Consider the following 72,089-nt stretch of genomic DNA (forward strand, 5'->3'; position numbering starts at 1 on the left):
CAGATAGATGTAAATGGATGGATGGAAGTGATATGAATCAGATAAATGTAAATGGATGAATAGATGAGGATGTTTGTGAATGTGAATGTGAATGTGGAATGTGGATATGGATGTATGAATGAGGTTGTTTGTGAATGTGAATGTGGAATGTGGATATGGATGTATGAATGAGGATGTGGATGTGGATGTATGAATGTGGAAGTGGAAATGGATGTGTTGATGTATGAATGTGGATGTGGATGTATGAATGTGGAATGTGGATATGGATGTATGGATGTGGATGTGGATGTGGATGTGGATATGGATGTGGATGTATAGATGTGGATATGGATGTGTATGTATGAATGTGGAATGTGGATATGGATGTATGGATGTGAATGTGAATGTGGATGTATGAATGTGGAATGTGGATATGGATGTATGAATGTGGAAGGTGGATATGGATGTATGGTTGTGGATGTATGGATGTAAATATGGAATGTGGATGTGGATGTATGAATGTGGATGTGGATATGGATGTATGAATGTGGATGTGGATATGGATGTATGAATGTGGATGTGAAAATGGATGTATGGATGTGGATGTAGATGTGGAAATGAATGTATGGATGTGGATGTGGATATGGATGTATGAATGTGGATGTGGATGTATGGATGTGGATATGGATGTATATGTATGAATGCGGATGTGAAATTGGATGTACGAATGTGGATGTGTATGTGGAATAATGAATGCAAATGTGTATGTGAAATGATGAGATGTCAATATGAGTGAATGGATGAGATGTGATGACATGTGAATTGGGATGTGAATAAATGATATGTGATGTGAATGAATCTGATGTGATGAGATGGAAAATGATGTGATTGGATGAGAATGAGTACACATATGAATGGAATGTGGAATAAGTAAAGTGGATTGATGAGGGATAATGTGGAAAGACGAGAGTTCATTATAGAAACTGTATTTGTGACCTGTTTATAAATGACTGTTTTATGTTAAGAATGCTGGGGAACCATTTTGACCGTCTTGTGATTAAGGTCGTGGAGACCTAACTGATAAAGTTGCAACAGCTGTGGCGGAGAGTCAACGGAGGACGTCTCGCATAGCATGGTTGGCCGACGTCTTGACAATTTAAATGGTGAGCTTCCGGTATGGTGGATGAGGGACCAAGGAAGCGGCCTATGAGTGAAGCGCTAGGTGACCTGCGAAGGATCCTAGAGGGTGCTGACCATACGGTGCTCGGGCTCTGGTTCACCGAAGATACCCACATGCGCATCGTGGAAGATATTGAATAAGGGAGTAAGAGTTGTTTTATGAAACCGGGCATGGATCTGGATGATTGACCTTGCTAGTCCTCAACGGATGAGTCCATGGCTCTTTTATGTGGATCTATTGGTTGATCTTGTTGATCTTCAACGGAGATTCCATCTTGATTTTTACAAGTGATTATATTGCTGGGTACTATGAGCTAGGAACTATTGAAAAGGCCCCTGAGTGATATTTATAAGTGATTTTTATAAGTGATTATATTGCTTGGTACTATGAGCTAGGAACTATTGAAAAGGCCCCTGAGTGGACAGGTGGTGAGCGTTCTGGTTGCCAATGATGCCATAGATACTCCGATGAAGGAATGATTTTGAAATTAAGATTCAATCGGATATTTTGGAGGATTGTGATTAGTGATACAATGGTTTCATTAAAGGATTGTTTTAAAGATAGCTGATGCTTGAGAAAAAAAGACAATTTCATATCGGGTGTGTAAGTGGTGTGACTAGTTTTATGTTTACATGAACATCCGGTTAGATGGCCTGGGAACTCTTTTCCTTGGTACTCGGGACAAAACCTAATTAAATTCCTAATTGGATCCCATCACTACAGTGGTTGGGCGATTTGCTAACCCATGGGATGATGGGGTTAGGCTGGACTGATGGATCCATAAATTGAGACTCAATTTCTGTTTAGTTCGATAGATGAAGTAAATCCCGGATAAAAATTGTTCTATGGAAACGAATCAACGACTGTGCCTCTCAATGAGGAAAAAAGTGTTCGTCTCTATGATCCAAGTACAGTCTTTTTTCTTGATCTGACTATGGGACTTACGGGTTCGGTCAAATGAGCTCAGTTAGTTAAGGCTTTTGACTACGTTAGGGAAAAGTTATCTTGGTGGAATCGCTCGTGCTTTCCAGGCAAAGGAAGTTTTTTCGAGTTTGGTTTTGGAAAAACTGATGGATTAGTCTCTGTCTGGATATCCGTGGGCGAGGCCCCGAGTGTGGGACCGTGCCCCGTGGAAGAAGTGCTACTTTTGCTGCTAGCACCCCTGAAATTGTTGCGCGGTGGGGACAGGGATCTCACAGTTGGTATCAGAGCTCGAGAAGCCAAATATGTCAAAAATTTATCAAGAAGCACTAAAAGGTTGTAATTGTGTGATAAAATTCATACAATTTGATATTTAAACTGAAATTCGTAAATTAGTAATTGGGTCTTTAGATGGAAGTACCGTAATTGTATGGAATCCTTGACTGCTTGAGGCCTAGACATGATGGTATTTACCTTATAGTTCCAAGAACCGTGACTACCCGTATATACCGAGGATATAACTGTAGCTCTTTACTGGCAGTATATACGAGTAAATCTAAGACTTGAAATTAAAATCATTAATGCTATCCAGATGATGAATTCGAATGTGGTTGATATGATTTTTAAATTCTCGTTGTGAACTGATGAGTTGATTTGGATTCTGATTGAAAAACGATAATACCTGAAATTTAGTTTAAATGTAATAAACTGAGCAAAACCACAATGAGGATGAATGGGACGAGTCCCTGTGATGATGTTCATAACTGGAATGACGTTAATGACTACAGCAAATCACTATGAGATTAGTGGATTGTGCTGGCAGATTACTACTGTTAACTTTTGATGAGGATCAGTGGATCAAGTTAAGGGATGATAAATTAAAAATCTAAAAAATTGAAATCCCCATGGAGGACTGTTCAGATGGAAAAATTCAGTCTGATGGACCATTATTGTGTTAAAGATATGAATGAAATATTTTGAATGAATTATTAATAACTGATAATGCGTTCTATATGAGTATCTTTATCCCTTGATTCTGTGGAGAGCCGACCTATTTAGAGAACCCCGGAATCAGTTGAATAAAAAATCGGATTGAATCATAAATAAAGAGACTTAACAAGAATTTTCGTATTGATAGGAATGAGGATCGAGGTCGTCGTGGTAGAAATGTTAACCCCCAACTCGATGAAGACGAGCTCGACTTGGATGTTCGTAAAACTCTTCATAGTTCACAGCTTGGACCTTTCAAGGGAGAAGGAAAAAACTTGGGTGAGGCTGTGGAGAAGTGGATCGAATCAATGGAAGAATACTTCGATGTCACCGGGTACAATGAGAAGAGCAAAATGGCTCTTGCAAGACTAAAGATAGTGGAGTCAGCTAGAGTGGCATGGAGAAACCACTGCGAGACAAACCGTCTCGACTGAAATACCCAAACCTGGACTGATCTCAAAATTTACCTAAGGACGAGGTTCTGTCCTCCTGGCTTTTTAGAAACAACGATGAAGGAATTCTTAGAGTTAACCCAGGGGAGTAGAACTATTGAAGTATATCACCAAGCATTCACCCTCCTCCTCAAATACTTGCCTCCGTTGGATATAGAACAACTGATGGCCAGGTTCATTCGGGGACTAAACGAACCTTTGAATATCCTGGTGAAGAATGCCAAGCCAGTTTCCATGGCCGAAGCAGTTCGGATGGCGAAGGATTTTGCCAAGGCCTTTGATGTCAAAGTCCCACCAAAGCCAGCACCATCATCTTTCAAAAGGTTTTTATTCCCAGAAGGTGATTCCAACCTTCCTCCGCCTAAGAGATATCACGGTCAAACCCAAGATATGGAAAGTTCCAGAATGGAAGAAATGTCCTTTTCCCGAAACTCAATCCCCTGGATTTCAACTTCACAAGTTCCACCCTTGAACAAGAGAGTGAAATGCTTTAACTGTCAAGGGTTTGGACATCGCAGCATGGATTGCCCAACTCCTTTTGGATCAAGGTTTTTAGGGCAGGAAAATCAGGGATCAGGATTCCAGACTCCAGCCCCTTCCCTCTAAAGTAATCAGGATTCTATCCGCCAAAATCAGGGAAATCCTAGAGGTAGACCCTCTATCCAACCTGCAGTTTCAATGCAAGGTAATGCAAGACCTTCACCTTAGAATAGAGAAAGTCAAAGAGAGTTGTTCCCAAATCGGCCATCCACTTCCAAGGCTGTAACATTGGGAGTGATTGAAGAAGAAGAAGAAGATGAAAGAGATCATACTCCACCTACGAGATGAGGACATCTCCCATTTTTTAAGTGGGGTTGAATGTAAGATTCCTCCCCAGCCTCTTATGATGTCCAGCATCTTCCCCTGTAGTCAAATCCCTCTTCAGAAATATAAAAGATCTTGTTTTGGCCAGTTTTGGCCTAGAGAGAGAAAATCTTCTAGAGAATGGTAATTCAGTTTTTTAATATTTTTGGATGGAAAAATATCTCTTCTTATTAAAATAAGTTCCCCTGAAATAGAAGTTCAAAAAGATTTTCAGAAGGTGCATTAGAAATCAAGTATAATCTGTTCAAGAGGCCTTATCCTGAGGGTCAAGATTTTTTTCAAAATTTTAAAATAAGGTTCCTATGGGCCAATAAGATTCACCCAAATGTGTGAAGGAGAAAAATGGAAGAAATAAAGGAAATCCCCCCAAAAATGAGTAAATGCTCACAGAAGATGAAGAGTTGACTATGTACAAGGTTTATTAGTAAAAAACTATGAGTATTACTAAAAAAATGAGATATTTTGGGTATAATGATTCCATTTTGACACATGTGTAAGGAAGGGGAGTCCCTTCAAGGAGGCACCTACTTCACATGCTTGAATGAGTTTTAATCTAAAAAATAATGTGATAGTTTTATCTCTCCTCTCTCTTGGATCAAACCGAATAAAAAAGGAACCAAACTAGGTCCAAATCTGGTCCAAATTCAACCAAATTGAATCTAGATTCTAGAAATAAATTGGTCTTGGTTAGAGCCTCTCTCTCTCCTATAAATAGAACCTGAGCCCTTTGTAAAAAAATAGGAGAATTATGCTAAAGTAATGATAATTTTTACTATTCTCTAAAATTCTCTCCAAATTGAAGAAATTGGAGCTTCCCTCCTTTGTCAATCTCCATTGGTGGCTCCATCAGCATACCAAACCAATTGATTGGTTGGGGGCCTCTACCATGATCAAAGAATCAAGCAATTTGTAAGGTAAAGTGTGAATTCTGATCTTTTTCCATAATTTCTCAATGTTTCTCTCTTCTCATCCCCTCTCAAGGTTGAGAAGCTTAATTGGAATGGCTTTTTAATGCTATTAAAGTTAATTGATGAATGGAAGTAAGAAAATACATAAATTTCCATATATGCTTAATTTTTATGATTTTTTTAATGTTTTTTGACTTCTCTAAATTGAATATGATGTTATGCCTCATTGAAAAAAGGCATTCCCCTCTCTTCTTTAGTAAATCCAACCATTCTTTATCCTAGATGAATGATTAATGGATAAAATCAAGTTTTTCATAATGTTTCGCTTTGATAAGTAGAAAATGTTTACATTAGAATGATTTAAATACTCTTGGTGAACTTCGAATTAATTTTAGAGAATTAAAAATTAAAAAATGGTTAGCCATACAAAGGAGGTTATGGCAAAATTTTCTAAAATTGTGAAAAATAAGTTTAAAATTTTTTATTCAAAAAGAGTAATTCCCATCATATATGTATTCTTAAAGTGTTAATTTTCATCCTAGGTATAAGAAATGCATACTAAAAATATTTTATTAAAAAAGTGTTACTTTCTTTAGAATTAAATTCCATGCATAGAAGGAAGTATATTGAAATTGTTATTTTGATTATAAAAGTGTGATTTTCATCATAAATGATTTTTATGCATAAATAGATGCATAAAAGAAATTCTTTTATATTAAAAGAGTGATTTTCATCATGATTTGTATACATAAACATATGCATAAAAGATATTTTTTTATATTAAAAGTGTGATTTTTATCATAAATGATTTATATGTATAAAAGAAATTCTTTTATATTAAAAGAGTGATTTTCATCATAAATGATTTGTATGCATAAACATATGCTCAAAAGACATATTTTTTATATTAAAAGTGTGATTTTCATCATAAATGGATTTTATGCATAAATTAGATGCATAAGAGAAATTCTTTTATTCTAAAAGTGTAATTCCTACTAAATTGGATTTATGCATGGAAAGATGCATAAATCCAAAAGATGCATAAAGAATTCTTTATGCATGGAAAGATGCATAAAGAATTTATTTTAATCCAAAAGTGTTATTCTCATCAATTTTGATTTTATGCATCAATAGATACATAAAGAATTTTATTTTTATTTTAAAAGAGTTATTTTCATCAATTTTGATTTGATGCATAGAAAGATGCATAAAGAATTTTATTTTTAATTCAAAATAGTTATTTTTATCAATATTGATTTTATGCATAGAATGATGCATAAGAGATTTATTTTTATTTCAAAAGTATTATTTTCATTGAAATTAAATTTATGCATAGTTAGATGCATAAAAGATTTATTTTTATTTTGAAAGTGTCATTATAGTTAAAATGGAATTTATGCATAGTAAAATGCATAAAAAATTTATTTTTATTTCGAAAGTATTATTGTCATTGAAATTAAATTTATGCATAGTTAGATGCATAAAAGATTTATTTTTATTTTGAAAGTGTTATTCTCGTTAAAATGGAATTTATGCATAGTAAAATGCATAAAAGATTTATTTTTATTTTGAAAGTGTTATTCTCATTAAAATGAAATTTATGCATAGTAAAATGCATAAAAGGTTTATTTTTAATTCGAAAGTGTTATTTTTCTTAAAATTGAACTCATGCCTAAATAGATGCATAAAAGGATTCTTATAAAAGTGTTATTCCTACTAAAGTTGTCTTTATGCCTAATTAGATGCGTAAAGAATCTTTATATAAAAAAAAATTCAAATTCTCTTACATTCAATAAATAGATGTGATGAGATGTGATAGGAATCAGATAGATGTAAATGGATGGATGAAAGTGATATGAATCAGATAAACGTAAATGGATGAAAGTGATATGAATCAGATAAATATAAATGGATGAATGGATGAGGATGTTTGTGAATGTGAATGTGGAATGTGGATATGGATGTATGAATGAGGATGTGGATGTGGATGTATGAATGTGGAAGTGAAAATGGATGTGTTGATGTATGAATGTGGATGTGGATATGGATGTATGAATGTGGAATGTGGGATATGGATGTATGAATGTTGAATGTGGATATGGATGTATAAATGTGGAATGTGGATATGGATGTGGATGTGGATGTGGATGTGGATGTATGAATGTGGATATGGATGTGGATATGGATGTGTATGTATGAATGTAGAATGTGGATATGGATGTATGGATGTGAATGTAAATGTGGATGTATGAATGTGATGATGTGGATATAGATGTATGAATGTGGAAGGTGGATATGGATGTATGGATGTGGATGTAGATGTGGATGTATAGATGTAAATATGGAATGTGGATGTGGATGTATGAATGTGGATGTGGATATGGATGTATGAATGTGGATGTGGAAATGGATGTATGGATGTGGATGTAGATGTGGAAATGAATGTATGGATGTGGATGTGGATATGGATGTATGAATGTGGATGTGGATGTATGGATGTGGATATGGATGTATATGTATGAATGCGGATGTGAAATTGGATGTACGAATGTGGATGTGTATGTGGAATAATGAATGCGAATGTGTATGTGAAATGATGAGATGTCAATATGAGTGAATGGATGAGATGTGATGACATGTGAATTGAGATGTGAATAAATGATATGTGATGTGAATGAATCTGATGTGATGAGATGGAAAATCATGTGATTGGATGAGAATGAGTACACATATGAATGGAATGTGGAAGTAATGTGGACTGATGAGGGATAATGTGGAAAGACGAGAGTTCATTATAGAATTTGTATTTGTGACCTGTTTGTAAATGATTGTTTTATGTTAAGAATGCTGGGGAACAATTTTGACCGTCTTGTGATTAAGGTCGTGGAGACCTAACTGATAAAGTTGCAATAGCTGACGGAGAGTCAACGAAGGACATCTCGTGTAGCCCGGTCGGCCGAGGTCTTGACGATTTAAATGGTGAGCTTCCGGTATGGTTGTTGAGGGACCAAGGAAGCGGCCTATGAGTGAAGCGCTAGGTGACCTACGAAGGATCCTAGAGGGTGCTGACCATACGGTGCTCGGGCTTTGGGTCGCCGAAGATACCCACGTGCGTCGTGGAAGATATTGAATCAAGGAGTAAGAGTTGTTTTCTGAAACCGGGCATGGATCTGGATGATTGTTTTTGCTGGTCCTCAACGGATGAGTCCATGGCTCTTTTATATGGATTTGTTGGTTGATCTTGCTAATCTTCAACAGAGATTCCATCTTGATTTCTATAAGTGATTATATTGTCGGGTACTATGAGCTAGGAACTATTGAAAAGGCCCCTGAGTGGACATGTGGTGAGCTTTCTGGTTGCCAATGATGCCATAGATACTCCAATGAAGGAATGATTGGAAATTAAGATTCAACCGGATATTTTGGAGGATTGTGATCAGTGATACAATGGTTTCATTAAAGGATTGTTTTAAAGATAGCTGATGCTGAGAAAAAAAGACAATTTCATATTGGGTGTGTAAGTGGTGTGACTAGTTTTATGTTTGCATGAACATCCGGCTAGGGGGCCTGGGAACTCTTTTCCTTGGTACCCGGGACAAAACCTAACCAAATTCCTTATTGGATCCCATCTCTACAGTGGTTGGGCGATTCGCTAACCCATGGGACGATGGGGTTAGGTTGGACTGATGGATCCGTAAATCGAGACTCAATTTCTGTTTAGTTCGATAGATGAAGTAAATCCCGGATAAAAATTGTTCTATGGAAAAGAATCAACGGCTGTGCCTCTTAATGAGGAAAAAAGCGTTCGTCTCTATGATCCAAGTACAGTCTTTTTCCCTGATCTGACTTGGGACTTACGGGTTTGGTCAGATGAGCTTAGTTAGTTAAGACTTTTGACTACATTAGGGAAAAGTTATCCTTGTGGAATCGCTCATGCTTTCTGGAAAAAGGAAGTTTTTTCGGGTTCGGTTTTGGAAAAACTGATGGATTAGTCTCTGTCTGGATATTTGTGGGCGAGGCCCCGAGTGTGGGACCCTGCCCCGTGGAAGAAGTGCTACTTCCGCTGCTAGCACCCCTAAAATTGTTGCGCGATGGAGACAGGGATCTCACAGTTGGTATCATAGCTATTTGGCTAATGAGGATCAATCGAGAAGCCAAATATGTCAAAAATTTATCAAGAAGCACTAAAAGGTTGTAATTGTGTGATAAAATTCATACAATTTGATATTCAAACTGAAATTCGTAAATTGGTAATTGGGTCTTCAGATGGAAGTACCGTAATTGTATGGAATCCATGACTGTTTGAGGCCTAGACATGATGGAAGTACCGTAATTGTATGGAATCCCTGACTGTTTGAGGCCTAGATTGTAGTTCCAAGAACGGTGACTACTCGTATATACCGAGGATATCACTGTAGCTCTTTACTGGCAGTGTATACGAGTAAATCTAAGACTTGAAATTAAAATCATTAATGCTATCCAGATGATGAATTCGAATGTGGTTGATATGATTTTTAAATTTTGGTTGTGAACTGATGAGTTAATTTGGATTCTGATTAAAAAACGATGATTCCTGAAATTTAGTTGAAATATAATAAACTGAGCAAAACCACAATGAGGATGAATGGGACGAGTCCCTATGATGATGTTCATAACTGGAATGACGTTAATGACTACAACAAATCACTATGAGATTAGTGGATTGTGCTGGCAGATTACTACTGTTAACTTTTGATGATCAGTGGATCAAGTTAAGGGATGATAAATTAAAAATCTAAAAAATTGAAATCCCCATGGAGGACTGTTCAGATGGAAAAATTCAATCATATGGACCATTATTGTGTTAAAGATATGAATGAAATATTTTGAATGAATTATTAATAACTGATAATGCATTCTATATGAGTATCTTTATCCCTTGATTCTGTGGAGAGCCGACCTATTTAGAGAACCTCGGAATCAGTTGAATAAAAAATTGGATTGAATTATAAATAAAGAGACTTAACAACAATTTTCATATTGATAGGAACATGGATTGAGGTTGTCGTGGTAGAAATGTTAACCCCCAACTCGATGAAGAAGAGCTCGACCTGGATGTTCGTAAAACTCTTCATAGTTCACAGTCTGGACCTTTCAAGGGAGAAGGGGAAAACTTGGGCGAGGCTATGAAGAAGTGGATCGAATCAATGGAAGAATACTTCGATGTCACCGTGTACAATGAGAAGAGCAAAATAGCTCTTGCAAGGCTAAAGATAGTGGAGTCAGCTAGAGTGGCATGGAGAAACCACTGCGAGACAAACCGTCTCGATCGAAATACCCAAACTTGGGCTGATCTCAAAATTTACCTAAGGACGAGGTTCTGTCCTCCTGGCTTTTTAGAAACAAAGATGAACGAATTCTTAGAGTTAACCCAGGGGAGTAGAACTATTGAAGTATATCACCAAGCATTCACCCTCCTCCTCAAATACTCGCCTCCGCTAGATGAAGAACAACTGATGGCTAGCTTCATTCGGGGACTAAACGAACCTTTGAATATCCTGGTGAAGAATTCCAAGCCAGTTTCCATGGCCGAAGCAGTTCGGATGCCGAAGGATTTCGCCAAGGCCTTTGATGTCAAAGTCCCGCCAAAGCCAGCACCATCACCTTTCAAAAGGTTTTTATTCCCAGAAGGTGATTCCAACCTTCCTCCGCCTAAGAGATATCAGGGTCAAACCCAAGATATGGGAAGTTCTAGAATGGAAGAAATGTCCTTTTCCTGAAACTCAATCCCCTGGATCTCTACCCTTGAACAAGAGAGTGAAATGCTATAACTATCAAGGGTTTGGACATCGCAGCATGAATTGCCCAACTCCTTTTGGACATCGCAGCATGAATTGCCCAACTCCTTTTGGATCAAGGTTCTTAGGGCAGCAAAATTAGGGATCAAGATTCCAGACTCCAGCCCCTTCCCTCCAGAGTAAACAGGGTTCTAGCCGCCAAAATCAGGGAAATATTGAAAATACAAGTGAATAGGGTGTGTGCGGGAACAAGCCCTTGGTTAGAGGCTGTAAAAGAGAATGAGTAAATGTGAAAGAACCTGTGAAAAGGTGAGAAGAATATACTGGGAGAGAATAAAGGGTAGCATGAGAGGATTTAGGAAGTGTGGAGATATTCTAGGAAAAGTGAAGAGGTGGAGAGAATCAAGGAAAAGAGGTGGAGTGAATCATGGAGAAATCAGTGGGATTTGATGCTTGATGTAAACTCTATAAATTGAGGCATTGCCCTAATGAGAATTTGCTAGTTTTTGAGTATCCATGCCTACATTAATCTATTTGATTACCCACTAATTACATCTTAATTATTTGCTAATCACTTTGTTAATGATGTTGATTCTAGTGTTTGATCCACCATAGCTCATTACAATTCTCTAATTTCAACATGGTATCAGAGCCATGCCTAGAATCCATAAGGTTTATGAGCCCACTATTTAATTAATCAAGATTAGTAGATAATTAGAAAATAATCAAGATTTTAGTTATTTTTCACTTCACTTCTGTACCCCCAGCCAGTGGAGGATCTCATTCATCTTGCACACTCACAATTAGCTTAAACCCTTCTAGCATATGGTAGCCAACCCACTTGCCTTCAAGCTCATCAAAACGGCGCAGCAAACCGCCAAGCAACGAAGGACAAATCGCAAAATTCGCTGGCACCTTTTTTCTGAGGAGTTTTTGACATTGCAGCTTCCACAAATCAAAGGTCTCTAATTCCTCCTCGCCCAAGGTGTTTTCAAGCATGCTCTACAAGCTGGTGAAGACAAAATTCAGTTTCATCAAGTCTACAGTGAGATCCAAGCTCTTCATCAAATCTGCAGGTGACTTTGGTAAAACAGAGATTAAGCTTTCAATATTTGGTCAAATCTTGTGTTTCTTTGCTTAATCCTCTACTAGACTCATTGCTATTGATGCCTTTGAAAGCATTTGAGCTCATTTGAAGTCTAAGGCACCAGATGTGGACTCCCCACATACTTTGTTTTCTGTACACAAAATAGAGCATTAATTTGCTAATCAGTGATTAATCAATGCTAATCACTGTATTTTGGTACAATTGAGGGTTCAAATTAACCATTAGGTATCTGATACAGATCCCTATAGCTTCAGATTGCAATTTAGAGTTGGTTTGATACTCCAACCATTTCGTACAAATTGGTTACCCTTGATTTAATGTAATTTTTGGTGATTTTATGCTGATAAATTTATTGTAATCATCTCTTAAACACCAGATTGAGTTGTAAAAGGGTAGACACTGCCCTTGAATCTTGAAATTGGATCAAGAGGTAAGACCCCCTTCACATCACCATGAGTTCAGCACAGGAAATAGCCAAATTTAATGGGAAGCAATTTTACACATGGCAAACAAAAACCATGTATTTGCTCATGAGGAAAAATCTGTGGGGATTAGTTGAAGGGAGAGATGAATGCCCAGAGAGAGGGGAAAATGAGTGGAAGAGCAGGAATGAAAAAGCATTAGGACTTATTGCACTCAGTTTAAATGATGAAATCATTCATCACATCACAGGGATACAATGGGCAAAAGATGCATGGGATGAACTCAATAAATTATTTGGTACACAAGCAAAAAATTCAAAGATAAATCTGTTAATGCAATTCTACAAATTGGACATGAAGGAAAGTGAACCTTTAATCACACACTTGAACAAATATAAAAGCATTAAGCAACAGCTGGCAGCAGCTATTGGCAAAAAGGTAGAAGATGATGAGGCACTAGCAGTGCTTCTGAAGAGGTGATTATGAAAACATTGTAGTAACACTAAAGAATGTACCTGAATTGAAGCTACATGAGATAGAAGTAGCTCTATTAGAGCAAGAGAGCAGAGGCAAAGAGAAGAAATGGCTCGACTCAATAGCAGGAGAAGAAAAAGCATTCTTCACCCGAGGAGGATTCTCTCGAGGACAAGGACGAGGAAGAGGCAGAGAAGGAGGAAGGACCTTCACATGCCACAAATGTGGAAAGCCAGGACACATGGCGAGAGACTGCTATAGCAAACCCAGTGGAGAAGAAACGACATCGGCAAACTTCATGGAGGCTCCAAAGGAAGTGGAGTCGGATCATATTTTCTAAGAGAGAGAGAGAGAGAGACCCCACAACCCAATGTAACCTGCCCCAACAAAGTAAAACCACCTCTGAGCCACCGATGATGTAGGCCACGTGGTAGATGTATGTGTGAGCACTTTAGTCAAGGTCGCGGGCACTTATAGTAGCCTTGGACACATAGAGAGAGTGTCAAGGACTATGGAGTTTATGGACTTGAGGCACTGGTCGCGGGCTATCAAGTAAGAGGGAAACTTGGTATAGGGTCCAGGTGTGCTAGGATTATTCACTTGAGGGGAGGTGTTGAAAATACAAGTGAATAGGGTGTGTGCGGGAACAAGCCCTTGGTTAGAGGCTGTAAAAGAGAATGAGTAAATGTGAAAGAACCTGTGAAAAGGTGAGAAGAATCTACTGGGAGAGAATAAAGGGTAGCATGAGAAGATTTAGGAAGTGTGGAGATATTTTGGGAAGTGTGGAGATATTCTGGGAAAAGTGAAGAGGTGGAGAGAATCAGGGAAAAAAGGTGGAGTGAATCATGGAGAAATCAGTGGGATTTGATGCTTGATGTAAATTCTATAAATTGAGGCATTGCCCTAATGAGAATTTGCTGGTTTTTGAGTATCCATGCCTACATTAATCTATTTACTAATTACCTACTAATTACATCTTAATTATTTGCTAATCACTTTGTTAATGATGTTGATTCTAGTGTTTGATCCACCATAGCTCATTACAATTCTCTAATTTCAACAGGAAATCCCAGAGGTAGACCCTCCATCCAACCTGCAGTTTCAATCCAAGGTAATGCAAGACCTCCACTTCAGAATAGAGGAAGTCAAAGGAAGTTGTTCCCAAATTGGCTGTCCACTTCCAAGGCAGTAATGCTGGAAGTGATTGAAGAAGAAGAAGAAGATGAAAGAGATCATACTCCACCTGTGAGATAAGGACATCTCGCGTTTTTTAAGTGGGGTAGAATGTAAGATTCCTCCCCAGCCTCTCAGGATGTCCAGCATCTTCCCCTGTATAGTCAAATCCCTCTTCGGAAATATAAAAGATCTTGTTTCTACCAGTTTTGGCCTAGAGAGAGAAAATCTTCTAGAGAGTGATAATTCAAATTTTAAATATTTTTGGATGAAAAATATCTCTTCTTATTAAAATAAGTTCTCCCGAAACAGAAGTTGAAAAAGATTTTCAGAAGGTGCATTAGAAATCAAGTATAATGTGTTCAAGAGGCCTTATCCTGAGGGTCAAGATTTTTTCAAAATTTTAAATTAAGGTTCCTATGGGCCAATAAGATTCATCCAAATGTGTGAAGGAGAAAAATGGAAGAAATAAAGGAAATCCCCCCAAAAATGAGTAAATGCTCACATAAGATGATGAAGAGTTGACTATGTACAAGGTTTATTAGTAGAAAACTATGAGTATTACTAAAAAAATGAGATATTTTGGGTATAATGATTCCATTTTGACACATGTGTAAGGAAGGGGAGTCCCTTCAAGGAGGCGCCTACTTCACATGTTTGAATGAGTTTTAAACTCAAAAATAATGTGATATTTTTATCTCTCCTCTCTCTTGGATCAAACCGAATAAAAAAGGAACCAAACTAGGTCCAAATCTGGTCCAAATTCAACCAAACTGAATCTGGAAAATTCTAGAAATCAGTTGGTCTTGGTTAGAGCCTCTCTCTCTCCTATAAATAGAACCTGAGCCCTTTGTAAAAAAATAGGAGAATTATTCTATGCCAGAATTATGCTAAAGTAATGATAATTTTTACTATTCTCTAAAATTCTCTCCAAATTGAAGAAATTGGAGCTTCCCTCCTTTGTCAATCTCCATTGGTGGCTCCATCAGCATACCAAACCAATTGATTGGTTGGGGGCCTCTACCATGATCAAAGAATCAAGCAATTTGTAAGGTAAAGTGTGAATTCTGATCTTTTTCCATAATTTCTCAATGTTTCTCTCTTCTCATCCCCTCTCAAGGTTGAGAAGCTTAATTGGAATGGCTTTTTAATGCTATTAAAGTTAATTGATGAATGGAAGTAAGAAAATACATAAATTTCCATATATGCTTAATTTTTATGATTTTTTTTATGATTTTTGTCTTCTCTAAATTGAATATGATGTTATGCCTCATTGAAAAAAGGCATTCCCCTCTCTTCTTTAGTAAATCCAACCATTCTTTATCCTAGATGAATGATTAATGGATAAAATCAAGTTTTTCATAATGTTTCGCTTTGATAAGTAGAAAATGTTTACATTAGAATGATTTAAATACTCTTGGTGAACTTCTAATTAATTTTAGAGAATTAAAAATTAAAATATGGTCAACCATACAAAGGAGGTTTTGGTGAAAGTTTCTAAAATTGTGAAAAATAAGTTTGAAATTTTTTATTCAAAAAGAGTAATTCCCATCGTATATGTATTCTTAAAGTGTTAATTTTCATCCTAGGTATAAGAAATGCATGCTAAAAATATTTTATTAAAGAAGTGTTACTTTCTTTAGAATTAAATTCCATGCATAGAAGGAAGTATATTGAAATTGTTATTTTGATTATAAAAGTGTGATTTTCATCATAAATGATTTATATGCATAAATAGATGCATAAAGAAATTCTTTTATATTAAAAGAGTGATTTTTATCATAAATGATTTGTATGCATAAACATATGCATAAAAGATATTTTTATATATTAAAAGTGTGATTTTCATCATAAATGATTTATATGCAAAAATAGATGCATAAAAGAAATTCGTTTATATTAAAAGAGTGATTTTCATAATAAATGATTTGTATGCATAAACATATGCATAAAAGATAATTTTTTGTATTAAAAGTGTGATTTTTATCATAAATGGATTTTATGCATAAATTAGATGCATAAGAGAAATTCTTTTATTCTAAAAGTGCAATTCCTACTAAATTGGATTTATGCATAAAGAATTTATTTTAATCCAAAAGTGTTATTCTCATCAATTTTGATTTTATGCATAAATATATGCATAAAGAATTTTATTTTTATTTTAAAAGAGTTATTTTCATCAATTTTGATTTTATGCATAGATAGATGCATAAAGAATTTTATTTTTATTTCAAAAGAGTTATTCTTATCAATATTGATTTCATGCATAGAAAGATGCATAAAAGATTTATTTTTTTCATTGAAATTAAAATTAATGCATAGGGAGATACATAAAAGATTTATTTTTATTTTGAAAGTGTTATTCTTGTTAAAATAGAATTTATGAATAGTAAAATGCATAAAAGATTTATTTATATTTCGAAAGTATTATTTTCATTGAAATTAAATTTATGCATAGTAATATGCATAAAAGATTTATTTTTATTTTGAAAGTGTTATTCTCGTTAAAATGGAATTTATGCATAGTAAAATGCATAAAAGATTTATTTTTATTTTGAAAGTGTTATTCTCGTTAAAATAGAATTTATGCATAGTAAAATGCATAAAAGGTTTATTTTTAATTCGAAAGTGTTATTTTCCTTAAAATTGAACTTATGCCTAAATAGATGCACAAAAGGATTTTTATAAAAGTGTTATTCCTACTAAAGTTGTCTTTATGCCTAATTAGATGTGTAAAGAATCTTTATATAAAAAAAAATTTAGAATTCTCTTACATTCAATAAATAGATGTGATGAGATGTGATAGGAATCATATAGATGTTAATGGATGGATGGAAGTGATATGAATTAGATAAATGTAAATGGATGAATGGATGAGGATGTTTGTGAATGTGAATGTGGAATGTGGATATGGATGTATAAATGAGGATGTGGATGTGGATGTATGAATGTGGAAGTGGATGTGGATGTATGAATGTGGTATGTGGATATGGATGTATGAATGTGGAATGTGGATATGGATGTATGAATGTGGAATGTGGATGTGGATGTGGATGTATGAATGTGGATATAAATGGATGTGTTGATGTATGAATGTGGATGTGGATGTATGAATGTGGATATAAATGGATGTGTTGATGTATGAATGTGGATGTGGATGTGGATGTATGAATGTGGAATGTGGATATGGATGTATGGATGTGGATGTGGATGTATGAATGTGGATATGGATGTGTATGTATGAATGTGGAATGTGGATATGGATGAATAGATGTGAATGTGAATGTGGATGTATGAATGTGGAATGTGGATACAGATGTATGAATGTGGAAGGTGGATATGGATGTATGGATGTGGATGGAGATGTGGATGTATGAATGTGTATGTATGGATGTAAATATGGAATGTGGATGTGGATGTATGAATGTGGATGTGGATATGGATGTATGAATGTGGATGTGGAAATGGATGTATGGATGTGGAAATGAATCTATGGATGTGGATGTGGATATGGGTGTATGAATGTGGATGTGGAAATGTATGTATGGATGTGGAAATGAATATATGGATGTGGATGTGCATATGGATGTATGAATGTGGATGTGGATGTATGGATGTGGATATGCATGTATATAAGCCAATATTAGGTAATTTGGAAAAAATCTCACATTTTGGGAATCAATTACTCCATATAGTTTTGGACATATCTTAAACATACTAACTCCAAATTTGTCGGAGATCATAGATTTAGATTCTACTCTTCAAGATCTTTCCGATAATATATCACATGAGGGGGTTTTGAGAAACTTTTGGACAAGTTCACCATGCTCCCATTTTTCAAATGAGAATGGAATTTTTCTCAAATTATCTAATATGGTGTTATATGTATGAATGCGGATGTGGAATTGGATGTACGAATGTGGATGTGTATGTGGAATAATGAATGCGAATGTGTATGTGAAATGATGAGACTTCAATATGAGTGAATGGATGAGTTGTGATGACATGTGAATTGGGATGTGAATAAATGATATGTGATGTGAATGAATCTGATGTGATGAGATGAAAAATGATGTGATTGGATGAGAATGAGTACACATATGAATGGAATGTGGAATAAGTAATGTGGACTGATGAGGGATAATGTGGAAAGACGAGAGTTCATTATAGAAACTGTATTTGTGACCTGTTTGTAAATGACTATTTTATGTCAAGAATGCTGGGGAAGCATTTTGACCGTCTTGTGATTAAGGTCGTGGAGACCTAACTTGCAATAGCTGATGGAAAGTCAACGGAGGACATCTCGCCTAGCATGGTCAGCCGAGGTCTTGACCAACCTCGGTTCGATTTAAATGGTGAGCTTCCAGTACAGTGGATGAGGGACCAAGGAAGCGGCCTATGAGTGAAGCGCTAGGTGACCTGCGAAGGATCCTAGAGGGTGCTGACCATACAGTGCTTGGGCTCTGGGTCACCGAAGATACCCACACGTGCATCGTGGAAGATATTGAATCAAGGAGTAAGAGTTGTTTTCTGAAACCGGGCATGGATTTGGTTGATTGACCTTGCTAGTCCTCAACGGATGAGTCCATGGCTCTTTTATATGGATGAGTCCATGGCTCTTTTATATGGATCTGTTGGTTGATCTTGCTGATCTTCAACGGAGATTCCATCTTGATTTTTATAAGTAATTATATTGCCGGGTACTATGAGCTAGGAACTATTGAAAAGGCCCTTGAGTGGACAGGTGGTGAGCGTTCTGGTTGCCAATGATGCCATAGATACTCCAATGAAGGAATGATTGGAAATTAAGATTCAATCGGATATTTTGGAGGATTATGATCAGTGATACAATGGTTTCATTAAAGGATTGTTTTAAAGATAGCTGATGCTGAGAAAAAAAGGCAATTTCATATTGGGTGTGTAAGTGGTGTGAATAGTTTTATGTTTGCATGAACATATTGCTAGGGGGCCTGGGAACTCTTTTCCTTGGTACTCGGGACAAAACCTAACCAAATTCCTAATTGGATCCCATCACTACAGTGGTTGGGTAGTTGGCTAACCCATGGGACTGGATGGGGTTAGGCTGGACTGATGGATCCGTAACTCAATTTCTGTTTAGTTCGATAGATGAAGTAAATCCCAAACAAAAATTGTTCTATGGAAAAGAATCAACGGCTGTGCCTCTCAACAATGAGGAAAAAAGCATTGGTCTCTATGATCCAAGTACAGTCTTTTTCCCTGATCTGACTATGGGACTTACAAGTTCGGTCAGATGAGCTCAGTTAGTTAAGGCTTTTGACTACGTTAGGGAAAAGTTATCCTGGTGGAATCGCTCGTGCTTTCTGGGCAAAGGAAGTTTTTTCGTGTTCGGTTTTGGAAAAACCGATGGATTAGTCTCTTGTCCGGATATCCGTGTGGGCGAGGCCCCGAGTGTGGGACCTTGCCGCCCCGTGCAAGAAGTGCTACTTCCGCTGCTAGCACCCTGCGCAAGAAGTGCTACTTCCGCTGCTAGCACCCCGCGCAAGAAGTGCTACTTCCACTGCTAGCACCCCTGAAATTGTTGCGCGGTGGGGACAGGGATCTCACACCTGCTTCCTATCATACCTTGACTTCACAGAAGGTATTGTAGGTTTTATGTAACCATCCATTCAAACTTTGCTCCATCAATGTTTGTTGGTTAGGAACACCCTTTGTTGTTTATCATAGCATATAGATCTCCGGCTTTAAGGATGGTAAGGGGATTTTATAAGACTGGATGGAGCTTATGGGTTCTTCCTTATTACAGATGAGCAATAGAGATGATAGGGGTTCTCTTAGGGATCTAGACTTGTTTGGGTGATGGTGTGTGAAGGTTTATCTATAATAGTCTAGATCGCTCTAGGGAAACCAATGGGGTTTGGGCTTGGATAACCAACAAGGGTTTTGTAACATCTTGTGAAGTAGAAGCTTTCGCATCAATCATCCTACCTCTTGTGAGATAGGGGTTCTCTTAGGGATCTAGACTTGTTTAGGCGATGGTAGTGAAGGATCATCTACAATAGTCTTCCCTTTATTTGAGTTTGAGCCTATGAAGCTTTTGTCCACCACTAAGGAGACTTTGGAATTGGCATGAGGTGGTAGTGAGGTTGGTGGTATATATTTTTAATTTGGGATCGAAATACAATGGTTACCCTCATAGTATCCTTGAGCTTTCAATAAGCATTTAGGTATCCATTTGGGGTAACATGTAGTTTGGACTTTTTGCACCAATTATTTCATTGTTGAGGCCTCCTTTGCTTGGTTGGTTGAGGTGGTACAGGTGGAGAAATCTTGGAAATCCATTTCAAGGTAAATTTGGGTTGCCACTTTTTAGCCTATTGTATGAGCTAGTATTTTTGACATGGAGGTGTTAGCCATGTGGAGGGAAATTAATCAACAATCCTTTGAACAGTAGATGATGAGGTGGAGGGGATTTCTTTAGATTTTGTTGATGCTGAAGCTTCCTCCTCATTGCAACTTCTGATAAGAGTGAGAGATGGCTAGGGATTATGAGTAGAATGTTTAGTCATGTGGGGATTAAGGATTTACTTACAGAGACACACCCCGTTGGCTAGTCAATCATACATCATGTAGCCTTTATCCATGTGTGTGACCAAGTATTAATGATTCAAGTAATGTTGTTGCAGGCATAACTAGGAAGTCTCCCACTAGGTACTTGTTATCACAATATGTATGTTTCAATTTGTAGTAGCCCAAGCCTTGGTGTTCCTACCATTGATATCTTTCACCTTCAAAGAGGTTTCTAAAAGTTGAGGTTTTCTCAACTAGTTCCACAAATTGAAGAAAATGAAATTATGCAAACTAGTCCCCCCCCGGCGTGTCAAAGCATTGCATTATAGAGCACTTTACTATAAGGGCTAGGCAATTGAACGGATGTTCGTAGAGGTGCTATATGCTCATCCGTGTCTCCTTAAACCTCTTCAACAAAAGCTTGTGTAGATCCAAGGATAGCTTCTTGTTGTTGTTGCTGTCGTATTCGCCTTTCTTTAGCTTCTTATTGAGCTTGAGATTTCTTTAATCCTCTTTTTCCTTGGGTTGCCTTCTTATCATGTGTAGCTTGTAAGGCATCCTTGATAAGAGGACCATAATACTTCTTGAGTTTACTGCCATTAAATAAGCCTAAGGTTTTAACCCCGTCAAGGGTTTCAATAGGCATGGTACCTTGAAGTGTTATTTCACAGACTTGAAATGGTCCATTTTTGGTATACTTGAGTTTTTTTTTCTCGCTGTTGTGCTGCTACAGACTTCGTACACAAGTACAAGGTATCCCTCATTAATTTCCTTATCCTTTAGATTGTTATTAAACCACTTTTTTTGACGATCCTTTTCTATCAACATGTTTTGTATAGTAATTTGTCTTTCTTCCTCAAGCTTTTCAAGAATGAACAATTGGTTGGTCAATATGTTATTCTCAAGTCTCTCAGCCACCATTGCTACCCTTAAGTTGGGTATCATGAATTCCCAGGGCATTACTACCTCAACCATGTATACCATCTTAAATGGTGCGCAACAAATTGCAACTTTGTAAGAGGCTTAGTAAGCCCATAAAGCTGTTGTGAGCTTGAATTCCCAATCATTGCATAGAGCCTCAATAGTTTTTATCAATATGGAAATGAGGAATTTGTTGTGGTGCTCTCAGCTTGACCATTTACTTGCGGGTAGTATGGAGTGGACTTGCAATGGTGTGAGATCATGAATGTTGTGGTGAGATGTTGGATTACATCATTTATAAAATGTTTCCCTTGGTCACTCCCCAGCTTGAAAGGACAACCAAAGTAGGTAATGATATCTCAGGGGGTGCACTTCTAAAAAATCATATGTATCACGTGCATTCAAGGGGCATTTAAAAAGCCCCTTAACTAAAATGTTTCCCCCAATAAAACCACCCCTCTTTACTTATGAACTAATGGATTTTTTTAAAAGTTGAATTAAAATACCCCTCTTGTTATTGTAATCCTGTTAAATTTTTTCCAAAATTTGAATTAAAATACCCCTCCTTTTGATCACACATGGTACACTAAATTTTTTTGAGGTGAACCCCCTAAGAATGATATTATCATAAAGAAACTTAGCAGTAGCCATAGCATCCACTTTTCTTGAAGCTCTTGCTTTGGCCATTTTGTGATGTAATCCATAGCTATTAAAATGTATCTTGCTTGGGTGCTACATGTAGCCAGACTAATGGGTCACACAAAATCAATGCCCCATTTCATTAAGGGTTCTAGAACTTTAACAGCAGGGTACAAGGGCATCGTGTTTTTCTTTTGTGGTTTAGCAAATCGATGGCATTCGTCACATCCTCTAATAAGCAGTGCACAATCTTTGACAAACATGGGCTACTAATACCCTAATTGGAGTATTTTAGTTGTAGTAATATCTGTTGAAAAGTGTCCACTAGCTACCCCTTAGTATGCTTGTTCAATGATGTATAAGTATTCATCCTCCCTGGAACAATATCTCAATATATGTCATCCTTACCTCTTCTATAAAGAGTTCTAGTAATCAATAAGGTTTTTCTTCTTTAAGCAACCTCCTTGCTAGATCTTTCCTTAACTTCTTTCATTCTAGAAAACCGTTGGTTGAAGATCGTTAATGCTCAAAACTCTGTATGTCGCTAGGTTGATGTGTGCGCGGTAAGAGGGACATGCTGAGAAGTGTACTAGCTTCTAGGTGATGCAAGACAAGTGAAAAAAATGTCCACATCCCAGAGCATATCCACCAGTACTGTCAATTTCCTCAATACACAGAGAGTGCAACAGGCATCACGGAGGAATGGTGGTGCATCCTGAGGGAGAGGTCGTCGAAAAACCTCTGTAAACAGGCCATGTATATAAAGGCAAGTAGGGCATTATCACGTCTGAGGATTTGCGAAACCCGAACATGCAGCATCAACTACTCTCTGCCCTATGCTGTGCAATCCTCCGCTCCATAATCATGTGTTGCTGCGCCTCAGCTCAAGAACTCTCTACCTCAGTCTGAGCCTACGCATAAAGTAAAGCATAAAAATAATTGATTAGTCTCTCTCATTAGGTATTACTTAAAGAAATTTATAACTTAGGACCTTAATTATAACTCTTTTACATACAAGAGAAACCTACCTACTAGATGTCAGACTCTCTCGCACGCCGTGCCTCTACAGTAGTTGCCTTTGTCGTCCGCAATGTGGCTCTAAGGTGGTCAATCTCCGCTCTCGCCTCTACCAACTCCTGAGTGAGTCTCTCACCAGTGGTAGGTGCAGGACCCTACGTGACACAATCAACCATGCCGCTCATGTAAAAATATAGAAAACTACATAAATGTAAATAAATGACTAAAAAAGCTTAAGAAGTAATAAACGTGTAAATACCTCGATATCTGTCGTCGGTATCGATTGTGAGAATAAGCGCATCACGTGTTGGATGCTCTCCGTGGTACTCCGTACGTCGATGCCAACCTGGTTGCCAAGAGCCTTGACTGTCAACATAGGCACGAATGTGAGATTTATAGGAGCTACACGAAGGGCTGGTGGAGGCCACCTACCCTGGTCCTGGAGATGACCTCGGCCAGCACCACCACTAGGCCGATGGCTAGTGTAATCTACCTCCTTCCCTAAGACAAACTCCGTATATAATTGCTTTGCAAAGTATATGGGAATCTGGCGGTTGTTCGGCATTCTCCCATATGCGGTAACATATCGACTATAGATATGTGTTGCCATACGAGGATGCGAACACCGTGAAATAGTAAGGGGCTTGGCCACCCCTAGGCCTCATCCCACGACTATCGAGGAAACAATCTATGTAGGCTCCATCCCTTATCGGACCAAGATCACAGACCTGACGATAGGCCATGTGACACAGAAGCAGTGCGATGGTGGGCTATCCACTCATCTACACAAACAATATCATGAAAGCTACGAAGGGACAATAGCATTGCCTCCAAGTCTGCCATGATATGTAATGTAGACGGTGTGTCTCTAGCACTCCTATGGATAGCCGTTAACTCGCGATCTATCTCCGCGATGAGGTCCACAATAGACGAGCGGCCCTCCTTGCGTGACTCCATGCTAAAACCTAAGCCTAACACAAAGGTCCAATGCTTAGTGCTAAGTAGCACTAATGAAGCTATAAAACAATGTTAATGGGCCCGCTAATGCTAATCCAAATCAAGAGAGCAAGGAGAGTGAAAACGACTTCTGACAATGAGGCAAAAAAAAAACTTTTCTGGTTTTATAACCTTGAACAAGGTTCGGTGGCATCATGCACTTTAGGGTTTGCAAGATGTACGCTCTGGATTTTAGGGTTAGTGAGACAAACAGCCAAGATACGCAGTTAATTTTAGGGATGGTGAAGGATCGTCGACACAGTTGAGATTTGAATCCAGTATCTCATTTGAGATACAGGGACGACTCAGATTTTAAGTGATTACCACGATCGAGGTATGTTTGACGGTCGAGATTTATTTATTACCTTGATCGAGATATTTAAACGGCTTGGATCGCATCTTCAAATGTGCGTGAATGGATGGGTTGGATTTTGTAGATGAACCTCGTTCGAGGTTTTTAAACGGTCTTGATTTCATCTCTATACCTCGAACGAGATATGTGGACAGTGGAGATTGCATCTCTATACCTCAAATAAGGTATTTCAATGGTCGAGATTTTATTTCAATATCTCGTTCGAGATACGTGGACAGTGGAGATGGGCTAGTTAAATATGTTGAATGTACATTTGAGCGGTATGTCTAGGGGGATACACTGTGGCATTGATGTGGATCCGAATGGCATAAATATCTCAATCGAGATAGTGTGGTGGTGGTGACATGTACTGGTGACATGGATGTGGTGACATGGATGATGACTGGAAACCTGGACTGCTAGCGTGGCATTAGTTGGTATCTTGTTCGAGATATGTCGCTTTAGACTTGAGAGGCACGAGTCGTGTTTTAATTGATGGCGATATCACGATTGAGGTACTTCGCCCAAGATGCGTGGATGTTCCAATTTTAGAGAGAGTGAACGAAAGTGAGTACCCTCATCTTGAAACCACCCCGTTGGTGAGATTGGAAAATCCATCTCTGAGGGTTTCCATACCCTTGAACCAATCAAGGATCAAACTACGAGTGGTGGAGAAATCTCTTTCATCATGACATTGGGTACATCTAGGGGTTTGTGAGTCTCAGTAGTAGTCGTTAAGGTACTAGGGTGTACAATATTCAAGACTGACTTGCTTGGGCTTCAATTCCATCTCCTCTTGGGTTTTAGGTAACTAAATCATGGAGTTCTTGGACTTGCTTAAGCTCCTTCTAAGGGTCAAGATAAGAGACAAGTTTTGTCATGTGTGATTGAATTTCAAGAATTATAGGTTTCCTCTTGGGGTCTCCTTTCTTGTGTTCTTGGTTTTGGGGATATCTCCCTCCAAAGTTTAGAATTGGCCCTTGTGTGTCTAAGGAGTCCGAGTCTTCATCTTGGTCTCTAATAAAGATTGGATCTTGAGGTGTTCCGAGATTTATTTTTTTCGTCTCTTTTGTTTCCCCATTCATAATCAACTTTTTTTTTCCTATGGCCCTTCTTCTTAGGCTTTGCTGTCGAGGCCACAAATCGTTACTGATTGGTTGTAAGCTTGAAGGCGGGTGATAGCATTCAAAAGTGTGGGATCTAGATTCTTTAAGATATGCATTTGTACTTGACTACTTACCCCAATCATGTTTAAGGGTGTGATGATAGGTCCCATCAATGGACTTGTCACTAGAGACTTGTTGGGACAGTCTTTAATCCAATGATCTATGCCACAATGATTACAAGTAGCCGGTGGCATGTTTGAGAGCACAACTTGGTTGAGTTGAGGGTATTCCAAAACTTGATGGAGACCTTGATAGTGGTAACATTGAAGAGACATTCTCCTTCAAGTTACATTGATGTCTTGGCCCCTTCCCATAGCGGCGGCAGGTTGGTAAATTGGCTTGTTCCCCCTCTCCCATCCACTACATAATAGTCCGGATGAAGCTCCATGGGGTCCTCAAAGAAGTATGGAATGGGTTCAATGTCCACCTCATATTCTTGGTTATCAGGAGGATCACTTGATTAAGAGGTGTCACCCTTGGTGGAGGTGGTCGATCTTAAGACTGGTGGAGATAACGGCACATTAGGTGCGTTGTGCATGCTCTTTGATAGAAGTTGTTACATGGGGTACTTAACCATTGCTTGATTTGTTACAAGATCAAGGACTAGTGTTTGTGGTGGTGTCAACAAGGCTAGCTATGGTCTTATTGTGTTAGCAATAGCTTATAGTCATCTTGGGCTTCGTGACCATAGCACCCATAAAAGCAATAGTTACCATTGTAACGAGCCCTTAAGATTGGACATTCACTGATGGTATGTTGAATGACAAATGGAACACCAATGAAGCTCTCTCCTTGGATACATGTGTACATTGTCTGGAGCTTTTCTAGTCTTTATTACCTCTTGGAGAGATTTTGAGAAGCCCGTCTAAGTCATTTCTGCTAAGGTATTACCTTTAGCTATAGGTTTTGCAGTGGTGGTCACATCTCTCCTGTTATGTCCCCATTTCTTTTGTTACAGATTGTAGCACGATCATACATGTGGCTATATGCGCAGTTATCACACGGTTGATGTAGCAGGTTGCACACTAATGGCTACGTAAAAGAAATTTGAAATTCTCGGTTTGTTTGTTGGCGTGCGGTTGTGGACGCAACTATGCTCTCGTTCTCTTATAGTGCAAGCACACAAGAGCTCAATAAGTAAGAGGCAAGCAAGAAAGCAATAGTATAAGATATTAGAGAAGAAGAGCACTCTTTGAATTAGCATAAGAGAATGAGAGGTTTTGGTTACAATAGGCCTTATCTAATTTGTTTTTAGGGTTTAAACCCTTGGGCAGCCAAAGCTTAAAAATCAAGTCCTTGGGCGTCCTAGGTCTAATGTAAATACTCATCCAAAGGTAGTAATGTAAACTCCTTAATGTCATGGTGTGCTTTTCATAGACAAACGGAGAGCCACACACAAATATACAATACATGGCTTTTAGGTGAATTCTGGCCATTCTAGTGCCTATGGCCCAAAGGAGGTGAAAATAATATGGTGGCCGGCATCGACACCATAGAGGTCTCCGATGATAAGGGTTAACATAGTTCTTAGCTGAAATGACTCTCAAGAAACTAACCATTACAATTTCCTTGCCATATAATGATTAATATAGGCATATGAAATGTTTTTGAGTCTAAAATATTCTTATTATACTTTGAAGGAGACGTAGAAAAGCTTTGTAGCTTCTCTCTCTCTCTCTCTCTCTCAGTGCCATTGGCCTAATTATTGTATGCTTGGTGATGCATTAAGGTGGAAATGGTAATGTGTAGACTTGATATGGAAAAAGATGATGATGTGGTGATAGAAGTGGTTAAAGTTATCGTTTACCTTTGAATGCTTATGAACTTGGTGGCTTATTTGATATGTTAAAAACATTAATCATGTAAGGTCATATATTGTAAACATTTGAAATAACCCTCGACTAAGCATGTTCTTTAAGGCATGATTTATATACTCAAATATAGCGTTAACCTTTCTAAGGCTTCTTCTCATGTGTTGATGGTCAACATGTGTATCCTATATTGTAGCCATGTGGAAAGAAGATGGAGATGTGTGTATGATCTATTGTTTTCAGGTGGACCCCTTCTACCATAATCTTCTTGTATATATAGTTACCCAAAAGGTTGACTTGGTAGCTGCCAGCGTGGCCACGCTCGTTTTTGCCACATAAGTTGGAAAAAACCTCCACACTGGCAATCACCCCGTTATCTAACTACAGCCCGATGATCTGTAAAAATAGTATTTAGTGGCTAAACAATAGTAAAAAAAATCATGCAAACAACGTCTAAAATCAATGTAAACAAAAATAACTACTAATACAAGCAACACTCGTGTCAATAATATGTGAATAATCCACATCTATGTAATGTCTACATGTAAAAAATGTACTTCAACACTAAATAACTCCTAAAAATATAACATTCTCGAGAAAAAAGAATTATCATGATTTTTTCCTAATTTTCTCCATTTTTCTAGGGTTTGAAAATTTACTAATTTTGAAATCCACTGAATTCTATCTTATGACACTCCAAATCTAAATTTCTCTAGAAACTTTTAGCAATGAAATTTACCAAAATACAATTGATATTTCAAAAATACCAATTTCTAGGATTTCTAAAATAATTTCTAGAATTTTTCTAAGTTTGGTAATTATAAACAAAATCTTGTTTTTGGTCCCTCGAAGGTTCCTATCACATCCATACCCCACTTTTCAAAATCTCCATAGCTCATGATATGACATATAGGTTCTAGAATTCGCACCCTTTTCTCAAATGCCCTAGCACTCATGACAACTCATGCACTAATGAAATTAACATCCCGGCTCATGCTTGGCCACATCAGCTTGGCTTTCAAGATCTTCCTCTTTGTTATACCAACTCCATAATGGCCTCCACATCTCTCCTGATAAGCCTTTAAGAAATCTTGAATCTCATCTCATGACATAAAACTCTTCTAATAACACCACTAGCCCCTTTGTGATCACCAATCAGAACATACCTCATGGCTTTCTTAGCAATTGCTTTACTCTTTAAAATCCAAGCTTTTTCTTGCAAAACCTGTAAGAAGAACATATTCTTCCTCATGAAGTGACTCTCCACCTTAATATACAAAGGCTCTTGGACCTTTATATCATGCATATCTTTGGTAAAGTCTTTCTCTACCAACTCATGGTCTCTCTTATTGTCATCACTGGGACACATGCCATATTTGAAAAGCTTGAAAAATGTTAAGAAGACTTCTTACCTACCATCCCTTCATTTCATCCTTGTTGACCTTCCAAGTTCCTTGTGCTTGCCTTATGATGAGCATACCTTCACCTTTCATGATCAGCCTTTTCACTCCTCTTCTTCTACATTCTTCAAGACCCAAGCATAGGTTCAAATATTCAGATTCATTATTACTCTTTCTCTTGACATCCATACCATAGCTCTTTTCCTTTCTCCCTAAAAGAAAACAAATCTTGTTGCTCCTTTTCCCAAACTTCTCTTGAAAGCTCCATCAAAAAACAATATGCCATCAATGTCCCATAGCTTCTCATGCAGGTTAGGACTAGGTACAATCTACTTCTCAACATTGCTGAAAGGCTTGGGCTTTAATTAAATTTATCTATGGGTGAGCATATCATTCATGCAAGCTCTCACACTATCTTATTTGATGAAACTCATATCAAATTCTTGAAGAGACATAATCCACCTCTGCACTTTAGGATTATCACCTGGCTATCTCATGACATGAGGCAAAAAGGCTACAAGAGGTAAGTACCATAATTTAAAGATCTGTAAATCAAATAAGACTTTTGTATTTTAGTAGCATAATCAAGATTCCAAATCAGTAATTCCACTTTATTCCATGTAGTAGACAAGCCCCATGTATGACTACTTTGTGCCTTTTTGCATAAGTATTGCCCCTACTGCATGCTTTCTAACACTGAGGCTCAAATAGAATATCTAGCTTCAATCTTAGGGCATCATGATAGGAAGAATAGAAAGCATATTCTTGATGTTCTAAAAGGCAGAATCTCCACTTGACTCCACATAAAAGGATCATATATTGACTAGCTTTCTATAAAGGTTGAACATGCTCCAAAAGCATATAACAAGACCTAGACAAGTAGTTGAGCTTTTGGACAAAACGTATGAAAAGATGCAGCGGAGAAGAGAGCTTGAGCTCTTGCAAGCACACACACACTCACAAAACCCTAAAAGAGAATACACAAGGTGAGAGTCTGAAAATCTTCTTCTTCTTCGCACAACACTCAACACACCATATACAAAGATAAGAGTACACAAAATATGAAAAGGTACTTAACCAAATACATACTAGGGTTCTCTATAGTGTGAACCCAACTAAATGAGCTGGCGCTATAACTATGCCAGTTTCTAGAATGGCTGTCACACACAGCCTATCATCCCACTGGCTGCATATCACCCATGATCTCACCAACCATGCGAGTGGTGTAAGTGTGGGGCCTATCCCCCAGGTGGGTCATCAGTGTCCACCGCCTCACTAGATGAGCTCGATATCTCAACACTCCTCCTTGAGCTCAACTCCATCTCAACACTCCTCCTTGAGCTCAACTCCATCTCATGTACACCAAGCGAAGCCCTAAATCTACGGAGCTTCTCTGTATACCCAATGCTTTGGTGAGTGAAGATGTCAGCGACCTGATCCTGTGTGCTGACATAAACAAGGTCAACGTCTCCTGCCAAAATGGTAGTGGACCTCTATATGCTTTGTGCGAGCATGAAAAACTGGGTTCCTGGCCAACTATATACTGAAAAATGACAACTTGTCTATCCACTGATAGACCCAAATCTGCAAGTAGCTTTCTCAACCAAGCTACCTCACATGCTGCCATAGTAGCACCTCTGTACTCGGCCTCTGTACTGGTAGAGCAACCGTAAGTTGCTTCTTGCTACTCCAAATCACAGCATCACTCCCCAAAGAAAACATGAAGCCACTAGTAGATCTTCTATCTGAGATACTACGAGCCCAATCAACATCTGTGTACCCATGTAATACTCTATGCATGCATAAAGAGAGCGAGGTTTATACATAGAGCATAAAGAGTATGTATTATCCAACTCTATGCATAGGGTATGCATACATACAGCTTTCTCTCTTTACGCATAAATAAAGAGTTAGAGCATGCATACTCTTTATGCTCTATGCTCTCATTTTTATGCTTGCCATATGCTCTATCCCATATGTTGTATATTGTATTCATTGGTCTATGCTCTAAGCTAGGGTTTAGGAATATAGAGAGAGAGAATTTTTAGAGCATGTATAAAGCATAATCTTTAGACATGCTTGGATCTTACATACTCTATACATACAAGCTTACATACTCTATGCGTGCTTGTGGAGCTTGCATACTCCATGCTAGGGCTTAGGAAGAGAGAGAGAGAGAGAGAGAGAGAGAGAGAGAGCATGCTCTATGCATGCATAAAGCATACTCTTTATGCATGCTTGGAGCTTGCATACTCTATGCATGCATAAAGGGATCAAGGTTTATGCATAGAGCATAAAGAGTACGTATGATCTAAGTCCATGCATAGAGTATGCATTCATAAAGCTTTCTCTCTTTATGCATGCATAAAGAGATAGATCATACATACTCTTTATGATCTATGCTCTATGTTTTATGCATAATCTCTGTATTATGTTTTTGCTATTTATGCTTTTCTTATTTGCATCCTTGGGCAGTAGGGTTTAGGATTAGAGAACAAAGAGCTTGCATAGGTCAAGCTCTATGCATGCACAAATCATACTCTTTATACATGCTTAGAGATTGCATACTCTATGCATGGATAAAGAGAGCGAGCTTTATAAATAGAGCATAAAGAGCATATATGCTCTAACTCCATGCATAGATTATGCATGTATAATGCTTTCTGTCTTTATGCATACATAAAGAGAGCACGCTTTATGCATGTATTCTCTATGTATATAGTTAGAGCATGCATACTCTTTATGCATGCTTTATCTATGGCTATATAAAGGGTATGAATAAAGAGTATGCACGCTCTATGGATAACAAGCATGCATAAACAACATGCAAGCTCTATGGCTACATAAAGAGTACACATAGAGTATGCATAAAGAGCTATGCATGCTCTATGTAGCCTTAGAACTTGCATACTCTCTCTCTCTCTCTCTCTCTCTATATATATATATGTATATATATATATATATATATATTCGTTGGGTGGTTGAAAAAAATATACCATGCTAGGTTTCTTCTTGTTATCATTGGAAAATCTCTCTTTAGAGTGTTTATTAGCTTGCTCACTTTTACACATAGGTATAATGGATTGGTGACATAGCATGATGAACTAGCTTTGAATGTTTTTCAATTAGGTACCCCACAAACTAATATGGAATTTCCACTATTTTTATTATAAGTAGTTGAAATTTTATATCTTGCCATATGTTGAAAAAATGAGTGTTATTTTCACTATGTAGATTAAAGTACTCTTTTTATGAAAAACTTTACAAAACTTAGTATGCTTTTTTTAAAGCTAACATTTGAAATTTTAACATGAATTTTTTTTGGGAATCCTCACATTTGCCTAGAGAAAAGTTATATGTAGAAATATTACCAATTGTTATTATCTCAAGCCTAGAATTTGAAAAGCAACCCATAATCTCACTTTGAAGTGTAAATTTCAATGTACCCTTCTTTCAATTTAAATCTAGGTGTCTTTTGAATGAAGAGTACACTTTTTGGTTTTCTTGAAAACCTAGCCTTGGTTGGCTAGACTAGGTATCATTTATAAATAGGTTACTTCAAAAGATAATCATGGTATAAAATTCAAAAAGATAGTCACGCATAAATAACCTGGGATATATTCACCTTCTTATCAAGGGTAGAACACCTCCTTCAAATATTATGGATAGGGACTGGCGCCTAGATTAAGTATATGCAGTCTGCTCACTTCTTCTTGTAGAAAGGTAAATGTAATACAAGAAGCAAGCTTTCCACGCCATAATTGAATCCAATGGTAATATGTCAATGACAAAAAAAAAAAGAGTAAAATCTGTTCTATTGAAAGCTACCAGGTTCAAAGAAGATCTACAAGATGATTAATGCAAAGTTATCTAGTGCAAAGAAGAGATTAAGCTCTAGCTAATCACGTCGTCGTTGTCAGGGTCACAATCTTCCATGAAGTGCATGCGGCCGTATTGGTTGACCACTTCGATGGGGTAGGTTGGGCCGGCATCACGGTAGGAATGCATGAGATCGAGGTGGTCGTTTTGGAAGCAGACGGTCTTGTGAGGATCGTTGGGCACCCAGCGGGGGAAGAAGATGACGGCGTTCAGCTCCTGCTTCTCAACGTCCACCACCTTGCTCACACAGGTGCCCGTGGGCTCCGTCCAGTTCACCATGTAACGCTTCTCACCCTTCGCTAGCTGCCTCATATGAACCTTCTGGCCTTTTACCCACCGTCCCGCCACCAGCCCGGACAGAACACGATAGTCTATGGTGTCCTCGTTCTTGTAAAAGACCTCGTATTGCCACCCATTGTTGTATGTGTAGATCACGTGCTTGCCTACCAGTCCCGACAGATCCGACTCTGGCATTGGATAAGCTGCCAAGAGGCGCACAGTATTGATTATTTGTATCAATAATTAAGCATCACAGGAAAAATCATGCTATGTTTTGAGCTGGAGCCGACCATTGATCAAAAGAAAGGAAGAATACCTTCTGCTGAGCTATTGGAACGTCGATCTTCTTGAGCCATTCTTGCGTTAGCTTTCCAAGAGAGCGAGCTTGCTCGTCTCTGACCTCGGCTCGCAAAAACAAAAACTTTCCAAGAGAGAAAGCAAGCTGCTTGAACTTGTGTAACCATCTGCGCAGGCTTTTTGTAGCAATTGGGGAAGCTTTCTCTGTTTGTTCTTTTGCGGATTTGGCAGGATTCGCATAATGCAACGCTAAACCTAGTGATTTGGTGGGTTGCGGCATCACTAACTAGGCTTATGGGTCAACGCTTGAAGGAAGTTGATCCACATCTGCATCTATATGATACTTCCGTTCAACGTGCAACCCTACTCCTTTACCTTCATGGGACTACTTTAGTATACACATAAAGTCAAAGGGCATCCACACGACACAAGCTCATGTATGTGGCCCTAGGCCTAACTTCCAAGGTGCTACATCGACTAAAGGCTTAGGACCTTCATGCCCTACCTACAAACTATCACATATATGAAGTCTTCTTTCTTCCTCTTTTTTGGAAACCAAGTGTCCATGGCACCAAAGTAGGGGACTGTCACCCACATCATGGAAGCCAGCCATGAACATGAGAGGAATATTATAAAAGCATCAAATATCACAAAGCGCTCAATGGATCACATGATAACCCATTTCTACAATCCATATGTCAAAGGAGGGGAAGAAGAGTAAGAGGATCGATAAGAGCACGAGCTAGGAAGCCAAGTCAACCTTTTGGGTAACTATATATACAAGAAGATTATGGTAGAAGGGGTCCACCTGAAAACAATAGATCATACACACATCTCCATCTTCTTTCCACATGGCTACAATATAGGATACACATGTTGACCATCAACACATGAGAAGAAGCCTTAGAAAGGTTAACGCTATATTTGAGTATATATATCATGCCTTAAAGAACATGCTTAGTGGAGGGTTATTTCAAATGTTTACAATATATGACCTTACATGATTAATGTTTTTAACATATCAAATAAGCCACCAAGTTCATAAGCATTCAAAGGTAAACGATAACTTTAACCACTTCTATCACCACATCATCATGTTTTTCCATATCAAGTCTACACATTACCATTTCCACCTTAATGCATCACCAAGCATAATGGTTGAGAGACTTGAGGATAACATATTGACCAACCGATTGTTCATTCTTGAAAAGCTTGAGGAAGAAAGACAAATTACTATACAAAACATGTTGATAGAAAAGGATCGTCCAAAAAAAGTGATTTAATAACAATCTAAAGGATAAGGAAATTAATGAGGGATACCTTGTACTTGTGTACGGAGTCTGTAGCAGCACAGCAGCGAGAAAAAGAAACTCAAGTATACCAAAAAAGGACCATTTCAAGTCTGTGAAATAACACTTCAAGGTACCATGCCTATTGAAACCCTTGACGGGGTTAAAATCGTAGGCTTATTTAATGGCAGTAAACTCAAGAAGTATTATGGTCCTCTTATCAAGGATGCCTTACAAGCTACACATGATAAGAAGGCAACCCAAGGAAAAAGAGGATTAAAGAAATCTCAAGCTCGATAAGAAGCTAAAGAAAGGCAAATACGACAACAACAACGACGAGAAGCTATCCTTGGATCTACACAAGCTTTTGTTGAAGAGGTTTAAGGAGACACGGATGAGCATATAGCACCTCTACGAACATCCATTCAATTGCCTAGCCCTTATAGTAAAGTGCTCTATAATGCAATGCTTTGACACAGCGGGGGGGGGACTAGTTTGCATAATTTCATTTTCTTCAATTTATGGAACTAGTTGCGAAAACCTCAACTTTTAGACACCTCTTTGAAGGTGAAAGATATCAATGGTAGGAACACCAAGGCTTGGGCTACTACAAATTGAAACATACATATTGTGATAACAAGCACCTAGTGGGAGACTTCCTAGTTATACCTGCAACAACATTACTTGAATCATTTATACTTGGTCACACATGGATAAAGGCTACATGATGTATGATTGACTGGCCAACGGGGTGTGTCTCTGTAAGTAAATCCTTAATCCCCACACGACTAAACATTCTACTCATAATCCCTAGCCATCTCTCACTCTTATCAAAAGTTGCAATGAGGAGGAAGCTTCAGCATCAACAAAATCTAAAGAAATCCCCTCCACCTCATCATCTACTGTTCAAAGGATTGTTGATTAATTTCCCTCCACATGGCTAACACCTCCATGTCAAAAATACCAGCTCATACAATAGGCTAAAAAGTGGCAACCCAAATTTACCTTGAAATGGATTTCCAAGATTTCTCCACCCGTACCACCTCAACCAACCAAGCAAAGGAGGCCTCAACAATGAAATAATCGGTGCAAAAAGTCCAAACTATAGGTTAGCCCCAAATGGATACCTAAATGCTTATTGAAAGCTCAAGGATACTATGAGGGTAACCATTGTATTTCGATCCCAAAATAAAAATATATACCACCAACCTCACTACCACCTCTTGCCAATTCCAAAGTCTCCTTAGTGGTAGACAAAAGCTTCATAGGCTCAAACTCAAATAAAGGGATGACTATTGTAGATGAACCTTCACTACCATCACCTAAACAAGTCTAGATCCCTAAGAGAACCCCTATCTCACAAGAGGTAGGATGATTGATGCGAAAGCTTCTACTTCACAACATGTTACAAAACCCTTGTTGGTTATCCAAGCCCAAACCACATTGGTTTCCCTAGAGCAATCTAGACTATTATAGATAAACCTTCACACACCATCACCCAAACAAGTCTGGATCCCTAAGAGAACCCCTATCATCTCTATTGCTCATCTGTAATAAGGAAGAACCCATAAGCTCCATCCAGTCTTATAAAATCCCCTTACCGTCCTTAAAGCTGGAGATCGATATGCTACGATAAACAACAAAGGGTGTTCCTAACCAACAAACACTGATGGAGCAAAGTTGGAACGGATGGTTACATAAAACCTACAATACCTTCTGCGAAGTCCAGGTATGATAGGAAGCAGGTGTGAGATCCCTGTCCCCGCCGCGCAACAATTTCAGGGGTACTAGCAGTGAAAGTAGCACTTCTTGCACGGGGCAAGGTCCCACACTCGGGGCCTCGCCAACGGATATCCGGACAAGAGACTAATCCATCGGTTTTTTCAAAACCAAACCCGAAAAAACTTCCTTTGCTCGGAAAGCACGGGCGATTCCACCAGGATAACTTTTCCCTAACGTAGTCAAAAGCCTTAACTAACTAAGCTCATCTGACCGAGCCTGTAAGTCCCATAGTCAGATCAGGGAAAAAGACTGTACTTGGATCGTAGAGACCAATGCTTTTTTCCTCATTGAGAGGCACAGCCGTTGATTCTTTTCCATAGAATAATTTTTGTCCGGGATTTACTTCATCTATCGAACTAAACAGAAATTGACTTACGGATCCATCAATCCAGCCTAACCCCATCCAGTCCCACGGGTTAGCCAACCGCCCAACCACTGTAGTGATGGGATCCAATTAGGAATTTGGTTAGGTTTTGTCCCGGGTACCAGGGAAAAGAGTTCCCAGGCTCCCTAGCCGGATGTTCATGCAAACATAAAACTAGTCACACCACTTACACACCCAATATGAAATTGCCTTTTTTTCTCAGCATCAGCTATCTTTAAAACAATCCTTTAATGAAACCATTGTATCACTGATCACCATCCTCCAAAATATCCGGTTGAATCTTAAGCTCACCATTTAAATTGAACCGAGGCTGGTCAAGACCTCGGCCGACCATGCTATGCGAGACGTCCTCCGTTGACTCTCCGTCAGCTATTGCAACTTTATCAGTTAAATACCATATTACTGAATTTGGGAATCTTCCAATTTCCATTTTTAAATATTAAAAAAGTAGAACCGGGTTAACATGCCTATAAGTTTCTCAAAATCCTATCATGTGACCTATCATTGGAAAGCGCTTGAAAAATGGGATCTAGTGAGCTATAGTGTGCTCAATTTGGAGTATTGGTGTTCAAGTTATAGCAAATCCAAAGTTTTGACCATGTGTCCCAAACTTGTGAGAAATTCCCATATTCCCCAATATAGTGTTGTACTCCATGACCTTAATCACAAGACGGTCAAAATGCTTCCCCAGCATTCTTGACATAAAACAGTCATTTACGAACTAGTCACAAATACAGTTTCTATAATGAACTCTCGTCTTTCCACATTATCCCTCATCATCAGTCCACATTACTTATTCCACATTCCATTCATATGTGTACTCATTCTCATCCAATCACATCATTTTCCATCTCATCACATCAGATTCATTCACATCACATATCATTTATTCACATCCCAATTCACATGTCATCACATCTCATCCATTCACTCATATTGACGTCTCATCATTTCACATACACATTCGCATTCATTATTCCACATATACATCCACATTCGTACATCCAATTTCACATCCGCATTCATACATATACATCCATATCCATATCCATACATCCACATTCATACATTCATATCCACATCCACATCCATACATTCATTTCCACATCTACATCCATATCCATACATCCATTTCCACATCCACTTCATACATCCATATCCACATCCACATTCATACATCCACATCCACATTCCATATTTACATCCATACATCCACATTCATACATCCACATCTACATCCACATCCATACATCCATATCCACCTTCCACATTCATACATCCATATCCACATTCCACATTCATACATCCACATTCACATTCACATCCATTCCTACTTTCGAAATAAAAATAAATCTTTTATGCATTTTACTATGCATAAATTCCATTTTAACGAGAATAACACTTTCAAAATAAAAATAAATCTTTTATACATCTCACTATGCATTAATTTTAATTTCAATGAAAAAAATAAATCTTTTATGGATCTTTCTATGCATAAAATTAATATTGATAAGATAACTCTTTTTAAATAAAAATAAAATTCTTTATGCATCTATCTATGCATAAAATAAAAATTGATGAAAATAACTCTTTTAAAATAAAAATAAAATTCTTTATGCATCTATTTATGCATAAAATCAAAATTGATGAGAATAACACTTTTGGATTAAAATAAATTCTTTATGCATCTTTCCATGCACAAATCCAATTTAGTAGGAATTACACTTTTAGAATAAAAGAATTTCTCTTATGCATCTAATTTATGCATAAAATCCATTTATGATGAAAATCACACTTTTAATATAAAAAATTATCTTTTATGGATACAAATTATTTATGATGAAAATCACTCTTTTAATATAAAAGAATTTCTTTTATGAATCTATTTATGCATATAAATCATTTATGAAAATCAGACTTTTAATATAAAAAATTATCTTTTATGCATATGTTTATGCATACAAATCATTTATGATGAAAATCACTCTTTTAATATAAAATAATTTCTTTTATGCATCTATTTATGCATAAAAATCATTTATGATGAAAATCACACTTTTATAATCAAAATAACAATTTCAATATACTTCCTTCTATGCATGGAATTTCATTCTAAAGAAAGTAATACTTTTTTAATAAAATATTTTTAGTATGCATTTCTTATACCTAGGATGAAAATTAACACTTTAAGAATACATATATGATGGGAATTACTCTTTTTGAATTAAAAAAAATCAAACTTATTTTTCATAATTTTAGAAAATTTCACCATAACCTCCTTTGTATGGCAATTTTTAAGTCTCTAAAATTAATTGGAAGTTCACCAAGAGTATTTAAATCATTCTAATGTAAACATTTTCTACTTATCAAAGCGAAACATTATGAAAAACTTGATTTTATCCATTAATCATTCATCTAGGATAAAGAATGGTTGGATTTACTAAAGAAGAGAGAGGAATGCCTTTTTTCAATGAGGCATAACATCATATTCAATTTAGAGAAGACAAAAATCATAAAAAAACCATAAAAATTAAGCATACATGGGAATTTATGTATTTCCTTACTTCCATTTATCAATTAACTTCAATAGCATTAAAAAGCCATTCCAATTAAGCTTCTCAAGCTTAAGAGGGGTTGAGAAGAGAGAAACATTGAGAAATTATGGAAAAAGATCAAAATTCACACTTTACCTTACAAATTGTTTAATTCTTTGATCACGGTAGAGGCCCCCAACCAATCAATTGGTTTGGTATGCTGATGGAGCCACCAATGGAGATTGACAAAGGAGGGAAGCTCCAATTTCTTCAATTTGGACAGAATTTTAGAGAATAGTAAAAATTATCATTATTTCAGCATAATTCTGGCATAGTATAATTCTCCTATTTTTTTACAAAGGGCTCAGGTTCTATTTATAGGAGAGAGAGGCTCTAACCAAGACCAACTAATTTCTAGAATTTTCTAGATTCAATTTGGTTGAATTTGGACCAGATTTGGACCTAGTTTGGTTCCTTTTTTATTTGGTTTGATCCAAGAGAGAGGAGAGATCAAAATATCACATTATTTTTGAGTTTAAAACTCATTCAAGCATGTGAAGTAGGCGCCTCCTTGAAGGGACTCCCCTTCCTTACACATGTGTCAAAATGGAATCATTATACCCAAAATATCTCATTTTTTACTCATACTTTTCTACTAATAAACCTTGTACATAGTCAACTTTTCATCATCTTATGTGAGCATTTACTCATTTTTGGGGGGATTTCCTTTATTTCTTCCATTTTTCTCCTTCACATATTTGGATGAATCTTATTGGCCCATAGGAACCTTAATTTAAAATTTTGAAAAAATCTTGACCCTCAAGATAAGGCCTCTTGAACAGATTATACTTGATTTCTAAATCTTTTTGAACTTCTATTTCGGGGGAACTTATTTTAATAAGAAGAGATATTTTTTCATCCAAAAATATTTAAAAACTGAATTACCACTCTCTAGAAGATTTTCTCTCTCTAGGCCAAAACTGGTAGAAACAAGATCTTTTATATTTCTGAAGAGGGATTTGACTACAGGGGAAGATGCTGGACATCCTGAGAGGCTAGGGAGGAATCTTACATTCTACCCCACTTAAAAAACGCGAGATGTCATCTCACAGGTGGAGTATGATCTCTTTCATCTTCTTCTTCTTCTTCAATCACTTCCAGCATTACTACCTTGGAAGTGGACGGTCGATTTGGGAACAACTCTCTTTGACTTCCTCTATTATGAGGTGGAGGTCTTGCATTACCTTGGATTGAAACTGCAGGTTGGATAGAGAGTCTACCTCTGGGATTTCCCTGATTTTGGCGAATAGAACCCTGATTACTCTGGAGGGAAGGGGCTGGAGTCTGGAATCTTGATCCCTGATTTTCTTGCCCTAAAAACCTTGATCCAAAAGGAGTTAAGCAATTCATGCTGCGATGTCCAAAAGGAGTTGGGCAATTCATGCTACGATGTCCAAACCCTTGACAGTTATAGCATTTCACTGGAACTTCTGAAGTTGAAATCCAAGGGATTGAGTTTCGGGAAAAGGACATTTCTTCCATTCTGAAACTTCCCATATCTTGGGTTTGACCCTCATATCTCTTAGGCGGAGGAAGGTTGGAATCACCTTCTGGGAATAAAAACCTTTTGAAAGGTGATGGTGCTGGCTTTGGCGGGACTTTGACATCAAAGGCCTTGGCAAAATCCTTCGCCATCCGAACTGCTTCGGCCATGGAAACTGGCTTGGCATTCTTCACCAGGATATTCAAAGGTTCATTCAGTCCCCAAGAGAACCTGGCCATCAGCTGTTCTTCATCCAACGGAGGCGAGTATTTGAGGAGAAGGGCGAATGCTTGGTGATATACTTCAATAGTTCTACTCCCCTGGGTTAACTCTAAGAATTCGTTCATCTTTGTTTCTAAAAAGCCAGGAGGACAGAACCTCGTCCTTAGGTAAATTTTGAGATCAGTCCAGGTTTGGGTATTTCGGTCGAGACGGTTTGTCTCGCAGTGGTTTCTCCATGCCACTCTAGCTGACTCCACTATCTTTAGCCTTGCAAGAGCCATTTTGCTCTTCTCATTGTACCCGATGACATTGAAGTATTCTTCCATTGTTTGATCCACTTCTCCACAGTCTCGCCCAAGTTTTTCCCTTCTCCCTTGGAAGGTCCAGGCTATGAACTATGAAGAGTTTTACGAACATCTAGGTCGAGCTCTTCTTTATCGAGTTGGGGGTTAACATTTCTACCACGACGACCTCGATCCATGTTCCTATCAATACGAAAATTCTTGTTAAGTCTCTTTATTTATGATTCAATCCGATTTTTGATTCAACTGATTCCGGGGTTCTCTAAATAGGTCGGCTCTCCACAGAATCAAGGGATAAAGATACTCATATAGAACGCATTATCAGTTTGTAATTCATTCAAAATATTTCATTCATATCTTTAACACAATAATGGTCCATCAGACTGAATTTTTCCATCTGAACAGTCCTCCATCGGGATTTTAATTTTTTAGATTTTTAATTTATCATCCCTTAACTTGATCCACTGATCATCAAAAGTTAACAGTAGTAATCTGCCAGCACAATCCACTAATCTCATAGTGATTTGCTGTAGTCATTAACGTCATTCCAGTTATGAACATCATCACAGGGACTCGTCCCATTCATCCTCATTGTGGTTTTGCTCAGTTTATTACATTTCAACTAAATTTCAGGAATCATTGTTTTTCAATCAGAATCCAAATCAACTCATCAGTTCACTGACCAGAACTTAAAAATCATATCAACCACATTCGAATTCATCATCTGGATAGCATTAATGCTTATAATTTCAAGTCTTAGATTTACTCGTATATACTGCCAGTAAAGAGCTGCAGTTATACCCTCAGTATATACGGGTAGTCATGGTTCTTGAAACTATAAGGTAAATACCATCATGTCTAGGCCTCAAGCAGTCACGGATTCCATACAATTGTGGTACTTCCATTTGAAGACCCAATTACCAATTTATAAATTTTAATTTGAATATCAAATTGTATAAATTTTATCACACAATTACAACCTTTTAGTGCTTCTTGATAAATTTTTGACATATTTGGCTTCTCGGTTGATCCTCATTAGCCAAATAGCTCTGATACCAAGTGTGAGATCCCTGTCCCGCAACAATTTCAGGGGTGCTAGCAGCGGAAGTAGCACTTCTTCCACGAGGCAAGGTCCCACACTCAGGGCCTCGTCCACGGATATCTAGACAGAGACTAATCCATCGGTTTTTCCAAAACCGAACCCGGAAAAACTTCCTTTGCCCGGAAAGCACGGGCGATTCCACTAGGATAACTTTTCCCTAACGTAGTCAAAAGCCTTAACTAACTGAGCTCATCTGACCGAACCCGTAAGTCCCATAGTCAGATCAAGGAAAAAGACTGTACTTGGATTATAGAGACGAATGCCTTTTTCCTCATTGAGAGGCACAGCCGTTGATTCTTTTCTTGATTCTTTTCCTTAGAACAATTTTTGTCCGGGATTTACTTCATCTATCGAACTAAACAAAAATTGAGTCTCGATTTACGGATCCATAAATCCAGCCTAACCCCATCCAGTCCCATGGGTTAGCGAATCGCCCAATCACTGTAGTGATGGGATCCAATTAGGAATTTGGTTAGGTTTTGTCTCGGGTACTAAGGAAAAGAGTTCCCAGGCCCCCTAGCCGGATGTTCATGCAAACATAAAACTAGTCACACCACTTACACACCCAATATGAAATTGTCTTTTTTTCTCAGCATCAACTATCTTTAAAACAATCCTTTAATGAAACCATTGTATCACTGATCACAATCCTCCAAAATATCCGGTTGAATCTTAATTTTCAATCATTTCTTCATCGGAGTATATATGGCATCATTTGCAACCAGAACGCTCTCACCACCTGTCCACTCAGGGGCCATTTCAATAGTTTCTAGCTCATAGTACCCGGCAAAATAATCACTTATAAAAATCAAGATGGAATCTCTGTTGAAGATCAGCAAGATCAACCAACAGATCCATATAAAAGAGCCATGAAAGAGCCATATAAAAGAGCCATGAACTCATCCGTTGTTGTTGAGGACAAGCAAGGTCAATCATCCAGATCCATGCCCAGTTTCAAAAAACAACTCTTACTCCTTGATTCAATATCTTCCATGACGCACGTGTGGGTATCTTCGGCGACCCAGAGCCCGAGCACCATATGGTTAACACCCTCTGGGATCCTTCGCAGGTCACCTAGCGCTTCACTCATAGGTCGCTTCCTTGGTCCCTCATCCACCGTACCGAAAGCTCACCATTTAAATCGAACCGAGGCTGGTCAAGACCTCGGTCGACCATGCTACACGAGACGTCCTCCGTTAACTCTCCGTCAGCTATTGCAACTTTATCAGTTAGGTCTCCATGACCTTAATCACAAGACGGTCAAAATGCTTTCCCAACATTCTTGACATAAAACAATCATTTACAAACAGGTCACAAATACAGTTTCTATAATGAACTCTCGTCTTTCCACATTATCCCTCATCAGTCCACATTACTTATTTGACATTCCATTCATATGTGTACTCATTCTTATCCAATCACATCATTTTCCATCTCATCACATCAGATTCATTCACATCACATATCATTTATTCACATCCCAATTCACATGTCATCACATCTCATCCATTCACTCATATTGACGTCTCATCATTTCACATACACATTCGCATTTATTATTCCACATACACATCCACATTCGTACATCCACATTCATACATATACATCCATATCCACATCCATACATTCACTAAAAAATAATTACATCCATATCCATACATTCATTTCCACATCACTAAAAAATAAATACATCCATATCCACATCCACATCCATACATTCATTTCCACATCTACATCCACATCCATACATCCATTTCCGTATATACTGCCAGTAAAGAGCTGCAGTTATACCCTCCGTATATACGGGTAGTCACAAGTCTTAGAACTATAAGGTAAATACCATCATGTCTAGGCCTCAAGCAGTCAGGGATTCCATATAATTGCGGTACTTCTATCTGAAGACCTAATTACCAATTTATGAATTTCAGTTTGAATATCAAATTGTATAAATTTTATCACACAATTACAACCTTTTAGTGCTTCTTGATAAATTTTTGACATATTTGGCTTCTCGGTTGATCCTCATTAGCCAAATAGCTCTGATACCAACTGTGAGATCCCTGCCCCCACCGCACAACAATTTCAAGGGTGCTAGCAACGGAAGTAGCACTTCTTCCGTCGCGGGGCAGGGTCCCACACTCGGGGCCTCGCCCAACGGATATCCAGACAGAGACTAATCCATCGGTTTTTCCAAAACCGAACCCGAAAAAACTTCCTTTGCCCGGAAAGCACGGGCGATTCCACCAGGATAACTTTTCCCTAACATAGTCAAAAGCCTTAACTGACTGAGCTCATCTGACCGAACCCGTAAGTCCCATAGTCAGATCAGGGAAAAAGACTGTACTTGGATCATAGAGACCAACGCTTTTTTCCTCATTGAGAGGCACAACCATTGATTCTTTTCCATGGAACAATTTTTATCCAGGATTTACTTCATCTATCGAACTAAACAGAAATTGAATCTCGATTTACGGATCCATCAGTCCAGCCTAACCCCATCCAGTCCCATGGGTTAGCGAATCGCCCAACCACTGTAGTGATGGGATCCAATTAGAAATTTGGTTAGGTTTTGTCCCGGGTACCAAGGAAAGGAGTTCCCAAGCCCCCTAGCCAGATGTTCATGCAAACATAAAACTACTCACACCACTTACACACCCAATATGAAATTGTCTTTTTTTCTCAGCATTAGCTATCTTTAAAACAATCTTTTAATGAAACCATTGTATCACTGATCACAATCCTCCAAAATATCCGGTTGAATCTTAATTTCCAATCATTCGTTCATCGGAGTATCTATGGCATCATTGGCAACTAGAACGCTCACCACCTGTCCAGTTTAGGGGCCTTTTCAATAGTTCCTAGCTCATAGTACCCGGCAATATAATCACTTATAAAAATCAAGATGGAATCAACCAATAGATCCATATAAAAGAGCCATGGACTCATCCGTTGAGGACCAGCAAGGTCAATCAACCAGATCCATGCCCGGTTTCAGAAAACAACTCTTACTCCTTGATTCAATATCTTTCATGACACACGTGTGGGTATCTTCGGCGACCCAGAGCCCGAGCACCATATGGTCAGCACCCTCTAGGATCCTCGAACCGAGGCTGGTCAAGACCTCGGCCGACCATGCTACGCGAGATGTCTTCCGTTGAGTCTCCGTCTCAGCTGTTGAAACTTTATCAGTTAGGTCTCCACGACCTTAATCACAAGACGGTCAAAATGCTTCCCCAACATTCTTGACATAAAACAATCATTTACAAACAGGTCACAAATACAGTTTCTATAATGAACTCTCGTCTTTCCACATTATCCCTCATCAGTCCACATTACTTATTCCACATTCCATTCATATGTGTACTCATTCTCATCCAAAAGTTCCCTTACAGGAAGCCCTATAGAAGGAAGAGCTAGATTTTTCACTTTCTTGCCAAACTGCTTATGCCAAATTGCTATACTGCTCACTCGCGGGGGGGGGGGGGGGTGGGGTGGGGGTTCAACTCAAAAAATGTTAGTGTACCACGTGAGTTGAACAGGAGGGGTTTTTTATTTAGATACATTGAGAAAAATTAATACAATTACATTAACAGGAGGGGTTTTTCAATTCAATTTTAGAAAAAAAATCATTTAGTTCATAAGTAAAGAGGGGTTGTTTTATTGGGGGAAAAATTTTAGTTAAGGGGTTCTTAAAATACCTCTTGAACGCACGTGATACCTAGGGTTTTCTAGTAGTGCACCCCCCAAGACTGCTCGTAGCTTCTTTGAATGGACCTTTTTAGATTGATGAACTACCACTTGAAGCTAAGAGTTTGATAGTAGAGAAGGTGGTTGTTGCTAGTTATAGTGTTTGCTTCGAGTAAAAGGAGATAATAAAGAAAGAAGAAAATCAAGCCTCCATTACCTTAGAGATAAGTAAGAAAGGAAAACCCAAGTATGAGTGGATCCTTTGGGTTGATCAGCCTCGATATCAGGGCTAGTCACAATCTTTTGTCTTACAAGAGACATGGACTTGTTAGGCCACCCACCCCTCACACCATTCACAGCTACCATTACCATAGTAGATAATTATTAGGCAACCACAACTACCATTATTGTAATAATTACTACAGTAAATAATTATTAGTCCATGACTGCCAATTGTTTTGAAGCAGAGTTTTTCATTGGATCTAAATCTCCATCTTGCAAGTTTTATATGACCCCCGCATGTACAGTCAAATAATATATCATCCTTGAAAGGAGATGGATTGCAACCACCACTGAAAGTATCATTATTTGGAAAAAGTGAACCACAACTTAATCTACCCCACAGAATGATACTTGTAGCCTTGGTGGATAAACCCTAGACCATCCTAAGCCTTATCATCAATTTACACCACCATCCCCTTTTTATGGAGATCTTTACAAAGCCTTACCAACAATAGAGACAAAGACCACCCCCACAACAATGACAAACTCAACAAACCTTCAGGGAGGTCACCAAGAAAGAATGGGTACCTAAGATTACCCTACCTAGCCAAGGAATGTATGATGCTAAAGCAAAGTCTTAACAGCCATATTTTGTCCAAAATCCTACCTATGAGCACAAATCTTCCAAGTGAGAGCCTCACACAAAAGAGGCTTACCCACAACCCTCCCCCCTCCCCCTCCCCCCCTCGAGATGTTAGAAGCTCAAGGCTTCTACAAGGGGAACTCGTCTTGGGTCCCAAAACCTCACCATCCACACCACAACTCCCTTAGCCAAAGAGAGCAAGTGATGGTGGCCCCAATAATCAACACTGCGTTGTTAGGAAGATCAAGATTTCTACAAAGGGAACCCCTACATTTGGGTTCCAAGGTCAAAGAAACTCGTGTCATAGGCCTCTACATACACCCAAATGTCAAATCCAAGATAGAGTGGAGACCCAAAGCCATGCTCCAATACCACCCCCAAAGATTAAGCAAGAGTGGAGAGTAGTAGCTTCTTCCTAGACTCACGTGCCAACACTACCATTAAAGCAGTCAGAAGAGTTAATGGGTGTATCACCATGGCTATGTGTGGCGTGATGGCCATAACCTTGTCAGTTCTAATAAAAAACAAGAGCAACCCATAGTGTCAAAACCCCAACAAAGTAGTGCACACACTACCTTTGCTTCCGCAAGCGGTCTAACGGCTGAAAAGTGACCAAGGTGCGTGCCAAGAAATCTGATAGCTCAAAGCGATCACCAAGGTCCCACAACACCTACGTGTGCTACACTACAACACCAACTCACCAACTAGAAGGCCAAAGTTCAATCAAGTGCACCAACAAATCCAGCGCCACGACATCCAAGCTTTTGTTGTTGGATGGGCAAGCAATTTTCTTCCTTCACTCATTGATCCCTCATTAAACCCCAGTTGGTGCATATGTAACATAGCACACCCTCTCAATTGTACATGCAAATATAAATAAGAATGATTGAAAACTTAAAATTTAAAACAAAGTTTAAAAAAAAAACTATAAAAAACAAAAACACATACACGTGCACACAATGTACGCACACCCGAACGTGCACACACACATTTGCATACACACATTCACACACATAAAATGCATGTGGCACACACATTCACATATACAAAATACATGTGCACACACACATTCACAAAACAGAAACCAAGTCTTTTTTTTATTTTCTCCACCCCCTCTTTATCTAACCCCCTTCTTCTTTTAATTTTCTACCCCCCTCCCCCAAAAAAAATAATTTAACCCTCTCGTCTATATAATTTTTACTTTATTACAAACCTCCTACTTTTTCCACTTAATTATTAACCCCCCCAACATTTTTTCTCGAGAACAAACAAAACATGGCCAACCGAACTGCCTAGCCCAATTGCCCGACCCTTTTTGGCTACCTCTTGTGTATGGCCACACTAAGGGGGCGAGTGGATTGTACCCGCATGGGGGGGGATACCCTTGCACCCACTGCCCCCTCCCCCTTCGCTTGTGCCCGCCGCCGCTGCTGCTGCCGGCCCCAATCATGCTTCACTCATGCAGCTCAACACTCTTATGTCTCCACATGTATCCCCTCCTTCCTTAGCACCCATGGGCTTAAATCACCCAGGTTCATGCCCTATGCCATCTTCTTCTCCTTCGCTCTCATGTACATGGGCTTCCCCTCATGATCAAACAATGCATCTCCTGGCCGCCAACACCGTGTGCCCACGGTCGCTTTCGACGACCACTATCAACCCTCCCCAAGCCCCCCTTTCTCATGTGTGGCCATACTATGGGGGGCCAACCCATGGGGATAACTATTAAGATATAGGCCTTGGAGCCTTAGTGAACAAGGGTGTAGAAGGTGTGTGGGTGTGAATGGTCCTAAGGGAGCCACCTAACCCTAGGCCACTAGCAAGCCTATTTAAAGGCACATGCCAAAAGCATTTGTATGAGCATGAAGCTTAGTTGTATTTTGAGCAACTTAATAAGCAAGATCTTTTCTTGTATTTTGGGTCTCTCTCTCCTCCACATCTTTTTGATCTAGTATAAGCACCATGAATTCTATCATGGTATCTAGAGCTAGGCAACTTGCAAGGTGTAGAATAGGTCAAAAAGTGGTTTTTAGAGTGCATCTCATCTCATGAGTGGAGGCCTTCCAACAACTTGAAGAGGACGAATCTAGAGCTAGAGCTAGGCAACTTGCAAGGTGTAGAATAGTCAAAAAAGTGGTTTTTAGAGTGCATCTCATCTACCCCCAGCGAGTGGAGGCCTTCCAACAGCTTGAAGAGGACGAATCTCAGCGTGCTTTCAACTAGGAAGTTGAAGAAGACTCCTAGGCGCTCAGCTTCGTACCATCAATTGCTAGATTTACTCTTAGGAGGCCGCGGCATTGAGCTCTAAGCAGGCCGGCACCGTTTCTTCTACGCTGCTACTGTCGTACACCAATACACCACCTGTGGGCACCCGCCTGTGGGCACCATAGGCCTGAGGTAAGTTAGGGCTTTTGAAGCCCATGACCTAAGGGCTTAGGATCTCAAATCTCAACCCTAATGCTGAATCGATCGTGGGAGTTGAAAAACCAGGCACCTATACTGTTTTTTCTCTATGAAAGCTTGCTCAAGTTTGTTAATAGTGTTCATAAACACTGATAGTGTTGCTTAACACTAATAGTGGTCATAACCATCAAAGGAGGAGGTCTTTAACACTAAGGAGGCTCTTCTTCATCAATATTGGAGGCCGGGCACACACCATAAGTGCCACATTATAAGTCTTCATCAACCCGCATCTATGCTTACCTTGGCAAGATTTCAAGGAGAAATGGAGCAACCATAAGCCATTATTGTCTTCATCCCATAAGCCAAAGAGGTTGAAGTTTTCTGGTTTTTTATCATCAAACTCAGTTCCTTGAGTCGTTTAAAGTTGGGCACATGTACACTAAGTGCTCATCTTTAATGTTTTTGTATATCACCCTTGAGGCTCTTGTTTGTAAGAGGCATAGGCATGTCATAAGCCATATGCTCTCATTTCCCAAGCCCAAGGCATGTTATTCCGCTGCATACTCAGCATTTTCATCTTCTAAGATGAGTTTTAAGTTTGAGCATAGCATCCCTAAGTGCTCTACCTTGTTGATGGTCATGTTTTTGATAAACGTTTCTTGGCATTGTATTTGTAAGAGGCATAGGCAACATTATGAGCCATGCCCTCACCTTCTTGAGCTAAGAATGACGTGCCTTATTAGTTTGAGCATTTACCTCAACCACTTACTCACTTTCATTAAGCTTGTACTTTCAAACCCTAATGACACCCATGCATGAGGCCCCTCCAGGAGCGTCTCCCACACGCTCCTCCCTTTGACCCTATCACTCTATAGGCCCCCATGCTATCATGCTTTTGATGACCACTATCAACCCTGCCTAAGCCCCCTTTCTCCTGTGTGGCCGTACTGTATAGGGGAACCATGTCATGGGGATGATTACCCATGCCCACGCATGGGAGGGACGAACCACATACATCTCATGCATGGGCCTCTCCAGGTGTTATCTCTTCCCTTGCCATCATGTGTTGACCTACGTGCCCACGTTAAGTGCTCACACTCATGTATAATCCCTTAGCTACCAGCTGTCACCCCAAAAGCCTTTGATAACACTCATGTCTAACCTAGCTGCTGCACTCATTCTCGTTACCTTAAAGGCTATGCCACCCATGCCATTGGCTCCCTTGTAGTGCTCCTGCCCTCACGCTCCCTACCTAACTACACACCCACAACCCGATGCATGTGTCCCATCTAGCTCCCTACACCTCACATCCCACGTGTACCGTCTCAACACCCTCATCGGCCTAGATGGTGTTGGAATCTGTAAAGTGGTCTTACCATGAGCTTGATGCCAAATAGAGAAGGCACAAACTTTGTGTTGCTTTTGACTAGAACTAGTGGCCCGGGACTATTTTCTTGTTTTGTCCAACCTAGTGTGAAAGATAGTCATTTGTATAAGTCATTTTTTATATTGAACAATATAGAAGTTATGAGATAAGTGTGTGAACAAGTGATTGGCTTTGCTGAGCTATACTATTGATGACTTGCCTAAATTGGGTTACTGATATGAAACACCTTAGTGAGTTAAGTCATTTTTGACATTGAGCAATATAGAGGTTATGAGATAAGTGTGTGCACAAGTGATTGGCTTTGCTAAGCTATACTATTGATGACTTGCCTGAACTGGGTTACTGATATGAAACACCTTAGTGAGTTAATTGTAAAAAAAGGAGGCCATCCTTGCATATACAAAGTAATCTAAATGACTCTGATAATGAAGATCAAGAGTCTAAACTTGACTCTACCAAGATCATGCTTACATAAGTGTAACCGTTTCGAGGGTGTTCGGTGCAACATTGGGTGTGGTGGTGTGGAAGCATCATAGACGCATGATTTGTTCCTCTATTTCTCTAGTGCGTTTATGAGTGATTCCCACTAGATCCATGGCTCTAGAATGAGAGTTGAATAATAGATCAATCCCTACTTATGTACATTGTACGTTTACTGTGAGTTGATGTTGAGTTAAGCCATTGTTCAAGACTTCACAATTATGTCCTTAGGTTCCTTTATTGAGTATCTTTTCTTCCTTCTTTAAGACATATTAATGATAGGTGAAGGGAAAAGGATGATTCTCTTCACAGAATCCATCTGTAAGGTCCCTCCCAAGCCATGTATGTATGTGTCTCTTTTAATATAGATTTCAATAAGGAAAGAGAGTGTAATTAGACAAGAGTGAGACAACAAGGCTAGAAACATAATGAAAGTGTTAGAATAAAAATATTAGCTCCAAAAATCCTAAAAAAATAAGAACATAAGAATAGTTTTATTAAGAGATACGTATCCCCAAAAATAGAATTTCGAATTTAGGTGATAAGAGGTCATATTTAGAGTACTTTTACACATTTAGAGTACTTTTACACATTTAGAGTCCATGCATACTAAAAACGTGAAAAAACAACGTGTTTCTAAAGATGGCGCGTTTGTGGCTATATACAGACGTTTCTGCCTATTCTGCCCACGCTAGCTTGTAGACCGGATGCCTTCCCGTTCTTTTGATTGGTTATATGACTATATTTTGAGTTTTTATCAGAGAGTTATGGCCAAAACAATTTGCTGTTTCTATCAGGGTCTCTACACAGAGAAAACTATGAGAAGGCAGCAAGTAGCCTCAAGGTAATCCTAGAGTTTGAGATGTATATATCCCTTCATTCTTATCTAATATCTTAGAAAAGAAGCTTAGATTGCTATGGTCTTTCGGAGGAAGAGACCAAAACTCCATAGCTTTTCTTTTAGAGAAAGAATAGTATGCCGTAGTCCTGTAAGAGAAGGCTATTTTGCCATAGACCTTAGAAAGAGAGAAGCGTCACAGTACAAGTAAGAGGAGACAAAGCTTGGGGATGATAGGATGGTCTCAATCGTAAGATAAGGTATTAGAAGACTCTATTCTCATATGTCAAGTTCTAAAGCTCTTGTAACAAGCAAAGGCAACGATAAACGACAAATTTCTATAAGGTATATACATATTTTGTTTTTCAATTATATATCATTCTTAAGAGTTGAGGTATGGCCCCGGCTTCTCTTAATTAGTGATCTATTTGATTGATTTACTATTTAAATTTTGTATTCTTTTAAACAATAACATATGCCTTAATAAAGAATGTCTTATTGCAATCTCAAGTTGAAATGCTAAAATGGGTTTTACATGGCAAGCTCGTCCATCTTATAAATACATTTTTTCAAACTCTTATTTGCACAATGGTCGATGCTAGTAGGTAGTATGAACTGCACACATAAGAGCACATGTATGTATGGTTTATGGCATTACAAAATTTAATTTCAACATACAAGACTTGGAAAACACTTACTTGGAGCATCTTGTGCCAATCGTGGGACTTCAAACCCATATAGTTGCTCAACGCCTCTTTTCTTAGTGGTTGTAAAGGCTCCCTTCAATGATCTCATGCATCCAGTGGGAGTACGTAAAGTGGTGATGGCCTGCTTTACATGCTTCTCCTCTTTCTTTGATATAATCCATGGTGCAGGTGGAAGACGAACGTGCCCACCCTCCTCTCGTGGCCAAGCTTGATGCATACATCCTGCGACCCACAAGTCCTCCTGTACGCTAACATTGTCTCGTTTACCAATAACATGTTCCCAAATACCAGATCCCACATTCTTGAAGATGTGCATGGGACCAAGAAGATGGTTGATCTTAAGATGGGTCCAATATGGTAGCCGAAAAAAATGGAGTACCTACACAAGGGATTGCTCTATGTGACCTTTAATCCAATTAGAGACTACACAAAACAAGATTGAAAAACATTACTATACCTATTCATGCCATCTGGAGGAAGAATATTTGTAGACTCCCAAATACGCTTCCAATCTTTTGCACAAACATTTTCAAAATATAGATCTGCTCTCCTTCATCGTCGCCTCTTCCAACAGAGCACTAAACCTAAGTACAAGGAGCAGACAAGGAGCACACACGGGTGAAGGAAACTAGCCAAAAAGAAGACTCACTTTTTCAGAGGTGAGTCAGTTTGTCCTTTGCCCTGTCTCTTTCCTTCCATTTGTTTATGCTATTGTCTCTTTCCTTTATGGGTTTGTCTCCATCCTTCTCCTTCTCTGGTTGCCATCTGGTGAACGATTGTGACAGGGGGCGACAGTGGGCTTTTTATAAGGACGATTTGTCGGAGGTCGGTCGCTTTCAAAAAAAAAATTTCGCAGGCCGCGCGTAGGAATGCGTGTATGTCTGTGTGTATCCTGTCTGCACAAACGGTTCACACGCATATACACACATTTTTGGACGGGTGTATACACGCGACTGTGTTTACCCCATACTATGGTCTTAGAGCTGATGGGTGGCTTGGATGATGGTATTTGTGTTTGTGCTGATTCACTTGGTACTAATGTGGAGGTGATCTATGGCTTATGTGATGAATACAAGTATGCTATCATGATGACTTATCTCTCGATGTGAGTCAAGAGACAGCCCATGATGTACATGAGGATGGTGATAGTCATGCATGCAATAATGTGTGTGCAACCTTTGAAGATAACCACACAAGATGGATGTTGTGGTGATAGTGATGTAGTTTTTGAAGAGTTGTAGGAGGATAACTCTATAGTTCTGAGTGTTGTTGAAGATGTGAATTCTCTAGATAGTGATGTCAGTTTGATGGTGGAAAATCATATGTGCTAGCTTGCATTTGTGCTTTGATGCAATCATGTATATACTTTTATTTTTGCAGATTCTTTATGGATCCAGGTTCTTCATCCGATCCATTTGCGTACAACAATTGACTGATGGAGATGCTAAATCATTTTGGGCGCCATCCTGGTCCAGTTGAGCTTACAGAGTACATGTATGCCCATCCCCCTCCTTCCATGCCTGGTGTCTATACCCCTACCACGAGTATCCAGGGCACTCCACTACTGTCTGTGCCTGCGAGTCCGACGAGATGGCATGCAGCTTCTCCTCTTCCATGCCCACCGAGGAGACATACCTCGTCCCAGACACACTCACGCACACCCTCCCAAGCACCGTCATGTAGGGCTCACAGCCACCATCACGTACTCTCAGAGCCACCGTCACGTCAGGGCTCATAGCCACCATCACGTAGACAATCCCCCAGTCGTGACTCCACCCGCACAGCAGTAGGAAGAGTGGGAGTGGAGGATGCGGCGGGTGCTTTGGTGGGGGAGGTAGTAGGGCACGCGGTGAGAGAGGAGATAGAGGGAGAAGAGTTAGAGGAGACAGTGAGGATGAGGAGGAGATGAGCCAGGTGGAGGGAGTGATCTGCTATGATGTGACGGATAGGGGCGGGATAGTGATGGATGCGAGGGGGAAAGAGGTAATGGAGTACATGCGTGGGGTAGTATCAAACTTGTATAGAAATTGTTTTATTAGATTTAAAGATCAAAATAGCCGATTAGTTGGGGAGGTGATAGAGGCTGTACATAGTCGGAACCCCAATCCCTCACATGCTACATTCTCGGATGTATGGGGAAGGACACGAATAAGGGAGATCTTAAGTAGTAAAAGATCTCACCTTAAAAAACTCGCGTACGATGATGGGCTAAATGTAGCTGCGGGTGGCTATCCTGCCGAGAAACCTACCACCCCACTGTGCACAAACGTGAGTGGAAGGAGGCAAAGAAACGAGCAGAGAGTGGCGTGAAGAGCAGGCAGCATGTGGAGGCACGACGGATCCAGATGGGCACCATTGGATCTTCGCATTTCGGATCTGGCGGCGTTGAGTCATGGGAGGCAGAGTTCGTAAGTATCTTGCCACTTTATTTGATTATTTACTTAATTCATTGATTCTATGATTGTTTTAATCTTACAAATTGTGTTGATTATGATACAGCGACGGGTTACGGGGAGGAAGCCCACAGCCCACGATACTGGGTATGCTCGCCGGCATAGCAGACGTGACACGTGGGCCCTCTTCAGAGCCGAGGGATGTATTACGGATGTGCAGTTTGAGATGGCCATGAGACCATACGGTCGACAGGTACTTGAAAACTCTAAACGAATGATTTTGGTTTATTGAATTACATATATATATACTTATATACTATATATTACTTGAACAGGCACAAGCTGCTGATGATCCACCCGTCGCCACTGCAGAGGGTGGACTTGAGCACTACTCATCGGACATTCCAACCGATGTGAGCTCATCTGAGCATAGAGGGAGCAGCGAGTCATCATCTGGGTCTGAGTAGTACTTAGACTTATAGTATCACATTCCATATTAAGGATGTGGTTGTATATATATTTTTGTAACTGAAGCCATGGGCTACTTTGACATATGGACTCCCTTGTATATATGTGTACACATAAAATTTTGATAGAGTAATATTGAATCGTGAATCGATAGTATTGCATTCATGTCTGTCTTGAATCGTGTATTGACAATGTATGCATTCATGTCGTTCTTGTCTTAATGGATATCTTCCTCGTGGATGGTCCAATGCACCCAAAAAAAAAATCGAGAGAGTGTTATTGGGTGCTGGAATGCTGGAACAGCATTCAGGTACCAAAAAGCACTCTCTGGATTTTTTTTTGCTCTCTGTTCGCGTGTATAGACGCGTCAACTCTATAAAAATTCATGTGTATATACACGGATAATCTGTAAAACACGCGTGTATAGACGCGTCAAATCTATGAAATACGCGTGTATAAGCGCAGCTAAACTAACAAAATGCATGTATACACCCTTCTATCAGCACGTCTAAGCACAGCTAAACTGACAGAATGCGTGTATATGCTCGTGTATCAGCGCGTCTGAACATTCATATACACGCGCTTTTACACGCATGTCTCTGGTCGCGATTATACACGCGCTGATACACGAGCCCGCTACTTTTTTTCACAAGTCATTTTTAGCAGCTAGGAGTGCGGGTATGAGCCCGATCCCTTGTAGTGATGTATCCTTCATCATAGCATCTATAAGAGTATAGGTACCTTGATGTTGCTTTGCAGAGCGAGTAAAGGGAGTATGAGAAAAAGGAGTGCCTACCAACTAGAGTGGCTCTAGCCTTGATTATGCTGGAGAGCAAGGAGTGAAGGGAGTATGAACAAAAGGAGAGTGTGACAAAGTGATGCTTGGAGTGAATCGCTACTGCCATTAGCACTACTACCAGCACTATGGATGCTATGAGACCTATGTTGTGAACTCTCTACACCACTAGCACTATTCCAAGTACTCAGGGTGGCGGGACTTGATGACCCGAGAACATGTGAAGTAAGCTCCAACCTAGCTATGTCATGTTGATTAGGGCAAAGTATCTAGAAGAAATTCTGGATCTTATCTTCCATGTAGTCCCTAGGGAGTCCACTAAAGAATATGTAAGATAGCACGTGCATTCAACAGAAGGGGTTTTTTCTTGGATGGACGTACATAAATATTTACATACATAAGTGTTTTTTAAATTGAAAAGTGAAAAAATCCATACATAAGGGTTAGTTTTATTACAAAACTCCATAAATAAGGGGTATCTTTAATATACAAAATTTTTTAATAAGGTTATTTTTAAATACCCCTTAAACACATGTGCTATAGGTAGTGTTTACATAGTGGAAGTGTCATGGATTACTAGATATGGCTACTTTTTTAAACAAAACATAGATAAGGCTCAAAACAAGATATACTCATACATACAAAAGCATAAATAAAAAAAGACCTTGTGTGTAAGAGCTTACCTCGAGTGGTCTAGAAGAGCTAACGGCTCAAAAAAGATAAGAGACCTACAATACAAGAAAAGGTAATCATGAGAGAAATACTAAGAAAAGTATTCTCTATACATACTCTATGCATACTATATATATTTATACTTATGCTCTATGCATGAAAAGAGTATGCATGCTCTATGCATACATAGCATGCATGCTCTATGCATACTCTTTGTGTGCATCTATACTCTTATGTATGCATACGCTTGATGCTCTTTATACATGCATAGAGTATAGTCTAACATCTATAATATTTATGTATCCATGCTCTATACTCTTTATACATGCATAGAGTATAGAGTGTGCCAGGTCTATGCATGTATACTCCATGCTCTATGATTTAGGCATGCATAAAGAGAGCATGGTTTATGCATGCATAGACATAGAGAATGCAAGATCTATGCATGCATACTCTATGCTCTATACTATAGGCATGCATAAGGAGAGCATGATTTATGTATGCATAGAGTATGCATGCTCTAAGCATGCATAAAGATCATGCATGTTGTCGTTTTCTGGTCGAGACTTGGTACTTGCGTGGTTCCGGACCACCTAGTCAGCTCTGAAGGAGACGCGACTAATGAAACTATGCCCAATGAGATAAGATAACGCTAATGCATTGCACCACCAATTGACTAGGCTAAGAGAGTTTGTCATGCTAGCCAAAGAGGTTGGTTCTTGCATCTGTCGGGATCCCTTACATGACTCTTGATTCTGTTTCTAGATGGGAGCCACATCCAAATAGGAACGACTATGAGTGCAATTCCTAATGAGAAGGCTGTTGAAATATACAAGTGAATAGGGTGTGTGCAGGAACAAGCCCTTGGCAAGAGGCTGTAAAAGAGAATCTGTAAATGTCAGAGAACTTGTGAAAAGGTGAGAAGTATCTACTGGGAGAGAATAAAGGGTAGCATCAGGAGATTTAGGAGGTGTGGAGATATTGTGGGAGAGGTGGAGAGAATCAAGCAAAAGAGGTGGAGTGAATCAAGGAGAAATCAGTGGGATTAGATGCTTGGATGTAAACCCTATAAATTGAGGCATTGGCCTAATGAGAATTTGCTCGTTTTTTATTATCCATGATTACATTAAGCTATCAGTTAATTGCTCACCAATCATGTCTTAATTATCATCTAATCTCTTTGTTAATGATATTTTTTCTAGCATTTGATCCACCAACGCTCATCACATTGCTGCAAATTTAACATGGTATAAGATCCTAGCCTAGAATCCATCAATTTGTGAGCCCATTATCTTGCTAATCACTTGGCTAACTAGGATTAGTAGATAATTAGATTTTTTTACCTCTTTTTCAAGTAGTCTCTGCACCCCCAGCAGCCAGTGGAGGGGCTTGATCTCCCTCCAGGAGAAATATTAGAGCAGAAGCCTTTAGCCAAACATAGCTGTACTCCCCACCATTCAGCCTATCCAATCGGCATGCCAAACCACCTTCTACAGTTGCAAAAATTCGCGATTTTGCAGGTGTCACTTTTTTAAGCAAACTGAGATTTCTTTTGTACCAGATGAAATAGATCCAATTCCTATTGGCCCTAGGGGTTTTCAAGGGTGCCCTACAAGCTGGTGAAGACAGATTTTGATTTGATCAAGTCTACAGTGAGATCCAAGCTCTTCATCAAATCTGCAGGTGACTTTGGTAAAATAGAGTCTAAGCATTCAATATTTGGTCAAATCTTGTGTTTCTTAGCTTAATCCTCTACTAGACTAATTGCTATTGATGGCCTTGAAAGGATTTGAGCTCATTTGAACTCTATGGCCTCAGATCTGGACTCCCGCATACTCTGTTTTTTGCACACAAAATAGAGGATTTGCTAATCAGTGATTAATTAGTACTAATCACTATATTTTGGTGCGATTGAGGGTTCAAATTAACCATTAGGTATCTAATGCAGATCTCTATAAAGATTGCAATTCGGAGATGGTTTGATACTCCAACCATTCCATACAGATTTGTTACCCTTGGTTTAATGTAATTTCTGGTAAATTTATGCTGATAAATCTATTATAATCATCACCTAAACACCAGATTGAGTTATAAAGGGTAGTATCACTAGATCAAAGGCTTAGCCCAATAGCACACTCTCAGTTGTCTTGTCTACTCTCTTCTATATCCTATATCTCTTTTCTCGATAGTTTCCCTTTTCCCTTTTACATCTACATCATGGGTACTACCCACCATTGGCAAGATTCGCTCACAAGGTTTTTACAAGAAAGAAGATTAATGTCCCGAGAGTTTGTTGCCCAATAGATATATTGGGCATGCTTGCGGTGGCTGAGACAGCCAACTGGCATGCCAGCTAATGGCTAGATGACACCCAATACCTAGCGATCATGGTGGATGCTACACTAGCAGGTGAAGCCCACTTGGCTCCTTTTCCCTCTAGACCACTTCAGTTATTTGAAAATCAAAACAAAAATCTTAAGGCCTATGCCAGTCCCTTTCATTCGGTCCTTCCTCCGTGGGGCGAGGCCTCCAGAGACAAACTTTATTGGCTTGTCTTGGGCGTACCTAGGCTTCTAAGCTCTCTTCCTACTACTCACCCCTGCATGTCTGACTCCTATCCTTCATCTGCCCCTCAATGAGCTTGGCATAGGGGTACGTTTTCGTGGCCCTTTCCATCACATCAATGGCCATCCTTGCTCTGCAAAGGCATGTGGCTCTCTCTGCCTTGAGATGATTGGCGTGTTTTCAAACACCGTCTTCTAGGGCCCTCTTGGTCTCATTTTTCCCCCTTGACTATACCTCCACCCATACGGTGGTTTCCGTGTTGGTTCTAATCTAGGATGTGCCCTTTCTTCTTTTGCAGGTGACTCCGTTGGCAAGGGGAAGTGGCAATCCTGCCCTGTGCATGGGTTATTGCCTCCTCACCTAGATCCTCATGTCATAAGATTGTGCAGCTTCCTTGCACTTCTCAGGATCTAGATGAGGGGCTTTTTCCTCGCCCTTAAACTATGTTGCTTGGGAGTTACTCTGCCCTTGTTTTTATGTCTGTGACATGTCTAATTGGGTCATAAATTTGGCAATTTCATTCCAGTTACACAGTTGCACGCCTTGTGCCTGCTTTTGGAAACCTGAATCAGGCTTTTCATGTGAGAAAGGGCCATTTCCTTCCAAATAGCAATGTTCTTTTGTTCCTCTCTTCATGGAGCCTTTGTTGTGCAGGCTTCTTTTTCCTTCTTCTCCCTTTTTTCCCACCCTTGGAAATCGTCAATCATTTTATCTTTGCTCTGCACTTTGGCAGTGTGGGCCTTCCTTATGGTCTCCACGTGCTCTTGTCTTTTCTTGAGTTTAGAGATGGATGCCTTCATCTCTTTCGCGTGTGTTCTCCTTGTGGCATCTAGCTGATCTTGTCTTTTGTTTAGATTAGCATGGGTTGTCAGGGCGATGTTCAGCTCATTGACTGTCATTTTGCCTCCTTTTCCTCTTGTGTTCTTGGCAGGGGTTGTGGACTCAATCTCGTTCTTGAGGGCTTTTATTGTCAATTCATCTTGCCTTTGTTCACCTTGTACTCTAGCACCAGACTGTCCATCTCTTCAATCCGTGCTCTAAGAGAGGCCTCGTCTCTAGCTCTTTCTTCCAGCTTTTTTGTGGCTTCCCACGCATGCTCTCGTAGCTCATCATTGGGGATTATACCATTGACACTCCTTTTTTATAATACTAGCTCCTTTCCATTTCCCTCACGCTGCTCCTGCATCCTCTTCCCATCACCTTTCTGCTAGGTGAATCTTTTCTTCCATGTCTCTACTTCTAGTCTAAGCTGCTCATTTTGAGCTTGCGGCTCCTTTTCCTTGTTGGTGTGTGCTCCGCTGGGTTCTGCTTACTTGTCTCCTTGGTTGTGGGAAGCAATCTTCAAGGCTCTCATAGGGACAGCTCTTGTTAGCTTTCCCATGTCCAGATTTTTGGATCCTCCCTCCGGATTTTCATCTTGCCTTTGGGGAGGAAACTATCTGCCTGCAGTTAGGTGTGGAGGATTGCATTGCCGCTGTCACCTTCTTCGAATATTCACCCCACACCTCCTTTGGGTCCTCCATGGCATGGCCTCCCACTGTTCCACTTTTTTTGCTTCTAGTTCATAAACTTCTTGGAACTCCTCGGCATCCAGGGCTCTTAGTCAAGCTTCTTCCTTGACTAGCTCCACTTTATCCCTATTTGCCCTAGCCTTCACTTCTCTAATGATTATGACGTGCTCTTCTCTAAGCAAGAGGATCTGGCCCTCAATCCTATCTTGATTTCTTTTGGCCCTATCCATCTCGTCAAATGCCTATTGGGCTCCTCATTCCTGGCTAGAGCCCCTTTTTTCATTGCCATCTCTCTTTTTGTCTCTTTTTCCTCTTTGTGGAGCCTCAACAACTATCTTTTCATTTCCTCAATCTTTCTTGCTTCTCCCTAGGGGAAAAATCTCATACTTTGGGAATCAACGTCTCAATATAGTTTTGGCCATATCTTGAGCTTTTTAACTCCAAATTTGTCAGAGATTATAGATTTCAATTCTACTCTTAAATATATTTCTAGGGATATGTCACATGAGGGGGTTTTGACAAAATCGTGGATATGTCACATGAGGGGGTTTTGACAAAATCGTGGATAGGTGAACCCACCCATGATCCCATTTTTTCAAATGGGGATGGGATTTTTTCCCAAATTATCTAATATGGTGTTGCCCTCCTTTTATTTAATTCCTCTTGCTGCAGAGGCTCCTAGTGGTTTCTCATCGCTTGGATGATTAAATCTTGTTGCTGACCACCACTACCTGCAGGAGGTTAGGAATTTCCTTTAGTCCATCTACCATACATCTTTGCAAATAATTGAGGCATCCAATCTATGTCAAAGGACTCTAGAAAATTTACAGGATAGGGTGCAAGGAGCTCTACTTGTTCTTCCGTTTGCAATGGTTCCATGACCACAATCTTTTGTGGTGCCTATCCCAATTGCAGGTGTTATGTGTCTATGGCCTCCTGCTATGTCTATTCGGGCCACAGGCATTCCCAGGCTGTTGTTTCATGTTGCCTTTCTAGCTTTTATGTAAGTATTGACTTGCCAATGTCAGCAAAGTCCTCTTTTAACTTTTTGCTACTCTTTTCTTCCACTAACTTTCTCTTCTTGCCCTTTTTCCTTGAACTCAAAAATCCTCTTCTTTCTAGACATTGGCTATCCAAAGCTCCCTTCTTACTAGGATCTTACCTGTGTATCTGCCCTTTTCCCTGCATCTTCTTTGTTACCTGCCTCCTCCTTTTGGCTCTCCTCCTCCTTTACAGCTCCTAGTTGTGGTTTAAAGGGCCGATCTTTGTCTCGGTGTTTGGGTGGGTGACCTTCCTGATCTGGTCTTTTAGGTTATTATAAAAAAGCACCTCTACCTAAGCCACCTTCATCCATGCCTCCCCTACCTTTACCAATCCAAAGGCTTTCCTGGACATGCAATATGGCTTGTGGGTGAGATTTATCATCTCCACCAGAAAGCGCATACGCTTCTTCCTATCCTCATCTCGAGTTCTTATAATTTTAAGGCCCTATAAAATTAGGAAAAAGTAGGAAAAAATCATGATATTTTTTTCTCTCAAGAATTAAATATTTTTGAGGGTTATTTAATATTGAAGTACGTTTTCTCATGCTGACATTAGATAGATGCGGGTTATTCGCATATTATTAATACGATTATATCTCTATTAATAGTTATTTCTGTTTGGATTAATTCTAAACGATGTTTGCGTGATTTTTTACCTTTGTTTAGCCATTCTTTTTGGACATGTTCCTTAATTTCTTTTGATGGCTATAATTTGCGTTCAAAGTGTGTTTCACCTTTGACACTTTTCCATAATAATTTATTTTGCACTTGCTTAAGTGTGGTCTATGCTTAATTTCCTAAGCCTAAGACAAATTCTATCATGGGTTAGTTGATCGGTTTGTTTTGGTGGATTTTATTGGATGTTTTCCAAGTTTTATATGGACTCACCAGGTTTTGCCTAGATCACTTGTGTCTAGGATTTTTTTTAATGAGTGCTACACATATGTGTTTCACTTGCTTACTTTGGAGTTTTGCTTGAACGACACCATGTTCATATACTCCAGATTGAGGAGTTGGCCACAAATTTTAATGCTTCTTTTGGCATGGTTAATGTTCATTAGATGGTATGCATTGATTTTTATGATCAACTATGATTTTCATGGACTCGAGGAGCTTCTATGCTTTTATCCATGGTTTCATAAGGATCTTTTGGATAATTTTATGTGCTTTGAAGGTAGCATTTGCCTTTATTTTTTTACATATAATTTTGGACTATGTTCCTTGTACTCTTGTACATATTCCAACTTGGATACCTAATTGTTTATGTATCTAGGTGAGTTATTTTTTCTACCCCAGCTTTATTGTGTTTATTGGGTAGTTATCATTAGAAAGGCACCAATAATAGAGGAAAGATAGAAAATCACTTACCTCTTTTTCATGATGTTTAAAGAGAGGATTAGAGGACTTACAAAACCAACAGAAAAGAGTGAGGAAAGGATACATACAAAAGCTTATGCATAAAGCATGCATGAGGCCTTATGCATAAATCATTATGCATAAGGCTTATGCATAAATCATGCATGAGGCCTTATGCATAAAGCCTATGCATAAGGCTTATGCATAAATCATGCATGAGGCCTTATGCATAAAGCCTATGCATAAAGCTATACATGAGGCTTATGCATAAAGCACTATGCAAGCCACACTAGCCTAAACTAAACCGTACCCCGGCACTATGCATTAAGCATACATGCATAGATTAATCTCTATGCATGCATAAAGCTCTATGCAGAGAGCTTAATCTATGCATAGATCTCTATGCATTATGAATGCATGCATAGAGCTTAATCTATACATTAAGCTCTACAAATAGAGCTTAATGCATAGATTAAGCTCTATGATTAGAGTTGTATTCATAGATTAAGCTCTATGCATAGAGGACTTACAAAAGAAAATCCATATATACAAAAAAATAAATAGAAAAAGACCTTATGTGTAAGAGCTTACCTTAAGTAGTCAAGATAAGATAATGACTAAAAAAGGTAAGATACCTATAATATAAGAAAATAAGGTAAGCATGAGAGAAATGCTAAGAAAAATATGTTCTATACATATGCTATACATACTCTATATATGTATATTTATTCTCTATGCATGCAAAGAGTATGGTTGCTTTATGCATACATAAGAGTATGCATGCTCTATGCATACATAGTGTTAAAACCCTAAAGATCTCTCGAGCTAATCACTATGCATAAACATGTATAAAGTAGGCATATACTCATCCACTCAACCACCCCCGATCCCAAGGGTGCACACATAAATACAATGAAGTACCACATACCTTACCTTGGTGTCCCATACTACCAAGAGATATGGCTTCATTCTAGCAGCACATAGCTCTAACATGAAATGGCAAGAGAGTAGATACAATGCTCTACACAAGAGAACATCCCTTGAGAGTGCCCCATGCCCCTCTTATATAGGAGGGCCCTTAAGTGACTCTTGACTCTTCATTTCCATGTGTGACCCTTGGTTTCTTGACCTTAAGTTAGACCTAACCCTTGCCCTACTAGAGTGTGTTCCCATGCTCCCATGCTCACATGCCTAGGGTGGGTTAGCACATATAATGTGCACATAACATACTTCCCCTCTCTTAAAACATTGCACTCTTGAAATGAAAAGAAGGAAAACTATGTTGAACATTCTCAACTAACTCCCAAGTCGAATCCTCAATTTCCCTGTCTTTTCACTTAATTTTAACCGCAGGGATTAAGGGACTATAAAGTTTTCTTTCCCTGAAGTCAAGTACCTTTTTAGGTTCATGTGGAACATAAGATAAATCTTCGACTTCAACGAGTTCTTGAGGGAGTAATTGTGTTATCCTCACCTCCCAACTTCTCTTTCTCTTGACATGAAAGACTAGATGAACTCTGACATGTGGAGGTAGTTTTAGCTCATACGCAACTGTGCCAATTCGACGTATAACTTGGAATGGACCACAATATCTAGGAGATAATTTTTATCACTTTCGTGTGTTGACAAAGTATGAGAATATTTAGGAACTTTCAAATAAACCAATGCTCCTGGCGGCTCAAAAGACCGAGGTGAGCATCCCATATCAGCATAAAACCATGCTCTGTCCGGAGCACTCCTGATAGAATCATGAGCTTGGGTCAGCATTTTCTTCATATCTTGCAAGAAATCCCTTGATGCATCAAGCTGAATGTCCTTAAGAACGACATCAATAGGTGCCCTGGGTTGATACCCATACATAGGCATGAATGGACTATAACCAGTAGGCGTCGTATGCTTAGAACTGTTATAGGCAAATTCCATCATTGGAAGATATTTTTCCCAACTTGATGGTTTTCTAGAGACATATGCACAAAGCATATCCTCTAAAATCTAATTTACACGCTCTGTTTGCCCATCAGACTGCGAAGATCAAAGGAATTCATACTCAAAGTAGTTTCCAATTTCTTGAAAACTTCCTCCCAAAAATGAGCCGTGAACTTAGAGTCTTGATCACTCACAATATCAAAAGGTAGACCATATAGTCTAAATAGTTTCTTGACAAATTGGTAAGCCAATTTCAACGCTTTAACTATTGTCTTTGTGGGTAAAAACCTAGCCATCTTTTTCATTATATCCCCACGACTACCCAAATGGCATCATGACCCCTGTTGGTACGTGGAAGTCTTGTAATGAAATCCATAGAAATATTTTTTCACTTTCGAGACGGAATATCCAAAGGATGTAATAACCCAATAGATTCAAGGTGCTCTACCTTATTAATCTGACACTGATAAACACTTGACCACATAAGTCTGAATAAAATCCTTCATTTTTGGCCAATAAAAAATCCTTCTAACCAAAGCCAAGGTACGCTATATGCTCGGATGTCCTACTACCGATGGTGTATCATAACACTCAAATAGGATCCTGAGTTTAATTTTCAGCACATCCAGCACGCAAACCTTATTATTTAGTAATATTAGACCATTCTTAATTAAAATTGGTTAGCTTTTCCTTCCTTCACTAGATTTTTATCTACCCTAGAGTTGGACCCTAAATTTGCCAAATTCCAATATTTTCCAAAGACAATGTATGCACTGCATTTTTCTCTAAGTGAATCATACAAGTTAGAAGTAATTTTTGTAAAGCTAAGTTCATTAACTTCACCAATTTGACTTAACGCATTAGCAATGCTATTCAAGCGACCTTTTCTATATTTAATCAATTAAAGTCCTGCATCAATTCAGCCCATTTGGCCTTTCTACCTTTCAAGTCTAGTTGATGATTCATCATCTGTTGGAAAGTTGTTGGTGAATTAGTAAGACCAAAGGGTAACACGGATCTGGTGATAACTGGTTCACAAATCAAGCTTTGTAAAATTCTTAGCTCCTTGCAACCTATCAATAAGATTGTCTGATCTAGGCAATGGATATTTGTTCTTAATTGTAACCTTGTTAAGACGTTTGTATTTAATACACATCTGCCAGGTACCTTGAACTTTTTTCTTAACCAGGAGAATTGGTGTACCCCAAGGAGACTTACTTGGTCTAATTATTTGACCCATCCTCAAGTTTTCAGCTAGTTGTTTTTCTACCTCATCTTCCTCAGTCTTGCTAAGCCGATATGGCAGAATACTAACAGATTCTGCACCCTGTAGTAGCTCAATTTTATGTTCCACCTCTCATTTAGGAGGTAATCTATGAGATAACTCATCAAGAAATACTTCCTGAAATTTGCTCTTAATGGAATTTAACACTTTACTTTCCCAAACATCCAAAGAAACAGTGTTCACATTAAAATGAACACATGAAGACACTGGATCCATAACCAATTGGAAAAGTTCATAGTTAAAACGATTTTCCATTAACTCAAGCTCAATAAAAGTTTCCTTGGGTATAATAATTTTTCCCTTAAGAGTAACAAGGTTTCTATTGTGATGGAAAGACATCAAATGTCCAACCCAATCAACAGAAAAATCCTTATTTTTTTTATGAAACCATTCCATCCCTAAAATGATGTCTACATGACCCAAGCTCATGACATGAAAATCAAGTCTATTTGCATTATTTGTGTACAACTAGATATCTAACGGTAGTTTTGATACCTTCTTGTCCTAGAATTGGACTTGTCCTCTGGCCATCCTACACTTGTACATGTGATCATTTTGTGTGGTTTCCAGCTTCATCCTCTCTACCACAATGTTGTCAATAAAATTGTGAGTACTATCAGGATCAAACAAAATATGAACCTAATGTCCATTTATTGATCCATAAACACGAAATAATTTGTTTGGACCAAAAATGTCTTTACTGAAAGTATAATATGAACATTAGCTTTCTTCATGATGCCTAATATTGACTTCAAAAAAATTTACCTTGAAGTTCTGTAATGTGCATAGATTTCTTTGTTATAAACTTCTTCGCTGTCGCCTTTTGTTGTCCAAGTGTCAAAGGTGATGTAGCTTCATTCAAAGGACATAATTTCTTCGTGTGTCCCTTTTCCTTGCATTTGAAACATGTGATATTATCCTTGCTCACAAATTTCTTCTTCTTGTTGGCATTGTCAGAATTTTTTGGTTTTGGTGTGAAAACCAACTTTCTTTTTTGTCCAGTATTTGAAAAACTGAAAATGGATTTCTTTTCATTAGACGATGGTTTTGAAGTGTTGGTGCCAACCATCGTCTTATGAAAAACCTTAGCTGCTTGAATAGCATCCTCAATTGTTTTGACCTTGCATTTTTTTACCTCGTATATTGATAGTCACAAGTTAGACCATGGATTAAAATGCTACACAAGGTATGATCATTAGACTTGGCTTTGGTAGCCAATTGTCTAAACTTTTGCACATAATTATCAAAAGATTTATTTCCCATGCTGTTTTTAACAAGCTTGGCAATTATTTCAAATTCATCCTCTAGTTAGACAAACTCTTCTATGAAAGCTTCCTCGAAACTTTGCCAAGTGGTAGGAATGGAATCTTCTTTGAGATCCTTACACCAAGTTAATGCCTTCCCTTTCAATAATCTCTACGTGATCTGTAGCTTTTGTGCATCAGTGAATGGATGAAAGGCAAAGTGTGAAGTCCCCCTATTGAGCTAGGCATCTACACATTCCTGAATCTTCTCCTTTTTCTCACTTCCATACACCTTTGGTGCAAACGACGGAGCAACTACTTTGGTAGGAGAAGGAAGTGCCACCAAAAGAGCTTTTTGTAAAGTCAAGATCTACATCTTGAGTGACTCCATCTCGTCATGGCATTTGGCAGCAATAGTTGCCTCTAGACGCTCTGTCACTTTCAAAAATTCACTCTTTTCAACAACCTACACTTCTTCAACTTAGAATTTAAGATCTTGTCTACTTGAGTTGGGATGATCATTTCATCGACATTATCATTGACTAAGAAGTCAATATGATCCATGGTAATAAGGTTGTTCAGAACATCATGATTCACTCGAACCAACTTTACTTGCCCACCCTTAACCAAAATGATTTAGCAAATCAATTCGCTAGAACTATCCGCACATAAGAAAAATGCTTGAATTAGCATTTAGTGGCTAAACAATAGTAAAAAAAATCATGCAAACAACGTCTAAAATCAATCTAAACAAAAATAACTACTAATACAAGCAACACTCGTGTCAATAATATGTGAATAATCCACATCTATGTAATGTCTACATGTAAAAAATGTACTTCAACACTAAATAACTCCTAAAAATATAACATTCTCGAGAAAAAAGAATTATCATGATTTTTTCCTAATTTTCTCCATTTTTCTAGGGTTTGAAAATTTACTAATTTTGAAATCCACTGAATTCTATCTTATGACACTCCAAATCTAAATTTCTCTAGAAACTTTTAGCAATGAAATTTACCAAAATACAATTGATATTTCAAAAATACCAATTTCTAGGATTTCTAAAATAATTTCTAGAATTTTTCTAAGTTTGGTAATTATAAACAAAATCTTGTTTTTGGTCCCTCGAAGGTTCCTATCACATCCATACCCCACTTTTCAAAATCTCCATAGCTCATGATATGACATATAGGTTCTAGAATTCGCACCCTTTTCTCAAATGCCCTAGCACTCATGACAACTCATGCACTAATGAAATTAACATCCCGGCTCATGCTTGGCCACATCAGCTTGGCTTTCAAGATCTTCCTCTTTGTTATACCAACTCCATAATGGCCTCCACATCTCTCTTGATAAGCCTTTAAGAAATCTTGAATCTCATCTCATGACATAAAACTCTTCTAATAACACCACCAGCCCCTTTGTGATCACCAATCAGAACATACCTCATGGCTTTCTTAGCAATTGCTTTACTCTTTAAAATCCAAGCTTTTTCTTGCAAAACCTGTAAGAAGAACATACTCTTCCTCATGAAGTGACTCTCCACCTTAATATACAAAGGCTCTTGGACCTTTATATCATGCATATCTTTGGTAAAGTCTTTCTCTACCAACTCATGGTCTCTCTTATTGTCATCACTGGGACACATGCCATATTTGAAAAGCTTGAAAAATGTTAAGAAGACTTCTTACCTACCATCCCTTCATTTCATCCTTGTTGACCTTCCAAGTTCCTTGTGCTTGCCTTATGATGAGCATACCTTCACCTTTCATGATCAGCCTTTTCACTCCTCTTCTTCTACATTCTTCAAGACCCAAGCATAGGTTCAAATATTCAGATTCATTATTACTCTTTCTCTTGACATCCATACCATAGCTCTTTTCCTTTCTCCCTAAAAGAAAACAAATCTTGTTGCTCCTTTTCCCAAACTTCTCTTGAAAGCTCCATCAAAAAACAATATGCCATCAATGTCCCATAGCTTCTCATGCAGGTTAGGACTAGGTACAATCTACTTCTCAACATCGCTGAAAGGCTTGGGCTTTAATTAAATTTATCTATAGGTGAGCATATCATTCATGCAAGCTCTCACACTATCTTATTTGATGAAACTCATATCAAATTCTTGAAGAGACATAATCCACCTCTGCACTTTAGGATTATCACCTCGCTATCTCATGACATGAGGCAAAAAGGCTACAAGAGTTAAGTACCATAATTTAAAGATCTGTAAATCAAATAAGACTTTTGTATTTTAGTAGCATAATCAAGATTCCAAATCAGTAATTCCACTTTATTCCATTACCTCTCTATCTCACTCATTATCCTACTAATGTAGTAGACAAGCCCCATGTATGACTACTTTGTGCCTTTTTGCATAAGTATTGCCCCTACTGCATGCTTTCTAACACTGAGGCTCAAATAGAATATCTAGCTTCAATCTTAGGGCATCATGATAGGAAGAATAGAAAGCATATTCTTGATGTTCTAAAAGGCAGAATCTCCACTTGACTCCACATAAAAGGATCATATATTGACTAGCTTTCTATAAAGGTTGAACATGCTCCAAAAGCATATAACAAGACCTAGACAAGTAGTTGAGCTTTTGGACAAAACGTATGAAAAGATGCAGCGGAGAAGAGAGCTTGAGCTCTTGCAAGCACACACACACTCACAAAACCCTAAAAGAGAATACACAAGGTGAGAGTCTGAAAATCTTCTTCTTCTTCGCACAACACTCAACACACCATATACAAAGATAAGAGTACACAAAATATGAAAAGGTACTTAACCAAATACATACTAGGGTTCTTTATAGTGTGAACCCAACTAAATGAGCTGGCGCTATAACTATGCCAGTTTCTAGAATGGCTGTCACACACAGCCTATCATCCCACTGGCTGCATATCACCCATGATCTCACCAACCATGCCAGTGGTGTAAGTGTGGGGCCTATCCCCCAGGTGGGTCATCAGTGTCCACCGCCTCACTAGATGAGCTCGATATCTCAACACTCCTCCTTGAGCTCAACTCCATCTCAACACTCCTCCTTGAGCTCAACTCCATCTCATGTACACCAAGCGAAGCCCTAAATCTACGGAGCTTCTCTGTATACCCAATGCTTTGGTGAGTGAAGATGTCAGCGACCTGATCCTGTGTGCTGACATAAACAAGGTCAACGTCTCCTGCCAAAATGGTAGTGGACCTCTATATGCTTTGTGCGAGCATGAAAAACTGGGTTCCTGGCCAACTATATACTGAAAAATGACAACTTGTCTATCCACTGATAGACCCAAATCTGTAAGTAGCTTTCTCAACCAAGCTACCTCACATGCTGCCATAGTAGCACCTCTGTACTCGGCCTCTGTACTGGTAGAGCAACCGTAAGTTGCTTCTTGCTACTCCAAATCACAGCATCACTCCCCAAAGAAAACATGAAGCCACTAGTAGATCTTCTATCTGAGATACTACGAGCCCAATCAACATCTGTGTACCCATGTAATACTCTATGCATGCATAAAGAGAGCGAGGTTTATACATAGAGCATAAAGAGTATGTATTATCCAACTCTATGCATAGGGTATGCATACATACAGCTTTCTCTCTTTACGCATAAATAAAGAGTTAGAGCATGCATACTCTTTATGCTCTATGGTCTCATTTTTATGCTTGCCATATGCTCTATCCCATATATTGTATATTGTATTCATTGGTCTATACTCTAAGCTAGGGTTTAGGAATATAGAGAGA

This window comes from Cibotium barometz, chromosome 29 (assembly GCF_041138505.1).
Source record: "Cibotium barometz isolate CiBa-2024 chromosome 29, ASM4113850v1, whole genome shotgun sequence".
Lineage (NCBI taxonomy): Eukaryota > Viridiplantae > Streptophyta > Polypodiopsida > Cyatheales > Cibotiaceae > Cibotium > Cibotium barometz.